This window comes from Orbicella franksi, chromosome 10, assembly GCF_964199315.1.
Source record: "Orbicella franksi chromosome 10, jaOrbFran1.1, whole genome shotgun sequence".
NCBI classification, from domain to species: Eukaryota; Metazoa; Cnidaria; class Anthozoa; order Scleractinia; family Merulinidae; genus Orbicella; species Orbicella franksi.
The window spans coordinates 25,047,889-25,119,977 of NC_138154.1; the positions used below are offsets into that span (position 1 = coordinate 25,047,889).

The 72,089-nt window shown below is 38.8% G+C and overlaps 2 protein-coding genes and 2 long non-coding RNA genes across 4 annotated transcripts in view; 2 read left to right on the forward strand and 2 right to left on the reverse strand.

Annotated features, from left to right (window-relative positions):
- Positions 1-6,710: 6,710 nt before the first annotated feature.
- On the reverse strand, positions 6,711-17,264 carry LOC145499880 (uncharacterized). The gene is made up of 4 exons (XM_081479403.1): positions 16,103-17,264; positions 12,398-12,737; positions 12,077-12,274; positions 6,711-11,640 (listed from the first exon to the last, which is right to left on the reverse strand). The coding sequence occupies exons 1-4, from the start codon at positions 16,166-16,168 to the stop codon at positions 7,148-7,150; spliced, it is 5,097 nt and encodes a 1,698-aa protein (XP_081335529.1). The 5' UTR covers positions 16,169-17,264; the 3' UTR covers positions 6,711-7,147.
- A 3,995-nt stretch (positions 17,265-21,259) lies between these two features.
- On the forward strand, positions 21,260-23,128 carry LOC145500532 (uncharacterized). Its single transcript, XR_014051109.1, has 3 exons — positions 21,260-21,720; positions 22,584-22,655; positions 22,953-23,128. It is a non-coding gene; the product is annotated as an uncharacterized LOC145500532 (long non-coding RNA).
- A 1,333-nt stretch (positions 23,129-24,461) lies between these two features.
- LOC145499956 (uncharacterized) lies at positions 24,462-31,927 on the forward strand. Its single transcript, XR_014051011.1, has 3 exons — positions 24,462-24,693; positions 25,014-25,101; positions 31,238-31,927. It is a non-coding gene; the product is annotated as an uncharacterized LOC145499956 (long non-coding RNA).
- A 33,156-nt stretch (positions 31,928-65,083) lies between these two features.
- Positions 65,084-72,089, reverse strand: part of LOC145500930 (uncharacterized) — a 20,944-nt gene continuing 13,938 nt past the window's right edge. The window contains exons 2-4 of the mRNA XM_081480484.1: positions 66,534-72,089; positions 66,356-66,421; positions 65,084-65,939 (exon numbers count right to left, since the gene is read on the reverse strand). The exon at positions 66,534-72,089 is cut by the window's right edge and continues 1,230 nt beyond it. Coding sequence (XP_081336610.1) covers positions 65,815-65,939; positions 66,356-66,421; positions 66,534-72,089 — 5,747 coding nt within the window. The 3' untranslated portion in view covers positions 65,084-65,814. The remainder of the gene's footprint in view (positions 65,940-66,355; positions 66,422-66,533) is intronic.

Sequence of the window (72,089 nt, forward strand, 5' to 3'; positions counted from 1 at the left end):
ATGAAGAGGTACTTTTTATCAAATCCCACCAGCTGTCCCCCTCCCCACCCCATAAAAAACGAACAGTCCCTAATGAACGATGTTTCTTTCAAAATAACAAATATAAATTGCAGTGACTGGAATAAATCAATAAATCAATAAATAATGGCAAATTGATAATAATATTGTGGAAGTAGGGTATGGTTTGCTTCAACAATCACTAAGTTAAGGGCAACCAATGTAAGTGGCAAAAAATAACATTACAAATCCAAGATTAATGTACTGCGTGTATTTATTTTGTAGACAAGAGTGATAAAGATGATTTTGGTCTTGCTAAACTTGCTTGAATGTGTTTAAAGTAAAAGGCCTACTAATGAGTTTGCCTCAGTCATTGTCATTGACAATATCAATGTTAAAACTGATGAGAGTTAGAGATTTCTCTTCACCTAGTGTTTAGTTGTTGTATGTAACTTTTATTTGCTCGGTGTGTCCATTCCTGGGTTCTCAGTACATGTGAGGGGCCCTCATGTGAGGCCATGTAAAGGGAAATTGGGCTCAATGGAAAGGCCTGGTTGAATTACATGAAAAGAATGTTTTGGACAAATAATAGACCTCATACTATTTACAGTGGTTGTAACTTAAATTGCAGATTGGGGATGAAAAAAAACAAAAAAAACACTGACTTGCATCTACTTGAAAATAATAATTTAATTACAAAGTATGTTTTTTAAACTCAACACCAGGTGGGTTGACAGTCATGTGTAAATTCACATAAAACACTTATTTATTGATTTAAGCTTATGTGTAGTCTCCCACTACCGCCAACATTCAAAGGAAAACAAGTGCACAGAAGTGGGAGATCAAAAATGATTGAACAATAACATCCAAGAGTAGTAAATTTTTAATTGAGATAACAATTCAAGACAGGCAGTAACATGGTAATGAATATGTAAATGCAGGGTAAATGAGATGATGTCTCAGTTTAGTAGAGCAGTTAGTATCCAAAGCAGGATCCAAAACCCTTGAACATCGGTCAAACAAACGGATGGCATACGTACTACAACAAGAAAACAAGAAAACATTCTTTAAAAAACGTTTAAAACAGATCTAAAAAAGTAAAATTGTCTCTAAATTTTCGACCGCCTTCTGCGGTCTTCTTCAGAGAATGATGATTTCGCGCGATTCACAGAATTTTTAATAAGCTGCATGGAACGTTATTGGTCGTTGCCCCCTAGGGAGGCAACCAGTGACGCGTAAACCCTTGGGAAGGGTGCTCTTTCATTTACGGAGTTTTTGTCTAAGAAAGAGTGCAAGGATTTTCAGAAACAGTCTTTTGTTCTTGCCGCTCACACCTGTTTCAAGAATGTTGGCGTAACTAGGATGTATATCGTGGCCGGATTCCGCATGTTGTTTAATTGCGGAATTGACATTTCCATTTTGAGCCGCGAAAACATCAGGACAGCTTTCAAACCAATACAAACATTGGGAAATGTTTTTCAAAAAGCCCAAGGACCGGCCGACAAAAGAGCAATTAAAAGGCATTGTGTACAAAGTGACCTGTCGGACATGTTCTTTCACGTATGTCGGGGAAAGCAGAAGAAATTGGAAATCTCGGGGGACCGAACACAAGCCCGGAACCAATGGAAATGTCAATTCCGCAATCAAACAACATGCTGAATCCGCCCACGATATACATCATAGTTACGCCAACATTCTTGAAACAGGTGTGAGCGGTAAGAACAAAAGACTGTTTTTGGAATCCTTGCACTCCTTCTTAGACAAAAACTCCGTAAATGAAAGAGCACCCTTCCCAAGGGTTTATGCGCCACTGGTTGCCTCCCTAGGGGGCAACGAGCAATAACGTCCCAGCTTATTAAAAATTCTGTGAATCGCGCGAAATCATCATTCTCTGAAGAAGACCGCAGAAGGCAGTCGAAAATTTAGCGACAGTTTTACTTTTTTAGATCTGTTTTAAACGTTTTTTAAAGAACTATGAGCACAGATCGCTCCAACAGTTTTATTTATAAGAAAGCATTCGTTAAGATATAAAGGGAACAAGCCGAGCCACAAAATTTTTCACTTATCGTGATATAACAAGGGTATAAATCACACAATCATGGCGTGAACATCTGACAAATCAAGAGAAAAGCCACAATTTCAAGTCCGATTTTCTTTAAGTTCAACTATCACGCAAAAATAATCCACAATACTGTTCATTGTTATCCAGCAAACGAAAGCGCGCGTGCTAAACAAACGTTTTCAGCATAGCATGATTTCCATTGACTAGTTTTGATGCAAAAAAAGCTTACATGCAATTGAGACCTGGCAAATAACTGGCCTATGTATGACACTGGCAGCTCCTAGAAAAGGTTCGTTTGATTCTCATGATGAGAGCAGAAATCGGCCCAGAAACACCAACCTTCTCTCAACTCGCAGCGACTGAATGTGTCCTTCATTGCTGTCCGCGTGTAGTCCGCGCGTTTATGACATATCCACGCGAGAGCCCTTTCTTCATATTAGGAAGTTAAATTTGATTGGTTCGGAATAATCGGCAGCATTGAACCAGAGTTAAACGCTTCTAGGTGATATGCTTCTGATGTAAACCAAAAAAAAAAAAATTTGCATAGCGCGAAAAGGCCTAGGTACGAGTTTATCGCTACAGTGTGACGCAGGACTTGTAAGTACGTGTAGCGATTTTTTCCGTAAGGTCGCGTAAGAAATAACAACAGGAGACAAAGGTAAACTATTCGTTCTTTTCATTCCTTTATTTACTCTCTTTCTATTCAACAAGATTGTGTGCTCCCTGTGAGTCAACCAAAATTAAGTACCTTTCAGTTCCACCAAGTCAAACTTCGGTGAACAGTTCACAGTAGTCGCAAGTACTACTGAAAAAAACCTGTAATTATTTCTGCTTCGACCTGTTTGTCGATTAGGTTTGACCAAAGAAGATCAAGGTATAAAGTACCTTGATCGTCTCTTGGTTCGACTCATTGTCTACGGCGTTTGCAAAAACGCGAGAGGACTGGGATGAGTTTCGTATATTGATTACATTGAAAATCTAAACATTTCAAATGAAATGTTACTAAATGAAAAGCTACCCAGTCAAGTTTGAGAGTTTTCAGCGGAAAATTGTCCAAATGGGAGCCTTGCAATAGTGGCAAAATTCCATACAAACCCTTACAATGTTGTGGCCTGTCTACCCAGTCCATACAAACTCTCTATTTTAGGTGATATTTGAAGAGCTATCATTTTGCCATTTTCCTCCTCTAAATGCCTCTATTCTTCCTTAAGACTCTCAAATTTAGTTTATCTTTCATTTGAATATCATAGTTTTTCAAACAAACGGAAAACAACCATACTCTTTCCCAGTCCTCTCACGTTTTTTGCAATGGGCTATTGAGTGTCGGAAAACCAGAACCAAAACAATTACTTACCTACTAGGCTACTCAGCAAATCTCAAACCGTAGTTAAACCAACTGCAGGACCAAAGTACAGTGGAAGCTCTCTTAAGGTTACAGTATACCTTCGGGTCGGCAATTTTCTTCAAATTTGGATTTTTGGGTCAAAATAGTGGTCGAAGAATAATCTCTAATTTCTGAAAAAAAAAATTGGAAAAGGCTAAATATTGGCGGAGAAATGGCGGTTTTACGTTTTCACCAGAAGTAAAAGTTTACCTCTTGATTGACAGCCCTATAGCGCGTATGCAATCAACCGAGACGATTTTCGCGGGAATTACCTATATGGATGTCACGAATTGACTACTCAGTTGATCAGCATTGTTGTTCTGACTACCCAGCATCTTTGGTATTAGGCGTGTCTCTATTAAGTTATAAGTAAGCACAGACCACGTTTAAACCATGGACTAGTTCGAAAAAGCGAAAACAGCGAAGAACGAATGAAAATACATCAATGAGTGAAGAAGCGAAAGTTCGCCACGCGGATGAAGCTATAGTTATCGTATAAGGCGGGCAAATATTCGTGGTAAGAGAAAAGAAAGGTTCTGTAAAAATTTCGGAACTTGACAGCAATAACAGGGATGCTGACAGAGACTCTTCTGATGAGTCCGATATCGACGAATCGTCGGACTCATTGAGACCATTTGAAATATTATCCATGCACAGCTGCCCACACACAGTTGCTCTCCGCGCTTTCTTTTGTTTCTTTTGTTTGTTAGCCCTGCTTGTTGTTGGTGCTCCTTGAGGAGCGATTTCTTTCACGGTTCCTGGAATGGGTGTATCCGTTGAACTTATCGAACAGGATAACTGTTAAACATTAAAAGTGGGATTTAATTTTTTTTAAAAATTTCCACAACTAGGAATCTTGGCATGTCCCAAACAAGAAACCCATGATATTTGTTTAATTATTCAATGCAAGTCTTGTTAGGTTTATACCACTCTTATTCCCAGTAATGCTTGTTTTAAATAATTTTTCGCTGACCATGTGACGAAAAGAAACAAAGGCGCTGAAGATGAGATATACATTTCTCCATCATGTTTCATTGTTGCACCTTTGGCGGTTTTTTTTTTTTTTTACCTTAGTTTGTGAACTTTGTTCATCAAAAAAGATCACTAAAGTATACTGTGGCACAGGGACTTTAGGGTGGAAGGCTTGTAGAGCTGCAGCCCTACCACTTTTTTTGTTATATTTATTGGGGTTGTAACCATAATGGCGCGATAAATAGTGTAACAGTGACCTGTAACGCTTGGTTGTCTTGGCCAGATTTGATACCCCTACCACAGGGCTTCAAAGTGATGCCTGCGGTCCCTGTCAGGCAAGCTACTTCGACATAGTGAGCTATTACAATATATATTTTGATATTCTTTCTAGTTTATACTTTTATATACATGCATGTATATAATGAAGGTTTACTGAGATCACACTGTAAAGAACTGGTTGTAATACTAGTCACTTCAAATTTAAACCTGCCATGTAAACCACTTGTTTACTTTTCCGAGCATATTCCTGTGTTTGAAAGGTCTTTTTATTGCTGAACGGTGTAGTGATTCAGAAACTGAGATTTGTTAGATAAAAGATTACCACCAAAAACCAGAAAAACAGAGGTTATCATTATACTATTTTAGAAAACAGCCCTAAGAAAATAGTCGCGCTGATTTGTTAAAAATCGTGTTTCTATTTAACTCGATAGAAACACGGTACATGTTTTCTATTTCTTAAATATTGCCAATTTAATGTGAGCGCTGTGTATACAGTCAGAAGCATGTTGGGGCTATATGCTTCTGATACAATGGAATCCCGATTTATCAAACCCACGATTTTTTAAACCTCCCAATAACTCGGACCAAAAGTCGTTTAAGTTGGTTTTGTTTTCCTGTAATTTTATCCCCAATATCTTAAATCTCGAACGCATGTCTAATTTACCAATATTCCCCTAGAGAGGGTCTTTCATACTCTGACTGTTTGGCGGTTCAAGCCAATTTTGAGTGCCGGTTTGCGGGTACATTCACATTTATCTTGCGGTTTACGGTTAAGAAATTATGACGCAGTAGCAAGAAATCATAAACTTTACTCGTGGTTTTCGTTGCTTGTTTTTGTGGCGACCATTGAAACATAGCGCCCAAAAAGACAGCCCCAAAAACGTTAACATTTACGCTTCGTTATAAACATCTCGAGCTATCATTGTGTCTGTGAATAGTCCATTAGAAGTCAAAACTTTTTGTTCGCTGGTTCCCGAATGGAGTTAGAAACAATATTAATTCATTCTGTCATTACGATCTTGTGGTCTTTAAGTTGAATTGCGAGTAGAAATACGATTATTTAGCTAACATCTCGTAAAAAATTTGTTAACTGTTAAAAGATCGATCGTGCTGACACTAGCATTTTGCTTTTGCTTCTCAATGACTGGATTTGTACTTTCACAGATTGGGATTGTAACAGGTTTAACTATTATATCATGACTTTTATTTGTACATTTTAACAATCAAATGTCACTGTTAATTATATCTGATAATAGTTTTAATTTAATATCCAACAGGGCGCATTTGCATTTAAACGAGCTTTTGGTCATAATATCCGATATGTGGAGAAATAAAGTTTTGTTAACCTACAGTGTTCTACTAGTAATCTATCTTTTAGTTAACTTTTAGGAAAGAGTCCATTAGGTGATGTTGTTTACCATTGTAATGTTAAACGATAAGTATTGTGCGTGATCCTTATATAAGATTGAAGCCTCGTTAAGCTCATCTTTACTTCCGTAGGGTAGATTTTGCAATGTTGGCATTGTACGGTTAGTTGTATAATCAGGTAAGTTATTTTAATGTTTATTTTTGAACTACGTCTGTGAAATTAAGTAAGGGTCGAGAGAATCCCTCTTCATTTATACTAATGATTTATTTGTAAAATTGTTGAGGCAGTTGTATTCTCGGTCAATTCTTGATATTAGGTATGAAAATCCTTGAGAATCAATTATCCCTGATTCTTTTTTAAGGTGGCTGACAACAGTTTCCACTCTTTACATCAGTTATATCTTGATGGATCAATTCTACCACTCTTTGTCAGATGCTGCTGCAACAGTGGTATCACACATATGCCCTATCATTGGTAAACAAGTTGTAGTCTTTTTGCAAATAAAGCATGTTAACACAGTAACAGTGTGAAATAAAAAAAAATTCTTTATTTTCGCTTTAAGGATGTAATTAAAAAACGAGCTCCGTGTATCGTAGAAATGTTATTAGCATGACAAGATACAACGTTTTGCAAAATTCATAAAACATTTCGCCCTCCACACGATTTTTTTAAACTTTGTAAAAAGATGTATCTTAAGGCATTTTTATCACATTGCAATAATAAATAGTTGATGTCGCTAGTCTAGAGTTTTAAGTTATAAGCACTTAAGGTAAAATTAAACGTGCTATAGGTTTATACTGTTGATTTAGTACCCTATTGTGACCCAAAGATGACCAAAAATTGTTCACAAGCGATTGGGCATTTGCTTCAAACAATATTGTAAAATCACTCGGGAAAAAGTGGTAGTATTGATCTGTCAAACGATAACTGCTTTTAAAAGGGACGAAAACTCTTGCCAGCCATCTTATGAAAGTCAAGTTGGGTTCGTTGCTGACTCTCTCGAAGGGTAACAACTTTTCGGGTTATGTTACTTCGAATCCGTCTATCATTTTTGTGTCGGGATCGCCATCTGAAATGGTTTCAATTAACATGTTAAATCCAGGTTATTCAAGACATATCCGTGAGGCCGAGACCTATTTAACGCTTCTACGACAAATTGGCAGATCTGGGCATTTCGTACCAGCTTATTGCTGAATTGGATACCAGCCTTAAACTGGAAGCGGATAGCGTTGACCAACATCTGCGCATCTAATTCCGGCGGTTTCACATCCCCCGCTGGGATGATTAAGTATGGCTGTCGCCATGACCTGTCATATACACGGCTAGGTCGGTTTTGCTCTTTGAAGTTAATCCAAAGCAAATTCTTGCCATTGCCGTACGTGTAATATAAATCAATTATCGCATCTTCTTTGTTGAATGGCAAGTCCAGTTTGAGCTGCCTGTCTGAACCGTGCGAGACGATGATAGGGTACTCCCTCGACGAGGGAAAGAGTTTGTCGTCTAGGTATGGCCCACAATTCATAATGATCTGAGTTTGTTGTGACTTCTTGAAGATCAGCTTTTTACAGTAAAAAGTGGACCATCCTTCCATCAACTTGCGTTGTTGGGAATCTTTTAGACAAGTTCTGCCGCCATCACACAAGAAGAAGCGTACTTCGTTCTGTAGAGCACCAGTGATGATGACATCATGTGGCCCCAGGCGAATGTCGGCCACTCCACCTGATCCAACTCCAAGAACCACTGCATTGAGACTCTTCCAGTCACCTCCACCTATAATGGTGACTTTTCCTGTGCCTTGGGTGAACTTGTTAGCTACGATAATGCTTCCAGAAGATTTTCCGCCAAGTTTGTAAGTTTTTCCTCTTGTTTTCGCAAGGACAATATTCTGACCATTTCCAACATCAATTTCGGCGCCCACGTCAGAAGGGAGAGATGTCGAATCAAGGATTGTGTCGAACTCTTGTCCAAGAGCAGTCTCAAGGTATTTCAAATGCTCGTACAGGATTCTTATTGTATCTTTTGTTGTCGTGCGGCTAAATTCTTGATCGTTTTTTCGAAAGAGCATTAACGGGAAACGTTGGGCAAAGTCTAAAATGAGGTCAAATAAATTTGATGATATTCCTCTCTTAAGCTTGTTGCCCCATTCGTGGTCAATAAGTACAGTTCGTGGAGGGCTTGATTTATCCTTGAATACCAGTTTATCGTCTTCAATGCTTGCTGTCAAATCATCAATACTAGTTATGGACTCAAAACGTAACTGATTTCCATTGTCGTCTTCCTTAATTGTAGCCATGCTCCCTGTTGTTGTATATTTAATTCTAAGTACTTTAGCTTGATTTCTCTTCATGGAATTAAAATTGGAACCAGGTCTATAGATTAACTTTCTGTCAGCGGTATCCTTTGAAATAGTCCCCAAATTTTTTTCTTTGTCGCCTTCTACTGGAACAATCTCAACAGTATTCAAAAGAACGTCTGCATGATCATCTTGTAGAACGTCGATGTGAAGTTCTTTTTCGGCCTCTTTCCAGTCTCCATAAATGGTTGTTTTGCATCGGATGGTTCTTCCGTCATCTCCCATAATGACGGAAATCGTCAAATAATCCACCACAACAGGACCATGGAGTACATAGGTGTCTGCACCCGGACCACCAATCAACCGGTGTCTTCCACGAGTACTGACGAGGGTGTCATCTCCACCTTTGGCTTCAATAGTTGTTTGTCCACCGACAGCCATAAGAAGGTTCTCTTTGTCACTTCCAACGATTTTTTTGCACGACGAGAAGCTGATCACATTCATCGCATTTACCAACCTCAAACTTCCTTTAGGTGGTTGGAAAGTTAGAAACCCTTCATCGTGTTTATACTTTTGGTATATATTAATAGTGTCAATCTTGTATTCCTCGTCTTCATAATACTTAAAGGAAATGGTACTTTTAGTATCTTTGCCAAGACTGATAGAATAGCTGCGATGTCTGTTAACGAGTCTTCTCGGCAATACCGTTACACCTTTCTCAGTTGAAATCGGGCCACTGAAAAAATCCGAATGGCTGAGAATGTACCTACTTGCGCCATCATAGTATTTAGCATCTATGTTAATATCTTGATCGTAATTCCGACCGGGTTCAGGAGGTCGCACCTCAACAGTTTGAATGTTTTTCAAGTAAACAACATGAGTAGAAAAGCGGGAGAACGACCCAGTATTGACTATGTTATCAATATTTCTTAAATCCCATTGGCCGTAATAATTATTTTCAGTGTGTAATTCTGTAGGGAAAGTCATATATTGGATAACAAGAGTGTTGTCACCTCCACCACCAACAATGTATTTCGTCCAGTTGTAAAGGCCACCATGTCTAATTCCGGGTGGTGCGTTCTCTTCCGTCTTCTTTGTGTAATGATACCAGTTTATTGTCGATCCGATGGAAACAACATTGTTTCCTTCGCCAGTGTACACCACATCACCAAGGCCGTACGAAACATCGATAACATTGTGGTCATCACTACCAATGACAGTTGTTGGAACGTAGTTAGACAAGAGTGCTAAATTGCCTGGTCGTGCAGCAGAGATTTTCTCAAATTCATCGAATAAGAAACTTCTACGAAAAGCACATACTAATAGTGCTTCCACTTTCCTCCTTCCGGAGTAACGTAGACGTCCATTACTGTAGGACACCAAACTTCTAGGAATACTACTAACGGCATTTCTGGCAACTCGCACCGATGATGTAGAGACTGCATAAAAAGATATCCCATCGCAAAAATACTTCACACCAGTTTTCTCTGCTAAAAACCACAACATTTTACTTTTTAATTCGTTAGCGTTGCCCAGCGATACGGGGTTTTTCCGGTTGAAAAGGTCTACAAATTTCTGTTTAAGATTGCCGTTCGAAGAAAGGAAAGCTGGCTTGTGAATGAGTTCATTGAAGCCGTCCGGCCACCCAGGAAAACAGGATCCCAGATTAATTCCTGATCGTCCTTTTTGGGAGCCTGAGGTATATCCAATATCCAAATATATTCCTTTTACTGGTGATATCCTTGAAGGATTGCGGCAGTTATAAGCTTCCCATTCTGGCCCCAATGTGACATAATTTCCATTCCAAAGGTCTTCGTTATAGATCAAAGGTCTACCAGATAGTTCTAAAGTATCTTCTCCCTCTTGACCTTCGCAACGTGAGTCGACAGCAGGCTCACAGTCACTGATAATATCGTCACCTTTCCCGCCCAAAAGAGTGTCCCTTCCTGTTCCGCCATTAAGATAATCATTACCCGGTCCACCAAATATGGTGTCGCTTCCCCCTCGTCCAAACAATATGTCATCTCCCTCTTCACCATAAATTTGATCTGGACCAAAACCAGCTACAATCTCATCATCATTTGCTCGACCCCGCAAAGTTTTACCCAAAGATGTTGCATCAACTAAAGCTACTCGATTGTTCTTGTTGTTAAAATCTGCTCTCGCTCTGGCACTTAAACACCTTGTAACGGTTTTCATCTCAGCTTGGAGTGTTTCCTTGTCAGCTTCTATGCCTGCAACATCTGCATCTACATAGTAAGTGAAGATGTCAAATCCCCTTTGCTGATATTCGTCTGCCATGTTATTCAGATATGTTTGAAATGCATCCGATTTTACGTAGGTATCAAATTCATCGTGTACTCGTTGTGCAGTTGTTCTGAAGTCGACCAAATCAGCAAAGAAACCAAGAATTGTATTAACAACTTGCAAAATCGTACTAATCAAACCTACGACTGGCCCCAAGGGTGGAAATACAATATCTAAAGCTACACCTATTCCGTCCAGAATAGCCGTAATTCCATCAAAAGCAGCCATGACTCCATAGATTACCGCTTTACCCACCAGGCCTTGTTTAGCAGCATCACTTGCAGCAATAGCATTCTTTGCCATTGCCACAACACTCGTACCAACTGATATGGCACCTCCAATAAAAGACCCAAAACGCTTAGTCTGTTCCAGTAACTTTACACTGGCTTGGGTTACTTTTTCCAAAATCTTGTTTTCAACCCTCTTCCCAACAAATGTCACAACACTTTTCATTCCACTGGCAAGACCAAAGCTCCCTTGAGCAACTCGAAGTCGACCGTTTCTCGTCATTTCATTATATTCACCCTCTGTAATTGAACCCTGTGCTCTTAAATCGCGAGCTCTCTTTATCATATCACTTCCAGCTGCAGTATCAATCCCTCCCTGAGCCAGACTAAAAGCAGTGGTAGACGTCTCAACACCGATGCCAACCTTACGTAAAATTCTACCAGCTACTTTTTTTGATGAAATCCTTTCATTTTGCTGAGCTAATTTCTTTTGGGTATTGAAGTTCTGTTGAGTCAATCTCTGCTCGTCACCAACACCTGGAAGTTCTTTGATCTTGTCAAATGATTCTGACACAACCATTTCTTGGATGTTACTTACTCCGCTTCTCTTTGCACGAAGTTCTAATTCAGGCTCTATGTTATTTTTGACAATTTTTTGAAAGTTTTCATCTCTGAGTTCATCGACTGTAATTCCTTTCTGTAACTTGTATTCTAGAGCATCGTGTTTGTAATTTAAGCTTTTCATCGTTCCTAGAAGCAAAATATAAACGAGGAATTTATGATACTTTTAGTGCTAGAGTAAAGACAGCCAAAAGCTCTTCTTCAAACCAAACTATATGAAGTTTTTATGTTTCTAACTTGTCATAAATAATTACTCTTAGCTTATTCTATTCTCTTAGGGCCTCACACAATACCATTTTTTAGTGAAGTGCGCCCCCTGTATAAATACTGTTATTAATGTATTCCTATTTTGAATGGAATTCTTGATTGACCTGTATGATTCTAAACAAAGTGGCAGCCTAAAGTGAAAGAGGAAGGAGATGATGACGATGATGATGATGATGATGATTTTGGCGTACGTTTGGTTTCAGTCGTATTAAGTTAAGTGAATTTAAAAACTACTTACTTAAACATTTGCTCCTTGCCGATGTTATGCTATGACTAAATGCATTGATACGTTGATTACCTTTCGTTAACTCTTTGACATCTTGAGGGAGACCAGCCATAAAACCACCAAAGGTGGATCCTGCTCCTGACATGTAGTTACTGTATCTTATCAAGTCGTTCTCTGTTTCACTCCCTTCTCCAGTTAGCACCAGACCTTTGAGGCCCACGTCCTTTATTGGATCTGATTGTTCTTCTTGAAGTTCTGGCAGATCAGTACCTTAAACAAAATGAGTATTCCCACAAATCGTGACAAAATCACATGGGCCAATGGGCGCACACACCGAAATAAGCTTGAAACAAAGAACAGAAACGTAAGCAAGTAACAAACCAATCAGCTTACCTATGGTCATCATATTTCTCTTTCCATTTAGTGCATCATCAAACTGCGTCAATATTGTGTTGAAGTCAGGGTCAGTCTGCAACTCTTCCAAACTTTGAAAAAAGGAATCGTCTACTTGCTTTCCCTGAGTAGCACTTTCTTCTCTCAATAAAGCAGTCAGGCTTTGAACAACGACTTTTGGCTCAAAAGAACCCCTTCTGTTTTTCCAAGAAGTTGAGACTTCGTTGCACAGGGTGTTAGACAAGTTGTTGAACCATTTAACTTGCAATGATTTGGTGAACAAATCGTCATTTCCTTGTTCATCATGTTTAGCGGAACTATGTTTGGCAGCCTCAATAAACTGGAAGATGTTAAACAGAAATTGTCAAGTGCATCAGTCTCTTATCAGTCTTAATCCCCAAGACCTTTTAACGCATCAACCCTCTTACAGATAAAATAATAAATTACAAACAGAATGCACCGGGGAATTGCAAACAGCATATGTGTCATTCAGTAGCTAAGCATGGGTCTGGTTATTTTGTTATAAATATGGGTTATTAGCCAAGCTTGTTCAGTGAGGTTGGCTGGATACTGCCGAATCCTTTTTGTATGTGTTTATGTAAGACGCAGTCGAAGCTCACAAACACGAGAGAAAAACGAGCCTTTTTCACCGAATAAGCTTGGTCTTATATGGTATGCCCTATGTACCACTGGGCATTCCGGGATTGAATGTGAGTGAGTGTTATATGGTATTAACGACACACTTTTCCTGCTGGAAACAGCTTGTAATCCCGAGTGGGAAAGATGGCACGATCTTACCCGCTAGGGTAGACATTTACAACACAGTATTTGGTTCATCTTGCCCGCTTCTGGAACTACCCATGCACTAACAACTGTTACTACAGTTGAGGCTTCAGTCTTATAATTTTATTTTAGTTTTAATGGGCATACAAGGAGAGAAAATATCAAAGTTTATCAACACAAAGCAAAATTGACCTTTTCGCTTCGTTTCTATGTCAAACTAATAATAACTGCTGTAACAGCTATTCCTAGAATGAAGGGAATTCATGCCTGTGCTTTCTTACAGAAAAATCATTTCTTAGGAAGAGCAAGTAGTTTCAGCAATGGGTATTAGTAACAGTTCGAGTCAAGTCCCTCCGACCAAAATCAAAGGGTTGATATATGTACTTTTTGTTCTTGTTTTTTAGACGGAGCATATTGAAATTAGTTCTTAATGATTGTTCCAAGACACAGCGACAGAATTTGAATAATGTGCTTCACATTTTCAATTTGAGTTCAAAGCCTTGTAATCGAACGATCTATTGTAACAGCTCAATTACTGCATGCTTCAGTTTATTGGCATAATAGGTTTTAATTCAACAAGGCTAGACCACTAAATTTTAGGTTTCCATCGATGCAAATTTTGGATTTGATTTGTGGAATAATAAATCGCAGGGCTTTATTGACGAAAAAGCTCAGAACTAAATGACTTGAACACTAAAGGCGTGAACACATCTGAGGAATTCTATCAGGTTTAAATTAGACACGGTTGTCCTTACGAATTTGCGTTCGCATTTTCTTTATAGCATAGTGATATCTATTTTTTGTATGGCCTGAGTTCAATTGCTTTACACAGCAAACAAGAAAGGTAAAGAAAAAGTCCTTTGAATTGGGTCTTACATTTAAATGCAACCGTCACTGAATAGAGGCAGGGAAACAAGGACCTCCCGACAGAATGGATATGTTACATGAGCTTGGCAAGAACATAACATGAGTGTCAAAAGAGTATGAAACTGGCCTTATAACAGCACAGTAATTTAGAAGTGAAACGCTGTAAAAGGAAAACAAAACAAGTAAACTAAACTGCAAAAATGTAAGAAACTTCATGTTTCAATAACACTGTGAGGAAATTAAGATGACAGCGTTAGAAAGAATGACATGAATTTATCGTGATAACCGTGAAAATAATAATGCAATTCACTGGGAGTATTATACAGAGAACAACGAACAAAATGTTTTCGAGCATTTGCAAAATGCGACACCTCCCTTACTTTGTTCCTTTGGAACGAAATTATGAATCTAAAATGAATCTACAAGAAGCAACCGACGTTTTGGTTCACCACAAAAGTATGCAAGACAGGTGTTAAACTGTCTCCTTATCGAGGTTTTAGCTTGGTACCTGGTTTCAAGTATCCTCCTCTAACAAATCAAACTCTCAATGCGGAGGTTCTTCAAAAACACGGCAGCTCTGTATCGATGCATAATTTTTTTCGCTTTCAAAATACTTTGATTCAAAGGCAGTCTTCACACTATGCCAGACTGAGAAATTTGAAAACGCAGCTTCATTTCTACGATTAGGCCTACCATCCACACTAATCTGTCACGAAAACGGAGCTTTTCGAAAACGTTCTTCAAACTAGGGGAATTTGAAAACGCGAGCTTTTCGTTTTCGTTTTCGTGTGGACAGAAAAAATTTTGAAAAAGGAACTTTTCGAAAACGATGGCGTCACGATTATCATGTGATTTCTTTGACCGAGTTTTTCTCAACCACAACTCCAAAATGACCGGCGATATATTGTTGCGTTTTAAAATTCCTCCGGCGCAGTGTGGGCGGAAAACATGTGATTCGTTTTTAGAGTGAAACCTCCGTTTTCACATTCCTAGGCATAGTTTGGACGAGTCCTTAAGATACGGAAAACGTTTGCATCAAGGTTAAATACACGTGGAAACACGAAGAATGAACTTTCAGGAGAACAAAATAACCGACTAATTGAATCTAGTCATCCTGCGGCGAAAGATTGAACTCTTACACTTTTTTCTTTTCCAAACTGCTATTTTCTTTCCTTCCACTGCTTACTGAAAAATATCTTACAGCACCTTCATTATTTTGTCTTTCTTGGATTTCTAACTCCCAGGAGTTGCTTGAAAAGGGAAAAACTGAAATTCAAGAAGCGTTAACAATTTCGTTATTATGATATTGGATATCCAAGGCAGCGTTAACTCCATAGATGATCAATTTTCAGAAAAATTTCATTAGATGTGTTTAGACGAGGCGATGAGGACATGCCTTTAACGTGCTTATGATGAAATTTTAGGATGCACTATGCAGTTCTTGAAATATATCATACCACCAAAGAGCTATCTTGAGTTTCTTTATCTCCAAATTCTGGCTTTTAAACGCGTGTTGGAAAATATACTTTCTTGTCCAGTCTTGTTTGATCCATAATCACTGACGGTTGAGAATCACTTTGATTTTTCAGTTTAAGACACGACACGCTACTTGAAAGATGATGACATTGTTTTGTGATAAGTTACTTATGATATTTTGTATAAACTGTTCCTGTACAAGGTAAAACCGAAGAAAACACTTTTCATTGTTACAGATTTTTTTGATCCTTTCCGGTAATGACGCTAACGCTCAAAGTGTCTTTAACAATTTTAACGCTATTTTCAAGGCTTGTCATGTATCACACTGTGGTCACAAAACAAAGAAGACATGCATTTTTAGAACAAGGACTATATTTGTAAATACCAAAACTCTAATACCACATGTCTAACGAATATAGAACACATATAACCAAAACAAACAGTGCAGTAATATAAATAAAGACTCGCTAACTTATCAATTACAAGGTAACAAAAAGCCGGTGACATTGTGTGAAAATACGCATCAAATTAGTTTTACCCTAAATGAAAACAATAGTAACAAGAGATCACTGAACTTACCGTAAGTGTAATAAAGAGGGCTATTAACCACCGAAATATTTTCAAAAGTGTCGCAAATTGCGACATCTTCCTCACTCTATTTTGCTCACTGGGAACAAATTTAAGAATGTATATACGTACCGTAAGATTCACCCTTAGATAATTCTTAGAATTACACGTAACTACGGCTCATCGCATTCGATGATGGTATTCCTGCAGGTGTCATATTGTTCGACGTTTGGTACCGGCTGTTTATAAGTGGTAGTCTCCCACTGTTAAATCTTTTAATGCAGCCTAACGCAAATAATATTTCTCTATAGCTAGCATAACACTGTAAAATTTTCCAGGTGTAACTGAGTTCCTCTCCGCTCTAGGAATCACAGTTCACTATTCAAACGTTAGAAATCCCTCGCTTCAGGATCATTTGGCATACTCCAAGAAGTACAGAAATTCAATATGCGAGAAAAATGAAAAACAGGGGGGAACCACTTTCAGTTTTCTTTGAAATGCCGGTAATTCAGGATTTTAGCAATTACCAGGAATTACAAAAAAAAAGCCTGAAAATGCCTCAAGGGCCGCCTTCTAAATAGATAGTATGTATAAACACGTTGATTTATTTGAACAGTGGTGTGAGTTCTTAATAAAAGAAAAAAGCCTCTAAACGTTTAAATTAAGATTACTTCAGAACATGTTAAAGACTTGAAACTGCAAGCATGCTGCCATTTCATGATTCTTAAGTCATAATGAAAAGATTGTGGTCTTGGTTTGAAAATTTTAAACCGTGTGTTGAAAAATACCCTGCGTAACTATCGTAGTATTTTATTTCGATTATGATTACATCCTATTAGTTGCAATATCTTAATTGTCCAAGATTATCCTTTGTTGGGGTCCTGATTACCATCAATTGTTCACCAGCTTGGGGATAGTCTCTGACGGTTGTAAATAACACTGTGGTTTATCAGGTTAATAGAGCTCAGTCACGGTTTGCGCATATTGAAAAGTTTAGCCTCAATTTTTCAAATTCGTCGTTTGTCATCTGTGTTAATCTTCTCCATCCTTAGCCATCCTTGTTCCTTTATGGTTTATCATTATCTCTTTGGTGTTTTTCTATCTTATTAAACTGTTATTTTCAGGTTTCCTACCATTTAAAGATAATTTTGTATGTGGCCAAAATAACTCAAAATACCGTGACTGCACAGCCCATACTTCATGAATCAGATTCACATTGTTTGATAAAAAAGCTTCGTTTGGTATGACGGTGTTTCTCTACACAGAAAACAGAGGAAACAAGTGCTCTAACTTTACAGATTTGGTTGATTCAGTCCGAACCTTGTATGAACACTGAAAGAGGTTTTTAATTGATTTCAGTTAATGCCCTTTTCAAAGCATATCGTTTCTCAGAGTGAGAGAAAAGGCAGAGCTGAAAGTATGAGATAATTATAGATAAGATCTATCTAGAAACAAGCGAAAAAACAGTGGAATTCTGAAATAATCGCACTGGCTTTCGTTCAGTTTGATTGTTAACTTTAAACAAGCCTTGAAATCTGATTGGCTGTTTTGTTTTAGTGTTTCATTCTTATTGGCTTAAAAAAAGATACCATCTATAGAAAAAAAATACTGGGATTCGTGAATAAATTGCACTGTTGAGAACCAATCAGATTGCGAAATCACAAGTGATTTCAAAATGAATGTAGTAAAAGAAAAAATAATGCACTGCATATTGGTGTAATAAAATAAATGACAGACAAACTTTGAAAGTGGCATCAAATTACATGAACATGACAAGAAATAACTTCCCGTTTGCAAGGAAAGGAAAAGATGTAACCATCGATATAGTTTCCACTGGATAATTAAAATGCGAGATCCCAGAGCCGTATCCAGAAAAAAAAAAAAATGACCGCATGAGGCAATGTCCATGAAGAAATTATGAGTGAGGCAATATCCATGGTTAAATTCTCTTTCCAGGTATTTGGAATGTTTATGATGACTATAAACAACAAAAACGAAAGAAAATGACTGAGGCCTAGATCTACCCAACTAGTTAAGGAACAGATACAAATTAAAGGATTTAATGCATGGAATCACATTAGTCATATAAGAAAGAGCAAAAGAGCTATTGGTCAGTATTTACCTTCTTTGACAACCCAGGTGTTTTACTGTTTTATATGTGGTACCTGGCTATGGTAATTTATGTTTGTCACTTTAAGGTTATAACGTAAAGAAGGGTTTTGTTTTTCTTTCCTAAAATATGGTTGCTCAAGAGCGGACAAGCCGCACTTGAAGTAAACTTTCGCCGGAACATTTCGCCCGCCCGAAAATATCGCATCGTCCCGGCTAGCAGCCCCTGGGTCTTCGAGGATGGTTTCTATCGAATTTAAGTACGAACGGCTTTTAGAGCGCCCCTTCTAATAGGGTGTTTAATAAACATAAACTCAATCTACCCCTAACCCTAACGAAACAGCTTGACTAAATCTTAGCCCTGTATGAAATTGGCTTCCAAAACCGTGATGAGGTCTATTCAGATGTAGCGGACAGTGCTGGTTAAAGGCATTCATGTCTGGTATTTACTTTCGGCAAGTGCTCCATGATAATGCTCTAAAGTTCCGAAAATAGCCACATTCGGAAAGTAGTAGATCCAACAAGCTGAAACAAATCTGATATTTGTGTTAGATGGCCCTTATTAGGTCTTATCACAAAGTTTATATTACTGAAGAGGGACAACTGATTTTCGAGAAAATTTGTCCCTTCTTCTCTCTATCTATTTGAAAGCAAGTTATTTAAAAATGAATCGTCCGACAAGTGGTAGCTGTTAAGCTGCCCAAAAATGGCGACAAACGGAAGTTTAATTTCCAACCTCAGAAAGTACGCGATAAGAAGCAGTTGCTAAAATCGGAAAGTAGGTAAAAAGGTGAAGTCTGCATACGAGCCAAGTGGCCCATCTGGCCGGGACTTATCCCGTTTTTTGTAGCATGAAGCGACTAGGAGTATTTCTACTCCCCCTGGATGGGATGCTAGTCCATCGCAGAGTTACCCCTAGTATTAAGCTCGCCGGTACCCATTTATGCACCTGGGTGAAGAAAGGCACTGTGAGAGTAAAATGTTTTGCCCAAGAACACGAGGCAATATCCCCGGCCAGAGCTCGAACCCTGACTGCTCGATCCGGAGACAAAGCGCACTAACCATGAGGCCACCGCACCTCCGACAAAATCGGAAAATAACGAGGGTTATTACTCAATTTTTGTCTGTGCCTAGTTTCATGCAAAATATGGACCATTTGGTTTCAAACGTTAAAAGGCGTCGCAAGAGGAAGAATGGGAGGTTGATTGTATTTTCAGAGGACTTACCATTGTATCCTGGATGTCTCTCTTGTCTTCCTCCTCGGATCACACCAGAAGCCGTATGTTACCACAAGCACTAAGGAAGCTGTAACGGAAGTAAACATAGGACTAAACCAGGACAACTTATCGTTGAACTCTTAACTTGATCTACCAAGTACCGTTGTGCAGACTTGGTAGAATTCAGCAAAACGCCTCCCGCACGGTTCGCGTGATCAAAGACTGAGGCAGCCTTGTAAACCGGATCAGAACCAATCAAGGTGGTCGATTGCTGGCCAATGTGGGGACAACAATATGTTAACGTTGAAAGTGAAACAATTTTACCATTCCAGTCTGGGAGCTGGTTGGCTGTTCACTTCTAAATCCTCATCGTCAAGAATCATGCCATCGGCGCAAATCTGAAATAAAAGCTCTTTCCGCAAGATTCGGTTAGTTGTTAACATAAATTGAATACATCCGCTGGCTAACATGAAGTTCTTGATCACATTTTCTGACAGTGCTCCAAATGGGTTTGCCATTCTTATTTTGTGACAACCCATGAAGTTATCACTAGAAAAATTGCACACCTTGGATTTTCATAGGAAAATCCGGGTTGTACATTTGAAATTATACAACTAAGATTTTTGTCGTAAAAAATCAGAGTTGTACAGTCATTTTGAAAACAAACAAGAATCCAAGTTGTTACTTTGAAATTATACAACTTGGATTTTTGCAATATAGAAATCTGAGGGCAGGCTAGAAACCGTTACTATGTCTGTTGTTTATTTGGTTAGAGAAATTTTATTTTTATCAAGGGAAAGTCAGAGAAAAGCATTGTTCTGGACCTCTAGTTTTGACTCTAACTCAAATCCTTGCATTGTGGGTAACAAATCATGTTTGGAATTCAAGACAGAATTGATGTTAAATACATTTATCAGAATTATTTTTAATATGTTTATGTTTTTTGCTTTTACACAATTTTACAGTCCCAGTGTTGTCACCGAATAGTCCGAGCACGCCTTCCGTGCCTATCATGGTAAACACCTGACACGTTTAGTTTTCAGGGCTTGGCTCTATAAAATGCCAACACAACTGAGAATAAGACACGTGCATTTAAAACGCGGCGATGAATTTCAAGCTCCCGAAGACACATGTTCAGTCTTTCCTTGAGGTTTTAAGTGATATCACAAAGGACTTCAAGAGTCAACTTCTTGAAAACTATTCAACGAATTTCATTTGAAATACCTATACTTTTTTAGAAGAAAATAACTGGCGACTGAGTGCGTGCTTTATTCGATATTTTTTTTATTGATATCATTGTATGCTCTATTGTTTGACGCACAGAAATCTCAATAAAATATTCTGATGCAGCAAACACTTTTCTAGTGGGTGGAATGAATTTTAATCGTGTATGTAAGGAAGTCTCGAAGGACATCCCGTTCATTTTAGTGTCAGAAAGCGTCGTGTGTTGTGAAAGTGAACCAGTATCTTCGTCGATGTGCTCCCCTTCGCAGATAAGTATACGCTTTCGTTTTTTCATTTCATGATCTTGTTCGCTTTTCGCCTCGTTTCGCTACGCTTGCCTTTTTCCGCAGTTTAGTGGTTTAGTATAACCAGTTCGTTGAGCAATTTTTTACGTCCACACAGTGAAGAAATTGTTGAATACTGGGAGGGTGTGAAACTTTCGGAATAAAAAATTACCAAGTTCGTTTAGACAAGCACATCGGAATAGCAGGTTTGAAAGTTTCTTACTGAATACCACATTTCAGAAATACTAGCTCTCTTGTTCGTCGTATTTGTAACTGTTTAATGTTGTCCTTGGCGGGTCTGAACTGCAGGTCACATTCCACAGCTCAGAGTACAGAGTCACTGCACTACAGATAAATAAACAGCACCAAGATTCAGTCTCCTAGCCCTAATTAGCCCTAGCACTCTGCGAAAATGTTGTTTTAGATCGAGGGGAAACTTTTGGCATAGTTATTCATCTGTAGAGTAAGGATTTCTACTCTTGACCTGTGGAATGTGACCTGTGTTTTATACCCGGCTTGTTATCCATTGCTCCGATGCTCTGAGTTACTAAGGGTATGAAGATCTGACTGACTTAATATCAACAGTTTTAAAGTTACGTCAATAATATTCCCTGAGAATTTAAATTCTTTTCTCATGCAGGAACAATTTGTTTCCATACAATCGCTGAACTTACTGCTCGTGAATGTTTTAATTGGAGTTTAATTTAGTCGGTTTTACTTTGAAAGCGACTTTGTTGAAATGTTATACAGCCATCCTTGTCCTTCGCCTCCCGATTGATTTCTGATACATTTTCGGGTAAGTAATATCAAAATATTTGGTTAGAATTTCAGAAATTAAGGCAGATTTGAGTTATAATTGCATTGTGGCTTTTGTTCATTTATCCTCATGTTTTCATAATTGTTCACATTTTCGTGAAATCAGAAATTACTTGACGAATGGAACCAATTTCGAGCAAACTTGCGTTGAATTCTGGCGAGAAAATAATTCTAAGAGAACATTAAGAAATTTGTTAATGCAGGCGATATTGTCCGATGTTATATGGCCGGTTTCTAACTACCAAACTGATTGACCGACTGATAAGACCTCAAACTCAAAGGTGATATATTTTTGACAGTTTCCTCTCTCCTTCTGACATTAGACGAACAGAGGGAACCCAAAGGAAATATAACCATTATGAGCTAGACTACGAGTAGTCCCTCTTTCGCTTAGTCCGTCGTGCGTGACGCGAAAGAAAACCGCGAGAAAAAAAATGGCCGCGCGAAATCCTGGAGGCGAGGAGCCCCGAGGATTTCGCGCGGCCATTTTTTTCTCGCGAATTTCTTTCGCGTCACGCACGACGGACTAAGCGAAAGAGGGACTACTCGTAGTCTATTATGAGCAGCCGTGTTCAGCTTTGAAGCTCCGTTCTCTCCTTATCAGTCTCTTCATGTTGCGATCAACTCCAATTTCCGGTAAATTCTAGGTTTTACTTTATCTTTATTTTACAAGTATGATCTGACCTTGTTGCAAAGTCTGATTTAAAAATTCTGACTAAGATAGCTATCACGATAAATTGATTGCCATGGTTCAGTTTGACCCTTGCTACAATTTTATGAATTTTTTGTTCTAGTGTATGGTAATTTCAATTAAAATGCAACAGAAACCTTTTTGGATTGCAGGTTGTAGTTCTTGGGCTCTAGCGCAACCTGGTAGTTGACTACAGGAAATGACTGATCTCAGATAAGTACTTGGTAGTTTTGTCATTTGTTCGTCGTTTTCCTGGTAAACGATTTAATTCAGAGCAAGATTGATCGAAATACAATATACCACCAGAATCCCAGACCTAGCACGTTTGTATTCAGTAAATTTTCTAAGCGAAAAGAAAGCCAGTCACCACTATAAAATGCATTTCTCTAGTCTCTTGATTTCAGGCTAGCGAATACAATGTAATATGCCTGAAAATAGCAACATTGTACAACTACAAGACTGTTCTATTGAATAAAAGGAGATTTACTTCATTTCTTGACATTTGCTCTCTTTTTTCCAAGGTTGAACACAGAGTGCACGTGCATTGAAAGAAAATGCAGCCATCTTGGATTGCAGTGTTTTACCCTTCGCTTCGATGCAAGCAGACGACATCTGAAAGATTTTATAGTCAGATAAGCTCGTTGTCATTTTCTTAACTCTTCTCTCTTATACCATTTGCAGTATCAGTCCAAGAAAGAAAATAATTGATTTTCTTTTATCATGTTGAGTACATCCTGAAGGAAATAACCAAATGAACTGTCTTCAGGCATGTAACAAAAAAAAAATGTATACTGCTTTGTGCGTTCAAACGCAGCCTGAATAGTATTTATGATTTAAATGTCCCTGTGAAACGCTAGCTCTGCATTGTTTTGACCAAATTCCTAAGCCTAACGCAATTTTTAAAAGTCAGTGTATCAAAGCTTCCTCTTTTCTTTTTCATGCAGGTTTTAAAAAAGATATGCTGAGAGAAAACAAGTCCATTTTGTATGACAGTGCGTGGCTCTAATGTTCTTTGGTACAAAGTAAGTATTGCAAACATCTTGGTTCAGATAGACCAGATATTATCTTTGCAGTTTTCTATTCATTAACTGAGAAATGTTGTTTAAATGTACGACCAAAGCTCAGCAGTAACGTTCATAAAATATTTATTGCCGGTGTTAGAAATTTATCTGCAACTTGCCTCACTTGGTTTCTGGAAAATTTATGACACGAAGGACTGAAAATTTGCCAATACAAGAAAAGCAACTTCGTTAGCTCTTGGACTCAGTGGTTTCAATTAGTAGTTCACTGCTTGCTAATGGCTGGAAACGCTTTTTCCCTACAATAAGTCCAGCACCTCAAATTTTCCGTTTTTTTCGGTTTCAGTCCAAAGTTAATAAAATCTCCTTCCATGTCAATACATTTCAAAGTATCTTGCAGAGAAAATCTTTAACTATTTTAATGTCCTCGGCAGAACCAGGAAGTTTGTTTCAGATTTGCCAGCCAACACAAATTTAGTGTTTTCTTAAATAATTTTACCATACAGTATTGATACCTGCTTTAAGAAGTCACTGCAGAATTGTCTGTTATTAAATTTATAAACACGTCTCGAATTTGCTGATGAAAAAAATAGTTTGTTTTATGTTTAATCTCCCTTTTTGCCAGGTGAACTCGGATATTGAAGAGAAAGTGTGGCCATTTTGGATTGCAGTGTGTAATTCTTGAACGCTGGTGCACTATAACATATTGGAAAAATCTTAATTCAGATAAGTTCACCCTTTCCTTATTTTACTTGAATTTGTCGTCGACCACTTTAATAACTGTGTCATTCCAAGTATCCTGTAGAGAAATCTAATCGAGAGTAGTGAAAGATGAAATTTTGATCCTGTGGTGAGCGTGGGACAAAGAATTGAACATCTCAATTCGTGACGGGATTCGAACCCATAAACTCTTAGATACCGGTTGGGCAACGAGGAATTGTTCTGATGCCCGAACGAATTCTTAAAAGTAACAAGATTGCGAGCGATTTGTTCATCAATTTCAATAAAGTAATGCTTTAGAAAAGCACTGTAAATGTGTATTTAGGGGCAAATATTCGAAATTAACACAACTGGAGATCCGATAATCGTTGAAAAGTAATTTAACTTGTTGTCTTTTGCTCTTCTTATCACCAGGTTGAATGCAAACATCGTTTCAGTGGAAAGTGTAGCCATGCTGGATCAAAGTGTGTAAGCTTTCGAAGCCTGGTTTAAGTTGACAGCCATTGAAAACACCTTTTTTCAGGTAAGTCGTTTTCTTCTCTGTTTACCATTGAACGGTTTCAGTCCAAAGGGTGACCATATAAATGCCTTCCTGACCCTTGTTATAAGTATCTCAGTTGGAGAGAAAATATTGCAATCAGGATATATTGTAACTAGTAAGAAGAATTTTACTTGAAGATTGGAGACTTGTGCAGTGACATAATGGAATCAAAGTTAACAGAATAAAACAACATGCTGGTGTTAATAATTATAACTTTCGTAAGAACATTGTGAAAACAGTGAGTGTTAAGTGATACAATCAATATTAACCAGCTATTTTGCTGATGTTTCCTTTCTTTCTAGGTTAAATGCAATTTCAAAGAAATATGTAGTCATTTTGGATTGCAGTGTACTGGCTCTTGGACCCTGGCCTGTAAATATCTTACTTCAGGTAAGTCGTTTTCTTGTTTCTCTAGTCGTTTACCATTAACGGATTCAGTCCACGAGTGATCAAAATATAACCTCATCGTACCTCGTTGCGTTGTCAAGTATGTTACAAAGGCAATGTTACCAAATTCATAAACTAAGAACAAAAGAAATGTATGACAATCAATTGGTAGAATTAATATTTTGAGTACGAGACTGAAGTGAAAGGTTGAACATCGCAATTTATTATTTTAAAGGACAACTTGAAACGGACCAATATTCTCCGCAATGCAAAATTGAAGTGCTTTTTCCTGACATTTTGAATTCAAATTTAACAGAATAAAAACGTGGTGGTGGTACTAGTAATTGTTACAAATTTATTTTGATATAAACATTGTGAAAAACAAAGATTCTAAAGTGGCATTTCAGCTTACTCTCGGCTTGGCTTTGCGAACGAAGACTGTTTAAGGAAGTGATCCTCTCATGTTGCAGACAGAGAACCATGTACGACAATTTACGAGAACAATTCCAGTTTAATAGTACAATGATAATTTGCAGTGCGAACAATGCTTTCCTTATACGGGGCCGCAAATGAACTTTAAAGGTGATTCATTTAGAGAGCGAATTGCTCAAAATCAAATTTTTTTTAGAATAGTATTGTCAGGCATTCAAGAACGAACAGCAACTTAATTTATAACGACTAATAGAGCTCATGACTTTATCGGCATGACAATTCTAATTGCGCTTTGGCAAACACGATCATTTTTTGGTCATCAATGTTTGAAGCTTGACCAAAATCTATATAAACATGCCCTACTTTTTCGTCTGTGTAACTGATATAAGTACAGTGTTAAACATGGAGGTGAATGAAAAAATATCATCGCCTAGGGCAAATTAGTGTCTTGCTACACCATTTAATATGGAAAATTAACGTTTAGAACAGAGAAAACAGAATTAATTTTTCAGGTGGCTGAAAATATTTACGAGCGTTGTTTGGTTTCGATACGTACTTGCATGTGTCCGGGCACAAGTGGGCTCAAGCCTTGAGAGAAATGTCATGTTTTCGATGTAGCGATGTTTCACCGACATAGATTTCAAAGTGTAGTTTGAGTATTTTCTTTTTCTCAAGAAAACAACAGTTTGTTGCATGTGAATAAAGTTTTTGTGTCAGTATTTAAGCAAACAATGAACAAATAACATTCCAGCTAGAATAAATATGTGACGCTAGTCTCGCAGGGTAGCTGAAATGATAAATTGAAGTAATGGTCGATACATTTTGAAACAAACAGCAAAAAGAAAAAAATGGACCCAGAGAAAAATAGATAAATAAAACAAGTACACAGGTCAAAAGGTGTCAAAACTACTGTTTACACATATGAGATGTAATAATGAAATGGAAAATAGATAAAATAGAATCGAAAACTGTAGAAAGCTTTGAATTTACATAGTATGTTAATTGCTACACGCGCAGTCTCCTGCTTCCTTGGAATGTCGTTTTCCGTAATAAATAACCAATCTTTAATCTAAGCGGGAGCCATAACCGGGGACAGAGACCGTAAGTCTCGGGATCTGCGCGCACCTAATGATATGGGGCACTTTTGCTATTTTTAGAACAAATTGCGCCACCCTGACGACATACATCCGCGCGGATCCACGCACATGCCGTGGGTTCTCGCGTGGATGTTGTCTAAAGAATAAAGTTCATGTAAGAAATCTCTCTACTCTGGTATCGAGGTAATTTGTGAATTTCTCAAACAGTGCTTAATCATAACCAAAACCTGTTTTTGATAGTTTCTTATTATTTCTGCTCGTTTGGCAAGTTTGCAAAAATTTTTGGAAGGAAAGTCTGACACGTACAAGTAGCTCCAGGGCGTGCACTTTAAAGTCCGAGTCGGTGTTGTAGCTAATGGGCAACAAATCTTGACAAAGATTTCTTTCGTTATCTTTTGTGCTGAGATTCTGCAACAATTTTCACCAACGCCAAAAGGCTACTATCGTGTGTGTTTCTTCAACGTAGTGAAATTTTACACAGCTACGAAAATAAAATAGACAAGGAGTTTTGATAACTCAGCCAACAAATCGAAATCGTTATTCGAGTTGATTAAAGAAAGCGTCATCGTAATTTTGCTGATTATTCCTGCTGTATTCACATATTTTCAGCTAAGCAGTTTAATGTGTTCTCAAACATTTATCAACCTTGAACATATTTAAAAGCTAGAGATATTATTGCGGAAGTCCAATTTGTCATGTTTACTGACTGTACAAAACACGCATCGGCGGGCGCTCTTATTCATCGACAACAGACAATTTATTGAATTTTACACAAACAAAGCCTCGCCGTATCTACAGACGTAAACTTATTGGGCCTTGATGAAATATCAAGTGTTGCTTACAATTCAGGCGAAATGCAAACTTGCAATTTTTTACTACTTTTCGGTGGCGATAGACTCTGGCGAAATCCCCGCAAGCGTGTGGCAAGAGGAGGGAAACTTTGAAGTCCTAAGACGCTGCAATAGCCAAATTTTTCCAACTAGTTTTTTTGCTGTGTTACGGAAAAGCTGTTAATCTTCAGCGTATCTGAAATTTACAGTGGAGTAAAGTGGAACTCTTGTAAAAGAAGCAGCGGTACGCAACTTGGTCTGAGTGATATAAAACGGGACATACCTAAATTCGACACTGTCTTACTTCAGTCGAATTGGAGCAGCTTACGACAATAATAATTAAGCAAAATTCCAACAGACATAAACGTATTGAGTTGTGGGCCAAAAGCATAAAACATATCGGGGATTTCGGATGCCATTTTCCCCGCGCTACAACCGCAAAAATCCTCGCAGCATGTACGCGCGCTTTCCTTACACGATGGCGCAATTTGTTCTAAAAATAGAAAAATTGTCCCATATCATAGGGACAGCCCCAATACTAGAAATGGCGCGTGCTTACGGTCTCCGTCGTCCCCGATTATGACTCCTGATCTAAACTCATTTTAGCAACTCAGTGTATAATTTTCACATCGATTCGACATAGGGAAGATTAGTACAAAGTTATTACATTGAAAAACGTTATTATCATAAGTTGGAAACTAGTCTCAGTGCAGGAACCGTGATTTTACAAGAAGTGTTTACAATCAGTATTGCTGAGGAAAGGTTTCAAGACATAATTATCATTAAGGTTGAATTTTTGCTTTGGAACTTTTGAACAAACCTTTTGAATATTAATCATATTCGTCTATCCTTTTCATCTTTTATATGGAGTTCTTAAAATGAAACAAATTTTAGAACATGCAAAGGGTGAAGGTTAACTGAGTGTCTCTTTCCATGTTCATCAAATTATAAATGCGGTATAGTAATAAAAGATATATGCAGTATGCGGTGATTAATCATCTAGGAATGTTAATTTTCGTGCAATAACTTGTCAGGTAAAAATGATATCGTGCTTTTGAAAAGGACCTCCATCTTGGATTTCAAAATTTTGCAAATATGTCAAAAAGTTTGAAAATACTAAAAAATATGGTGATTCAAATTTTTTTTTAAATAAGACTTTGTAAAAACCAAAAAAATCTCTAAAACATAGACTTGAGCTTAGAAAGGTACACCCAAATTCATAAACACCTTTGAGTGTGCTTGTTTACCACAGGAACGTCAAGAAAAGCAGTGAACTAATTGACACAACAAAACGTTCCCTGATTGTTTAAACAAGGAGTTACCAAGTTTAGTTATTTATATTGACCTGCGTCAGTTTCCATTGTTATCACTTTATCAAGATACTGGAAAGAGCATTGACCTAAATACTGTTTCGAGACGCATTGGCAATAATTAAAGTGAGATAAGAAAGTACTTAAACACAATACATTTGAACATGGTTAATAAAGGGAAATGGTTATGAATCATGGCAAATTTCTTTGTTGTATGTTTTTGTTGGCTGTTTGGGGCGGGGGAGGGGGGGGGGGAGGTTGACCCTGCACAAAATCTGGAAAAATACAAAAAGTGGTTATGTTTGCTCATACAACTAACCAATAAAAACATTGCGATTACGTAATTCATGCACAGTCTAGGAGCATAAAACAAAAAGATGTACAGGGTCAAAGACCTTCCAACATAACTCTTAACCTGTTTGTTTGCTTTTTTGATGTTTGGTGGGATTCTTAACCATTCCCTCTATTAACTATGATTTGAACAAATGCAACTGTCTTAAGGATATGCTTGAAATTGTATCGATGACCTATAAGAAACTGGAACCGAGAATCAAACACGTAACCGTGAGGAAATTTAGTCGTGGACATGTTAACAGGTCGTTAATAATTTGCAGCAGGAAATCATTTCACATCATTGCTGATAAAGGCTGTATTTTTACCCCGCATTTGTAAGTCTATTTCTTAGCTGGTCGGTAATAGCAGATCGAGTTTTGATGTTGTTTCCGAAGCAATATTTGTTTTTCAACTCCTTGGCCGGCGAGTGTACTATGGTTTCTGATAGTTGAATAAGCGACGCTTTGGTAAGCAGTGAAAACACAAGGTCAATTTGCAAGGACCGACGTAACCTAATAAAAAAAGAAGTACCGGATCCTGTCCCTGTAAAGGATGTAATTGGACTTGGTGATGTCGGACTACTGACAAAGACACTAGGCTGATAAAAAGGTTTGAGAACCACATAATCAATTCATATATTTCGAAAAGCTTAAAAAAAACGTCCAGTGCCTTGAAAAGATTGCAGAGGCTTTGTTTTTGATTTTTCGGTTTTACGTTCTTTGATCAATAATATCAATACTTTTGAAGCATGAATCAGTGGTACTCTATTAAAAGTTAAAGGGACACAGTCAGCTGGAGCACATGCGCATTAGATACCATTTGATTTCATAGTTAATTTGCATATCACAGAGACACGATCCATACTGTTTTTAACCAAATATGATACACTTTTTCAAAGTGACAAAACTAGTGTCCAGGTCAGCGCGGTCCCAAAGACGACTGTGTCCCTTTAAGGATACCAAAAACATAAAAAAGCCATCTTTGACAAGAGGTGCTGTTTTCTGTAAGCGATAATCCAACCAAGTATTAACACAGCGGAGAAGGGCTTAAGTTTTGTATCACTCGACTTCAGTTTGCAGAGAAATATTGGGCCACGGCCCATCCAAGGATGCGAATAAGACAAGTGGAAATGAGTATGTCAGTTTCTTTCTTAAGATTTGTTAAGTGCAGTTCAGAAAACCTGAAAAAAGACATTAAATGCAAGTCATTTCTTCCCTTCTGGTTCAGATCGAGGCAGAGCGTGTTGTTGATCATAAGTAAGGAAACAAGGTCGTGTCAACATGCCAGCAGAAGTAAATAGTTGCTGCAAAGTTAAAGTTTTAACTTTGAAAATGAAATTTACAATTTTAACTTTAAAATTTCTAGGTCCAGAAATGTTTTCTAACAAAAGAATTCACAAAGTCAATCATTCTTCATAATGATTTCAGGAAAACGTTTTATTGCGATCACTCTTGATCATTAGGTAAGAATTAATAACCAACAGTTATTGTGCTTGACAACGGTACAGTAATCTGTTTATCATTAGTACAAGTCTACCGGATTATACTAATGCAATACTGCATTCTGATTGGCTAAGGTATATCTCTTACGATCACCATTACTATTCAGTGGTTGAAGATTGTCTGCAAAACAGGGACATATTTTCTCGTCTCACCGAAGTTTCGGAAGAGGATTTAGAAATATTGAATGGATAATCAAATTCTCCAGAAAGCCCAGTGAAACAAGGCCATTTGCTGTCACAGCACTCGAAATTTTAGAAAAAAAAAGCTGATAATCGTTCGGACAAAGCTGAAAGATGGACTCAAAAGACAGTTCATTCTGCGCTCGATAACACTATGGTGACGTTTTAAAGTGTAGAGATTTAATTGGCAATCATTTAGTAAGAGTTCTATACTTAAACGACTAGTTTATTTTGCTTAGTACTTGTTTATTTTTTTCTGAAGCCAAAAGCTAGCGTTACCTTGTGAACATTTCATTATGTATGTAAGCACCGTAAGTTTTATTTGGAAAGAAAATATAGAACAAGTAGGAGAGTATCGCAGCAGCACCCTCACTCCGACAGTTCATCGCATAATAATACATGTTGATTCTGCGTGACACATTCTGATGAACTGTTAATATTTGATTCGATCAACAGGTAGCCTGAGGAATAGTAAAGAAAGTGAACAATGATACACCACAGCGAACAACTGGCTAAAAGACAAATGCAGAAACACTTTCAATAAATTCTCTTTGAGCTTGGAAATAAACTTTAAGAAAAGCACCTGTACTCCGTTTATCGTAAATCTGTTGATCCTCAGAGTAAGTTACGATGGAATAGTTGATTAACAAATGAAGCAGACGTGAATATATATAATATTAAGTCTGTAAGAGGGAAGAATAAAAAGATAGAGATTTTCGCAAATAACGAAAGTAAACTTAGCTGATGTAAGGAAGGTGCAAAAAGCAAATTAAAGACTAGAATCCAATAAGCTCTTACACCTTCCTGTGATAAAATATTATTTAGAAAATAACTGTAGAAAAAAATATGCCGCAGAACCAGAAAGGTGAGTGCGGTTAAACATGTGTCGTTGTCCTTTACTTTGCGTTTAAATTCAGTTTAATCCAATGAACATTACTCATTCCCAAAGCAGAGGGCAATGCCAGAAAAAAATCGTCAGATAAAAAAAAAATCGTGAGATACCCCTACACAAGCCATTGTGCACAGTAGTTTATCTTCGGCCAAAAATCCCCCACCATCTTACAGGGGAAGATTGTTCGAAGAGTCCTAATTCCTGTCCCCCAAAACCCCCACTCCCCTGATTGAAACAATCGTGAAGGAGGATTAAACCTCGTCCATAATCCTTTACTTTCCTAGAGAGAATATTTGGAGAGGAAGTTTAACTCTCATCCATAATCTTCCACTCGTCCTTTAAAGTTCAAAAAGGGGTTGTAATATGAGGTAGACTTCCTCCCAAAGTACTTTTCTCTGAGAGGGTTAGAGGTTAAGAAGTAGCGGTAAGACTAAACTACACTGTGTCGACACTATGGGCATAAATAAGCCGTCTAGTCTTTCAGCCATTTCCTAACCCTTGACCATCTTAAAGAAAATTACTTTGGGAGGAAGTTTTACTGAAACTGTAACCACTTTTGACTTTTAAAGAAAAGATTAAGAGATTATGGTTAAGACATACACTTCCAACCAAATCTCCTTCCTAGGAAAGTAGAGGATTATAGAAAAAATTTATTCCTCACGCGCGATTGTTTCATTCAGTAGAGTGGAGGTTTGAGGAACAGAAATTATGCTCTTCAAACAGTATTCCCCGGTAAGATAGTGGGGAATTTTGGCCAAAAGATAAACCAATGTGCCCAAAATATCGTGTAGGGATATCTCTCACTGACGATTTTCTAAAGGCATTGCGCTCCCCTTTGGGAAGAGAAAGTGTATCTCGGATTCAACTAAATTTAAATGCAAAGTAATTCTCCTTCCAAGCAAGGTAAAGGATAATCACTGTTATTAATAAAAGCATTTCCACCTTGTTTTTTACGATTTCTAGAGTCATCACCTAAATTGAATATATGAATAAATTAACGATGGGAAGAGTCATCTTGCTCCCTGCTACCTCCTCTGGGGAGGAGCAAGGAGGGAAAAAGAGTCATCTTGCTCCCTGCTACCTCCTCTGGGGAGGAGCAAGGAGGGAAAAAGAGTCATCTTGCTCCCTGCTACCTCCTCTGGGGAGGAGCAAGGAGGGAAAAAGAGTCATCTTGCTCCCTGCTACCTCCTCTGGGGAGGAGCAAGGAGGGAAAAAGAGTCATCTTGCTCCCTGCTACCTCCTCTGGGGAGGAGCAAGGAGGGAAAAAGAGTCATCTTGCTCCCTGCTACCTCCTCTGGGGAGGAGCAAGGAGGGAAAAAGAGTCATCTTGCTCCCTGCTACCTCCTCTGGGGAGGAGCAAGGAGGGAAAAAGAGTCATCTTGCTCCCTGCTACCTCCTCTGGGGAGGAGCAAGGAGGGAAAAAGAGTCATCTTGCTCCCTGCTACCTCCTCTGGGGAGGAGCAAGGAGGGAAAAAGAGTCATCTTGCTCCCTGCTACCTCCTCTGGGGAGGAGCAAGGAGGGAAAAAGAGTCATCTTGCTCCCTGCTACCTCCTCTGGGGAGGAGCAAGGAGGGAAAAAGAGTCATCTTGCTCCCTGCTACCTCCTCTGGGGAGGAGCAAGGAGGGAAAAAGAGTCATCTTGCTCCCTGCTACCTCCTCTGGGGAGGAGCAAGGAGGGAAAAAGAGTCATCTTGCTCCCTGCTACCTCCTCTGGGGAGGAGCAAGGAGGGAAAAAGAGTCATCTTGCTCCCTGCTACCTCCTCTGGGGAGGAGCAAGGAGGGAAAAAGAGTCATCTTGCTCCCTGCTACCTCCTCATGTTGTGTGCGTTTGGCCACCCTGTCGCGACGTGTTTGGTGTTTTTGTCAACTTTGAGCCATCAGTTCGTAATATATCTGAAGAGGTCTCAAGAGGGTTGCCAAGCGCGCGCAACATGTTGGGCAGAACAATGTTGTGATATGTTGGATTGACTTGTTGAGATCATTGGGGGGGGGGGGTGGGGGTTGGGGGTTAAGATCTTTATTTATCAACACACTTTGTTGAAGTTTTTAAGTAATGGACAAGGACACAAGATTTGGCCGCAAACTTAGTTTGCGGCTTGTTTATACATCCTTTTTTTCGTTATTGAATGATCTAATGTTGTAGAAGGTTTCAAGAGCTCTTTTTTGTGAGTCCTTTAATTGGCCCTTACACCTTCTTAACATAAGGAAAGGCTTTGCGAAATTTCACTTAAGTACTGTACTTTGATTCACATTGTTTTAAAGAAGAAAATGCTGATGAAAGCTACCTTGCAAGTCTTGTTTATTGCTTAAATAGTTTTCAAAAATTTAGTAATGTTTTTCCAAAAAGTGACATAACTCTTTTCGAAGACTTGCTCACCTCCTTTTTTAACATTTTATTTTAAGGTGGTTGAATTTAATATTGATAAGTGCTGCAGCCCATTTTCTTAACGGTTCCGTCTAATCTCTGTGATCCTGTTGACAAGAATTATCATTATTGATCAGTTAGAAGGCAAGTGTAAGTGCTATCTAGACAATTGAAAATACGTGCACTGAGACGTTATATGCTAATTTACCAACTGTACTGGGTTAACAAGAATGAGCGCAAAAATTTCAAATCTCTATGTCAAGTTTTTTCTTTCTTTAATTTCTTTTCATATACACAAGCTATTCGTATCGTTTAGGTTTGATAGGTTGCCATCAATATTTGGGTGCTACTTTATCACAAAATCCGTTAACCAGGATTCTATTATCATTCTATAGAAAGTCAAGTTAACAACGTGTTATGCTAAAATGAATAAGAACTGTAGATCTACTTCAGCTACCTTCAAAACAGCAAGGAACACACATGGTATCCATGGATACACTGACTAAACTTATACTAGAAAATTCGGCAATGTTGTCAGATTTGATATCAAGACAACATCCTATACAGTTTCTTTATTTCTTTATTCTCATCACTTGACTTTTTGAGAATGTTTTAAGACAGCTAGGAGAAATTGTTTGTTGATTTCTAGTTCTTGAGAATTGAAAAGTTCATTCAGTTCTACCTTGCCGCTATTTTCTACGTGACGAGCACATTGCTTTTCCCCTGTCAATTTTAAACCTTTTTTATCCGTAAGACAAAGCATTGAACTTGACTCATTTACTATTCTATAAAGTGCCCATGAAATGATCTTTCGAGCTAAATCAAGCCATTCTTTAAGTGAACCTCAAATTACTGTTTATTTGTGTAACTGAAGTGTGAAGAAACATATTTTAAACTCAAAATTGGTAGACAAAAAGCTCTATTTCGTTTTGGAGACTGATGGCAAAATCAGATTTGCAAACTATCTCGCTTGTCAGTTTCCCACTGTCAGACATATTAAACAGAGTGCGTTTATTTTATCACTGAACTTGTCGTGTATAGTAAGTCCTTTTATATAGGGAACGGGTTTGTTGGGGAATTTGATGCCTCGCCGACACCTCTCTCAAGACCGTAGCTAGAAACGCTCCAAACATGTATGGAGTTACCACTTTTTATCGGTACTAACTGGAAAATTTAATATCCATTCACGACAAACAGAAATATTTTATTATTCTAGGCTATATTCTTTCCAAGAATCTTAAAGGTACTGAATAATTTTAAAATACCTTAAGCTATTCCGCAGCAGTTTTTAGGAAGTGTTGCCAAATTATTTCTGGTTACAATAAAGTAATGGAAAATCGAAAACTAATCCTCATTATGGAATAATATAACTTTACTTCTTGTTTACTTTTGCAACAAAGTGGGCAGCACTATTGAACGCTGGAAATGGATAATTATAACTTAACTCACGTGTCTGCGTATTGAACATCTTATTTTTTAATGTCATTGTACAGAAAGAAATAAGGAAAAAATCAGAAATCGAGAGTGAAATTTGCCTTCCACCGCAAGAGTGGTTTTGCACGAGAACTCGTTTTCAAACAGAAGGACAAGGTAAACTCGAAAATGGCCTATTCACTGTTCCATCAAGACAATGATCCAAAGTTGATGACTTCCTTTTTTCTCATCATCTTGTTGAAATTAATATTATTGTAATTAACTGAAATTATTAATTGAAATTCTCATCATCTGCAGAAAGGAGAAATGAGCTGTCGATCACTATTTCTTGGAAATAATAGAGTTCATTTCTATAATCGACATAACACGTTTCAGTGATGAACGACTTTTTTACTTGAATTTGTTATTGCTTTCTAGGAACAATACCTGAAAACTGGAGCGGAGCGAATGCTGGAAAATCACATCTTCGTTTGCTCCGAAATCGTAAAGATATCTTTCTCTTGAATTTATAAACAATCCACCTCTAAATTACAGTTCAACAAGTTTCTCACTTTTTCTTCTATAAATCACCAGTTAAGAACATCACAACCTTTTTTGTACAGGACGCTTAAAACAAAAGCACTGTTTTTCCTTATCATTTTTCATGTGACTGTACCATGCAAGGAATTAAATTCGCACTCCTGTTATTACTTTGGAATTTTTTTCCTATTTTTGTCCTTGAACTTCTTAGTCGTCATTTAGTTTTTTTTTTTAATAAAAAATGCTAAGTCGAGCTGCCACAAATTGCAGCCGCTTCATTTAATGCTCTAAAAAAGGGACTGTATCGACATGAAATCTACACAATATGCTACAAGAACAGTTCTTACAATTTGTCTGTGGGTAATTTATAAAGCCAGAATTCCTAAATCAAACGTAATGGTTATTTTGGGGGCATCGATTTCCCTTCTTGAACATGTACTGCAATTTTGGTGTCAAGATTGAACTTAAGCAAAGTTTTCAAACACGTGAATCCAATTCTTTTCTTTGACCTTTTCCAATAAGAACGCCGCAAAGAGCTTGCAAATTGTACATTTCTTCTACCCACCCTCCTCTTTAACAATGCATAGAGTCAGCTTTAGTCACGACTGAAAACAATCTGTTGCTGGTGTTTTGTGGCGCTATTTCAGCCCACAATCCGAGTGATTTGACAAAATAAATCTTACGTTTAATATTTTTTCCACTTAAAAGTATGAAACATTCAATACTTAGTTGCTACATTCTTTCTCGTATATTTTTATATGCGAAAGATGAAAATTTGGCAATAAATATTGTAAATTTTGATATCAAGACAATATCTCATAGTGGATGTATTATTTATTCTGATCAGCTGACTCTTTGGCAATGTCTTAATTCAGTCAAGAGATTTAATTGCTGATCCACTGTCAATTTTATAACTTTATTATCCGTTGGCTCATTTGCAATTTTTAAAGCGGTGCTCTTGAAATGAGCTTTCGAGCTGAGTCAAGTCACTTTTTTGTCTAAGTGATGTACGAAGAGTCAGTTTTTAATTCGAAATTGGCAAGAAAGCCGTCTATTTATTTCCCTTTGGTATATACGTAGCCGAACAGTTTTGTAAACTCTCTCGCCTGTCACAATTTCCCTTTGTCAAACATAACCATAATACATTTATTTTTTAGTCATGTGATGCAGTGAACTACCGGCTTTGGTTTAGAATTGATGCCTCGCTGACATCTGTCTTCAGACCCTGTTAACGCCCAAACATTGAATTCACCACTCATGGAACACTTACTTTTCGTATCAGTTCTAGCTGGAAATTATACACTCGCGAAAATCAGAAACACTTATTGTCTGATGTCACCAAGGGAAAAAAAAACACAGGAAAATTGCGTTAACTACTCTCGGAATTAAGCTAAAAGAGGCGGAGAAACAAATCATCCCACAAAGTTATCCCACAAAGGTGATATGATTATAAATTTGACTTTACGGAAATGTCTTACGAAACACCGCCCTACGCTCCCAGTTACCCGTGTGTTCTAACTTTCCGGACATTAGGGAGCTCAAGCAAACCACGACGGCAACGGCAACGAAAACTTTTGGACGGAAGGGCAGTCTCAGTCACGTAGAAATTTATTAATCTAAATATTGTGTTGATAATCATTGCTTATTTTTTTCCAATCTTCTTACATTGCGTAGCACAGTAAAGGCAAGCGCTAATGTGACTGACTATTGGTTTCCTATAAAACAAAAATTGGAAAAGCCAAGTAAATGGGTCAAACTAAAGAAAGAATTTAGCCTTGATGACAAGCAAGTTTCAAAGGCATTTCTTCTGCCAGTGAGGACTGCTAATGAACCGTATCTACGCTCCTTTCGCTACAAAGTGTTGAATTCTGTTCTCTTTACTAATGATCGCCTGTGTAAAATAGGATACGTTTCTAGTCCCAACTGCATCTGTAATCAGCAAACGGAAACAATATCCCATATTTTGTTTGGTTGTTCTTTCTCATATTCTTTTTGGCATGAGGTTAATGAAAAAGGTTTTGAACATAATCAAGAGTTGCAGAAGCCTCTCGCTTACATATTGCGATGTTATTGTTGGGTCTTTTGAGGAGGAATATGGATCTATTTAATTATATAGTAATTGTAGGAAAATCTTTCTTGTGGACTTGTCGATGTAGAGAAACATTACCTTCCTTGAGCCACTTCATAAGAATTTAGAAAATTAAATATGAAACTGAAAAACACATATTTCAAATCGAATAAAACGAATTTGTTTAAAGAATAATAGAAGATCTTTGAGGATGCAATTTTAAGGTTACTTCAAACCTTCGCGGAGCTACATTGGTCGATATTTTTTAGGTCAAGAAATTTAAAGTCCGCAAAGCTCAAGTTTGCATACTGTGAACGCTAGGGGCTCTGTTATTTCATTGGCTCGCGGCTTTTCAAGATGACACATCCCTCTGTGAAGGCGAGATATGTTTTTAAATCTTAAAAAGTAGAAAACTCGCACTCGTTTTTCGAGAGAACCCCTTCTCTTTAAATGAATTAATAGGGTATGCAGATTTGACACTTTTCCATGAAATTCGGTCAGAGCATTCACTGATAGATATGGAACAAAAGTGTGTCGGCGAATTCCCTTATTTTAAATACTTTCCTCGTGGCGGCCTTTAACGCAACAGGTTACGCGAATTTTTCGATAGTCGAACTTGACAGATCTATAAAAAGATAACCAATAGAAATAAAAGAAAACGCTGACCCGTTTTTGGAGATTGAGGCTTTGTGATAAACACTGCACAGTTATTTTGCATGAACGATCGCATTTGATACCCGATTAATTCGCTGGGGCGTCAGTCGGTCATTTTGGAGTTGACGGCCTCTGCCGCCTTCGGAAAGCAAAATCCAAAACAAATCATAATTTTACCCAATTTTACATTTTATAACCTTTCTGTTGATATATAGTTTGTGGGGGTTTCCTTGAAAACAGCGCGCATACGAATTTTTTTCTGGAATACACCTGCGAAGGTTTGAAGTAACCTTAAGTAATGATTATAGTAGACAACGCTATTGTTAAGGAAAATCGTTAAGTTAAATAAGTATGAAGATAAGAATTGACAAAATCTTTTTTCTTAATTAATTCAATGGGGTGTCATTGTTAACTTCTGTACGTAAACCAAACTTTATTCGTTCTTCTGTAAATTAATTGTTAAAAAAGGGATTGTAATTGATATAATTGTGGAAATAAAAAATCCCAAATGAAGAAAAAAAAACATAAAACAGCAACGAAAACGTCACCAAACGAAAGGTTTATTGAGTAGAACAATGGCTGTGCGCGTGCATTTTAAATCTTTGTGCATTTTGTAGCAGTAACGTGACATGAACAGGTTCTGTGAATTTTCAAGAACGTAGGTCGGGATGGCAAATTTTTTGTATTTCTTTTTGGAATGGATCGCTGGCATTACATATTTAGTTTGAGCAAGTTTTAAGTACTGATTGGCGGACGGAGCAGATATGCAGATTGTTACGAGATTAGAAATACCATTTTTCTTTCTAGGAGTCGTCCCTGGCGTAGGTATCATCGTTGCTGAAGCTAGCTATTTCATTTCTTATCCACAACTCAAAATTCATTCTTTCATGTATCAAAAACAGAGGTTTTCGCAGGCAGTTTCCAATGAAATTGAAAACAAAGTAGGGAATTTAAAACCAGTCAAGAAGTATGATCTTTTAAGTCGATTTAGATGAACGACAGAAATTCCATTTATTAATTACATAATCTGCGTTTTTTTCAAGGATTTCCAGTTCGACGTCTAGCTGACCCTTTATCATTTCTTTAATATCGTTGTGTTAACACAGTTTTAATTTTCGTTTTATGATCAGTTATAATAATTCATGAGACTTCTTTAAAATTTATATTTTCTGAATATTTTAGCACAAAGTTTCGTCCAATAGATAATACGGCCAGTCAACAATGCTCCTTTTCCCATCGGAATGTCATTCAAAACGTTTTTTCACATGAAACACACTAATAAGTACAATTTTGCTTTGTTAACTTTTTAAATGAACTTCAATTTTCTGTTAACATTGTATCACGAACATTTGATGAGGGAAAATTTGATGAAAGAGAACTCATCGCAAATTGCGAAAAAACGTTTTCTCCGTGAAATTTAACCCGTAGACCTAAATTAAGTCATAGCAATTTTTTTTAAAATTTTCTCTCTTTCTGATCTATCTACGAGTCCATGTAAGATTTAACCCCCCGAAGAAGACATTGTACAGTTTTTGAATGGTCAATGTGTAAATATATTCTGAAATCACCTAAATATATTCTGAAAGTCCCTATATATTTTAGCCGTTTTTCATTCTTTTGGAGGGGTGGGTCGGTTAAAATATTCAAAAAAGTATCCTTACGTGCCTTCATAAGCATGCCGTGATGAAAAAAAAAAAAAAAACTACTCAGGGCTCCATAAATGTAAACATTATGCAAGTAAAAAAACAAGTTGAGAATTAATTGCAAAGGCACTTCAATAAGCTTGTATACTCTGGTATTGTTAGAAGTCATATTGCCAAATCCTGTGTTAAAAAATTCCAGTAACGGTACGGCTCACCAAGTTCATTCAATAATCTTCCTCCGAGTAATTAAGAAGGAATCTACAAAACGTTTGAGTAACAAGTGGAAAAAACTTTGTACCGAGATTATTCACATCGTATTGTAAACGGCTGTGCGACTGTTTTAAATATCTTCTCGAAGGAAATTATTTCTAACAACATCAAATGTCGACTGAAACAGATTTTGAAGTTCATATGAAATACTTGAAATTACTGGTGAAATGAAACTGATGATGAAAGTCTACCTTTGTTTGCACAATTTCTCAAACTTTGAAACTTATTTTCCCACATTTCCATGGGAAATGGTTTTCGGTGTTATTTCAAGCCACTATTTATATCTTAACCTTTTAGAAAATGCAGAAAGGACTGCAAGATACTTAGAATTATTCTGGATGGAGGTTTTTGTCCAATAAAAACTGAAATTGCTCGATTTCCTCTCGGATTTTCTCTTAGTTATTATTGTAGAACTAATTAATGATTAGATCTGAATAAGGCGACTTTAATTATTCTATGCTCAATTCAGTGGAACGTTTTCACGTGACGTCATCAAGCTTTTAAATCCAAACGTAAAGAGCCACCAGAGTTTCTATCCTCATCAGGCATAAGAGGTGCGAAAATTATACATCTTGACAGCATTTCAGCACAATGGTGTCCTTCGTTTGGAAACAAGTGCATTTTGAATTTTAGAGTTATGGCAGTGCGGGACATCGCGTTTGTCAAAAAATATATACTTATCTCATGATTTTTAGACCTTCGTGAAATAAAAGTAGCAGTTAAGTGTTAATATGTTGGTTTGTGCAGAATAGGCAATCAATGGCCTAGATAACCAAGAAGATCCAGATTGCCACACTATTTTCCGGCTGCCATATTGGCGAATCATTGCTGAGGTCATTTTTTACATTTTTCCTCATTGACATACTACTTTGCATGGAGAAGGTGTCACGCTAGACACGAATTGACTACAACAATTTAAAGAGCTTGTGAAACTTAGTAATTGGTGAAACTTTTGGCTCTTTGGCTGAAATATTCGAGGAGAAATTGGCCTTCAAAAACTGCCAAATTTCTGGATGGCAAACGCCCTTATGAGCTTTTACATTCTTTGTTGAATTTTGAATTTTTAAACCCGCGTAGCTCAAAAATTATTCAATACATCGAGCCACGGAGGTACACCAATATGGCGGCACCATACTGAGCTCTGTAAATTTGTGCAAAACATTTAGGCAAATAACTGAAGTTTGGGATAGCGCATAGACCTAAAACTTGGAGAGAAGTCTTCTTTATTTATCTTCAATAAGATCGAATTTTCTTGTTTTTTTTTTTCTATTGCACGACAGTGAAAACGATCTATTGTAGTCCAGCTATCTGACTAGCTGTGCCTTTCCAGGTTTTTTTCAAGATTTAAAATCCTTCTTTACTCGACAAAAACAAAAACAACAGCAACAACAACAAAAAAAACCGAAGAAGTCCTTTTTAGAGCAATCTTACTTTTAATTTGGCTCATTGTGATACCGTCAAGAGTTATACGGCTGTACAAACAGCACTCTTACATGAAGTTCACAATGTATGAGAAGTGACGAACTGGAAGATTAAAAACTTTCAATTGAGATACTTCACTTTATATTCTCGAGAATACTAGTCAAATGCAAGGATGTATACATGCAAAACGACAGTTCGATGTATCATTCATCTCGACTTAATGGAAAACTAGTGAGCATTCACGAGATGATTTTATTGATAAGCCGCGGCCATGTATTAATTACTTACTACCCCTTCCTCTTCATTTAAATTTTTCTCGAAAAGAAACCACCATTGTTCTCACTTTAGCAAAATACTTTTTTCTGTTATCTAAATTTCCGCAACTTTTGGTTATGGTCTTCATCAATGCCTTGAAAAAAACAAGAATTACGAGAAATAATATTCGATAGTTTCAGGTTGACCTTCAGCATAACGAACAGAGTGGTAACTTTTAACACATCCCATGCTCAAAATGTATATTCTCATTACTGGTTTTCTCATATTGTTTTAAATGCTAACTCTGAGAATTTAGTTTTTCAAAGTGGTAACTCTTAAGTACATCCCATGCTCAAAATGTGTGTTCTTGTTACTGATTTTCTCATATTGTTGTTAATATTAATTCTAAGAATTTGGTTCTTCATCAAGACAATATCTTCTAGTTAATCAGTTTCTGAGATTTTCATAATTCTTACACTGAAACTGTTAAAAGTTAACGAGAGTAGAAATAATGTACTTATCTGAGATTTGATGTTTCCAATAGTCAACTTGTGCCAGAGTCCAACAGTACATTGCGATCCAAGATCGCTACCCTTTCTGTCAACAGTGATATATCAGCCGCCTGGAGCGAGAGAGACAGAGAAAAAAGAATATTTAATCAACACTACCTTGTCAACTAATAAATTTACAGCAGTGTTAGATACAGTTGAGAACTATGTAAATTTTCAGAAAACAGTAGTGTTTTGATGTGTTTTTGAATTTTACCATTTTCTTCAAAAATGAAGTAAAATTCCCATGGAATCCAAGATGGGTTGTATTGTTCGCGCTTCCAAGAATCAAGGATAATACTTTCTAACTTGGTTATAATATAAGCTAGCTATTAAAATTGGATTTAATGATTATTAAAGAATCTTTGTTATGACTATTTACGTCGTGGTATTCTCCTCTTCACCTAAACGTTTTCAGACGCTTAATTCCAAGAACGTGAAATAAAAAGTGCAAGAAGTTGCTTCACATAATAACTCCACCCCCCACGCGAAAATGATCTGAGCCAACAAAAGTTCGACCCAAAGTCCTTCCAAACAAACGGTAGTCTCATTATAATAATTATTATCGAACATAATACAGTGCACGTGTATTGTACTGATATAAATTATGGCATTTTCTGGACAACAAGACAACCGTACGCTTATACGCAGCAATGGTACGAAACTTGAAAATCTATCAATTTTACAATCAGAATCACGATTTTTAACACTCTTGGAGTGTAAAGATAGGAAAACCATTATCTACTTATCTGAGCTAAGATGTTTTTCCAATAGTCATCGATCGTACGCCAGAAGTGAAGCTCTGCACACTGCCATCCAACATTCAGTTAACGTTGATGAAATTCAATTAATTAAGGTTGATGAATAAATCCAGAAACTCGTGAACTGTCCTTTAACACATCTTTGGTCATCCTGGAGATAGCAGAGCAAACGGCAGCAACTTTAGTTATTTAATCACCTAGGTTTACTTATGATTATCTTATGGACAGATAACTTGCTCACCCCAAAAACTTGTTCGCATGTTGTGGTCAGAAAGTTGAACCATAATAAATGGCCGTCACAAATTAAAACAATCGATTTGGAACAACTCTTCAACTTTCATGTATTTCTATTCAACTTGGTAGCGTAAGAATGAGCTGATAATTAAGGACAGCCGCCATTTACGATGAAAGACTTGCTGTAAGGTTGATAACGAGATTTACTTACTTTTTTAATTAATCCTCTTCGTTCTCTGTGGGACACAAGGCAGCCACAATCCATCTACATCTCTATTTTGTACGATATGTTGTTCCTCATTGAGCTCATGGCAGGCGCCAGGTGGTTTTTGGCCAACCAGGTTTGCTGTTGCCAGTTGGTGTCCATCTCTAGGCAACCTTGGGAAGTGTGTGGTCAATCCATCGGATTCATCTGCGTTTGATTTCCATGACAACATTCTGGCAATACGTTTTTCTGTCAACGGATCAGAGATAAAGAGCAATATTCACTGCTTGCAGACATTGACGTCAATTGTTTTGAATTCAATTTTTATACAACCAAACAGCTCTTTGTTTCAAAAGCCAATTGCTCTCATGTTGGCGAACAAATAACAATATAACTAGCCTAACGAACTTGCAAATCCTTTCTTGCGCTGAGAATTTTGGTATTTTTTGCTCGTTTTCCTCATTGAACTACGCCTATAGGCTCGTCAGTTAGCTTTGGCAGTGTAGTCAATAAGTTAGAAGTTCTTAGATTCTTGCTACGGATTTCAAAAGTCTTTTTTTAAACAGAAAAACACGATCGCAGGACGATAAACTGAAGCATTCTACGAATGGATTATGTAAAAAAAAACAAAAAAACAGTAAAACTTTAGTGCCACCAAATCGTAAGATCTTAGACTCGGTACTCGATTTCCTGTATTTGCAACATAAATGAAAAATGTTTTCATTTAATAGTACGAAATAAATAATACGTGTCACTTTTGTCTGTGGGTTAATTTTAAGCAAAAATACGTCCAAATTCATTATATTACATGAAAGTTAGCGACAACTGTGATTCACTTATCTGAACTTCAACGGAGTTGTCGTCAACATGAAACTTGCCAGGAGTCCATAGCTGGTCGTGCTACACTTCATTTGAATTGGTGAATGAGGCCTGTCACTCCAATTCAATTCCTTTAGATACAACTTTGCTGCCTCTGGTCAATTCTTGTGAAAAAACAGGAAACTCATGGTTAAGTTTTTCGCGTGTTAACTCAAGCAAAACTGACTTGTTTGAGTATTAGTATCAGTTAACGGACGTCTATCGGCCTTGCACTCAACAGACCTCCCTCAAAATGTGGAATAACACTTTTAAACGACTACCAACAAAGTGGTGCACTGCAGTGGGAACGAACTGAAGATTATTTATAGGTTTTGATATAACTACATAACTGTTCTTTGCGTATCAGAGCAAAGGCAATGGCGATTGGAATTTTCTGTTTTTATAACAGTTAAAAAGAGTGTATATGGTAGCGCTTCGAGGTGACGAAACAAATTGCGAATGACAAAGTCAAACGGCAAACCAAGCAGATTATCAAGCTGTAAACAAACATTTTATTAAAAATAATCATTCCGTTACTCACAAGAGAAATGTTTGCTATTCGATTTTCAACTTCGCTTAAATACAGTCTTCGGTGTCAAGGAAAACACATGCACCTCGAAGCTTTCACAGCATTGAGGAAAGTTTTATTATACCATTAACTGATCAAATTGAAAGACGAGGGAAACAGCTAGGACACGTTACTAGCTAGAGAAAATGTGGACTTACCTGAAGGAAGCACATCGACTAAGATGTCTTCGCCCTTGCCTTCAATTCAACGGCGATAAATAAAGAAAATATGGACTTTCCTGAAGGGAGCAAAGCGACTAAGACGTCTTCGCCCTTGCCTTCAATGCAACGGCGACCGACGCTAAAATGGGTGTGTCATTCTACACTTCTTTATATATACCCACATTAAAATTCATTACAGCCACGAGAAATATGCTTTGAACAAAAGAAATGCATCCCACGTTAAGATTGTGTGCTTTGAATTGTGGAAAATGAGCAACTTGGGGGAAAAACACGCACCTGAAAGGAATTGTGATCCGAATATGCTATGTTTGTAGTTAATAGGCCAATTTTGATATATTAAAATTCTAACTTGGCTCCGCGAGGCTTAACGGAATAATAAAAAAAGAAGTTAATTATTCATCCCTTAGACCCGAGGCGGTCTCTTTTGTTTTATTCCCCTAAGCCTCGGAGCTAAGTAAGACATTTAATAAATCGAAATTGGCTTCTAACTGTCGAAGATCTCACAGACAAGAACACCGCGGTGAAGCGTCGTAAAACGTACTTTTGGTCCAGCTAAGTAATTACGGTTGCGTCATAATTCAACTTTAATAATGATGAAATTTATGCGCACGCAAATTATGACGCATACTCAGTTTTCTTACCTCTTTTTCACGTCTTTGGAAAATATCTTTGGAAGAAAAACTTTTCTCTGACAATGAATAAGCTGACGCAATCGCACGAAGATCTAACCATCGACACAACCAACATTTTTAATTTGACCGTAAAAATTCCTGTGGACGAAGTTCGCTGGAAAGAACGTGCTGCACTACGGTATTTTAATTTAGCGCTTCTATATCTAGAATTCAGTTTCTTTGTAGAATTTAAATCTAGCCATTTGTTCGGTTTCTTTTTAACATTTTCTTTAGTTCTCATAATTTTTCGTATTTTTTTTTTACGGAAATAGTCAAATTTAAGCTTATTTAAAGGAGCTCAGTCACGGTTTGCGCATATTGAAAAGTTTAGCCTCAATTTTTCAAATTCGTCGTTTGCAATCCGTGTTAATCTTCTCCATCCTTCGCCATCCTTGTTCCTTTATGGTTTATCATTGTGTCTTTGGTGTTTTTCTTTCTTATTAAACTGTTATTTTTCAGGTTTCCTGTACCTTCCGTATCTGAAGGTTTATCCTGTCCATTTGACGCGGTGAACCAGCTTTTTCACTGCAAAAGTACACAAAGGAAAGGTTAACAAAGATTGCCAGAGATAAAGTTCGATAGACTGTAAACAACAATTCTATTGTCTTTCAGTCAATCATAATCCAAAATCACGATGTGTAATTTGCACTGGTGTCACACTTTTGCACTGATGTTACACTTTTCGCACTAGTGTTACACTTGAACTGCACTGCTCTCAGCTAATCAGAATCATTTAATTTTTTCATGTATATTATTAACTTTGTAAGTACACTCAATCCTGGACATAAGTGCGTTTGTTCGCGATACAGCTGGCCTTCTTACAGGTGCGGGTGACTTAGCTCAATATGTAGTTCTCATAAAACATTCCCACTGCATGTAATTCTCTTGGGCTACAGTGTAAACGTTACAGAAGTTTGCAAATGTATTACAACATTCTTTGCATTAATGTACTTGAGAGTGAATGAGGGTGAATGAAGGTGAATGAGGGTGAATGATGGTGTATGAAGGTGAATGACGGTGAATGAGAGTGAATGATGGTGCATGAGGGTAAATGATAGTGAATGATAGTGAATGAAGGTGTATGAAGGCGAATGGGGGTGAATGAAGATGAATGAGGGTGTATGAAGGTGCATGAGGGTGAATGATGGTGAATAAAGGTGTATGAAGGTGAATGATGGTAAATGAAAGTGAATGAGGGTGAACAATGGTGTATGAAGGTGCATGACGGTGAATGAGGTTGAATGATGGTGACCGAAGGTGTATGAAGGTGAATGAGGGTGAATAGTGGTGTAGGAAGGTGCATGAGGGTGAATGATTGTGAATGATGGTAAATGAAGGTGAATGAGGGTGAATGATGGTGAATGAAGGTGTATGAAGGTGTATGAAGGTGAATGAGGGTGAACGAGGGTGAATGAAGGTGAATGAAGGTAAATGAGGGTGATGGCGTATGAAGGTGAATGATGGTGAATTAAGGTGATTGAGGATGAATGAGGGTGAATGATGGTGTATGAAGGTAAATGAAGGTGAATGATGGTGTATAAAGGTGTATGAAGGTGGATGGAGGTGAATGATGGTGAATGAAGGTGAATGAGGATGAATGATAGTGAATGAAGGTGTATCAAGGTGAATGAAGGTGAATAGTGGTGTATGAAGGTGAATGAGGGTGAATAAAGGTGAATGAGGATGAATGATGGTGAATGAAGGTGTATGAGAGTGAATGAGGGTGAATGATGGTGAAAGAGGGTGAATGAAGGTGAATGAGGGTGAATGATGGTGTATGAAGGTGAATGATGGTGTATGAAAGTGTATGAAGATGAATAGAGGTGTAGATAGGTGAATGGAGGTGTATGAAGGTGAATGAAGGTGTATGAAGGTGAACGAGAGTGAATGAGGCTCAATGAGGGTCAATCAGGGTGAATGGGGGTAAATGATGTTGTATGAAGATGAATGAGGATGAATGATGGTGTATGAAGGTTAATGAAGGTGAATGCGGGTGTATGAAGGTGAATGAGGGTGAATGAAGGTGAATGAGGGTAAATGATGGTGTATGAGGGTGAATGAGGGTGAATGAGGGTGAATGAGAATGAAATGATGGTAAATGATGGTGAATGAGGGTGAATGAGTGTGAATGATGGTGAATGAAGGTTTATGAGAGCGAATGAGGGTGAATAAAAATGAATGAGGGTGTATGATGGCAAATGAGGGTGAATGAAGATGAATGAGGGTGAATGAAGGTAAATAAGGGTAAATCAAAGTGAATGAGGGTGAATGAAGGTGTATGAACGTGTATGAAGGCGAATGAGGGTGAATGAAGATAAATGAGGGTATATGAAGGTGCATGAGGGTGAATGAGAGTGAATGATGGTGAATGAAGGGGAATGAGGGTAAATGAAAGTGAATGAGGGTGACTGAACGTGAATGAGGGTGTATGAAGGTGTATTCGGGTGAATGAACGTGAATAAGGGTGAATGCAAGTGACGGAACGTGAATGAGGGTATATGAATGATCGTGGATGAGGCTAAATGAAGGTGAATAAGGGGAATGAATGGAAACAATGGGTGAACTAGGTATTAACAGCGGTATTGGTTATGGTCAGCGGTTTATTATCAATACTGGGAAGAAGTTCTCGGGCATGATGATAAAGAATATTAGCGTCAAGGGAAAAGCATTAAGAGAGGAGGTTGTACTTGAAAGAGTTTGAGGTGAGTTGGCAGAAACATTCAAGGTTTAACTGGACTCTTGTGTCAGCGAGTTCGGATCGGTAAAACATTGTAGCAGTCTGTCCGTAGTATAAATAAACAACAACAAAAACCTTTATTAACGTGTCTGGGGTATTAAGAATTTGAGAGGGTTTTTGATTTATTTAGTGAACAGGCGAAGTTCTTTCGCTACAAATACGCGGTACTTAGGTTAGGTGGTATGAATATGTAAGGGAGGTATGAAAAAGTGAGGAAGTTAGGAAGATTTTTCAGGACAGTTGCAAAGATGGTGATATTGTACAGTCGATCGTTTTGTGTTATCTGGAATGTAACAAGCGCTACAGTTTGAACTATGTCATGGAATTTCAGAGCAATGGCAAAGCAAAATGTCGGAGGTTAAGTATCATCCATATACGCCAGAGGATAAGGTTTTCTTTGTTAAAGTTTGGGTCTGCTGCGGCTCTTAGTCTTCGGAAACGGCTTCGTAAAGTTCTAGATCTCCATATGTAGTCGAACGTCCAGCCACCTGTTGGATTGCGAAGCAGATCGCAGCCATCGATGTTACGGAGGACAAGAAAAAAAAAAAAAAAAGGATGCCTGGTTATAAGTAGTAAAAATAAATGTGTTTGAAGGAAGAGAACTTGTTCGTGTTAAAGTAAGATTTAATTCCCTTTCTCGCCGAGTTATTCTCGAAGGTTTTTTCAGAGCTAGGTGGTAAACCAAGTTGGCTACAACTTGTTTGGTAACAAGCCATCATGTCGTCAAGGTCAGTTTAAAATCTTTCATTTATCACATTTACGTCATTTTCTGGCTTTATAGTCGTACGGTTTACTTGATGTACTTACTTGTTCAGAGTTGTTCCTTTATGCTTCAAGTTGGCAAATTATTGTATCCAGGGTAACAGCAGATCCTGCTTTTGGCAAAATGTCACAATTTTTTTTTTCACCTTAAAGGTTATGGCTATTCCGTTAAGTGTCTACTAGGGTGGCAAAGAGACGATCACGATTGTGTTAAGGAAAGATATAAGCCAATCAAACTGAATGAAAAGCTTTTTCGGTGTGTGTGCGCAATTTACATTGTGTGACTTGTGTAAATTAAATGCAAAACGTAGCAATTCAAGGTGCTGAGAATAATTGCCAATCTGAATAGCAACTTGAACTTTGTGTTGTGACTCCAAAAATAACACAAGTCTTGGAAATGACTGAGATTTTAATTCATTTGTAAGTATTTTTACAATTTATGCACCTTCCTGTGGGGCTGGAAATTACATCCTTCTTTTGCTCAAACAGTGGGAGTGGAGAACAAAAACATCAAAAAGGGGAACGCAGAGAAGTGGTAACCAGAAAGATTATGGCATTGGTTGCTAAATATAGCTCAACTTACACAAATAACTTCCTTTTGATAAAACAGAGGAAATGTCAGCTTTTGTGTCTTTTAACTTGAATACAGGTCTAGTTGAACCTCCTAGCGTGACCTACTCTCCTCGTCAAACAGTTCTCCAGATTACAAAAAGTTTCAAATTCAAAGCACTATATTTGGAACCTCTTGTAAGCAACCACCTCTTAAGTGGCCGCGACCACTTCACAAATAATAGAGCCTAAATTTCATAATCTGATGTTGTATCATTATTGCATTCCTGTGTAGTACAAGAGACTGAAATTTGTCATTGGAAAGTACCAGATTCTTTCTCAAAATTGACTTTTGACATGAATAAAACAAAATATGGGGTAAGTCTCTGCAGTTACCATATGCTAATGAGGCAAAATTCTGACCCAATATGGTCTAAGCCCTCATAAGCAACCACCTCCCGTAAGCAACCACTTAGGCTTGACATTTTGGGTGGTTGCTTACGGGAGGTTCGACTGTATTTAATTTTGTTCCGTCGTACAGGTATTTCATGATAGCATCTATCTAGTGCAACATTTATGCCAGAATACCTAAATAGCATTCCTCGGGTTCTGAACAGGGTTTGTACAGGTCCTGGAAAACCTGGAAAGTCCTGGAATTTTATTGTGGCATAATTTTTCCAGGGCTGGAAAGTCCTGGAAAAAGGCTACTGGTCCTGGAAAGTTCTGGAAATCTGTTAAACTCAAGTAAAAAATATGAAATGTATGGCAGACAGTAAGAAGAATTAACATTGAGATCTCGGGAGTGAAAGGGATAATGTGAATTTTAGAGTCCTGGAAAAATCAATCTGAGTCCTGGAAAAGTCCTGGAAATTTTTTTCTGGAAAGGATATGAACCCTGTCTGAAGCTTTAAAATCCTCCCAACCCCCCCCCCCCCCCCCTGCTATGAAAGGTACCCTACAGTAGGAATTAAACTCCTTGTAAGAATTTGGTTGCTAAATATAGCTGAACCTCCTTGAGTAACTTAAAAAGAGGCAATGTCAGCTTTTTTCAGGCTTTGTTTATTTCTAATTGAATGTGGGTGTTGTGACGACAGCATCTATAAGTGCAAAAGGCCTGTTAGAATGCCTGAAATAAGATTCCTGAAGTCCTGAACATTCAATTTTTTATGTGGGAGTATGCCCTCAGATCCCCTTCTTTGAACCCTGTAAATACGCTCAAACCTTCACTAATGACCATACAACTCCTTTTCGTGAAACAGTCAAGGCAATTCAGCTATGATTTAGGGGCTCTGATCCTTGTATATTTTTATGACTTAACTGGTGCAGTGTCAAAACTGCTTATACTGGCTTAAAATCATCTATGTTTTTCAGACTGCAATGATTTTACTTTTTAATTTTCATGGGGGGTCATCACAGACATTTAGGGGTACACGGTGGGTAGGAAAAAAATTTCTGATGAAGAGGTGCTTTTTATCAAATCCCACCAGCTGTCCCCCTCCCCACCCCATAAAAAATGAACAGTCCCTAATGAGCGATGTTTCTTTCAAAATAACAAACATAAATTGCAGTGACTGGAATAAATCAATAAATCAATAAATAATGGCAAATTGATAATAATATTGTGGAAGTAGGGTATGGTTTGCTTCAACAATCACTAAGTTAAGGGCAACCAATGTAAGTGGCAAAAAATAACATTACAAATCCAAGATTAATGTGCTGCGTGTATTTATTTTGTAGACAAGTGTGATAAAGATGATTTTGGTCTTGCTCAACTTGCTTGAATGTGTTTAAAGTAAAAGGCCTACTAATGAGTTTGCCTCAGTCATTGTCATTGACAATATCAATGTTAAAACTGATGAGAGTTAGAGATTTCTCTTCACCTAGTGTTTAGTTGTTGTATGTAACTTTTATTTGCTCGGTGTGTCCATACCTGGGTTCTCAGTACACGCGAGGGGCCCTCATGTGAGGCCATGTAAAGGGAAATTGGGCTCAATGGAAAGGCCTGGTTGAATGACATCAAAAGAATGTTTTGGACAAATAATAGACCTCATACTATTTACAGTGGTTGTAACTTAAATTGCAGATGGGAGATGAAAAAAAAACACTGATTTGCATCTACTTGAAAATAATAACTTAATTACAAAGTATGTTTTTTAAACTCAACACCAGGTGGGTTGACAGTCATGTGTAAATTCACATAAAACACTTATTATTTATTGATTTAAGCTTATGTGTAGTCTCCCACTACCGCCAACATTCAAAGGAAAACAAGTGTACAGAAGTGGGAAATCAAAAATGATTGAACAATAACATCCAAGAGTAGTAAATTTTTGATTGAGATAACAATTGAAGACAGGCAGTAACATGGTAATGAATATGTAAATGCAGGGTAAATGAGATGATGTCTCAGTTTAGTAGAGCAGTTAGTATCCAAAGCAGGATCCAAAACCCTTGAACATCGACCAAACAAACGGATGGCATACGTACTACAACAAGAAAACAAGAAAACATTCTTTAAAAAACGTTTAAAACGGATCTAAAAAAGTAAAATTGTCTCTAAATTTTCGACCGCCTTCTGCGGTCTTCTTCAGAGAATGATGATTTCGCGCGATTCACAGAATTTTTAATAAGCTGCATGGGACGTTATTACTCGTTGCCCCCTAGGGAGGCAACCAGTGGCGCATAAACCCTTGGGAAGGGTGTTCTTTCATTTACGGAGTTTTTGTCTAAGAAAGAGTGCAAGGATTCCAGAAACAGTCTTGTTCTTGCCGCTCACACCTGTTTCAAGAATGTTGGCGTAACTAGGATGTATATCGTGGGCGGATTCCGCATGTTGTTTAATTGCGGAATTGAGATTTCCATTGGTTCCGGGTTTGTGTTCGGCCCCCCGAGATTTCCAATTTCTTCTGCTTTCCCCGACATACGTGAAAGAACATGTCCGACAGGTCACTTTGTACACAATGCCTTTTAATTGCTCTTTTGTGGACCAAATGACTTGATGAAGCTCTCGGGATAACCATTAGCTTTTAGATCGCTAATAAAACGTCGTTTCTCGTTTTGTCTTTGTGCAGTTGTTGAAGGAATGCATTTAGCTCGGTCCATTAGAGTCTTAACGACAGCTCTCTTGCTTTGCGCTGGGCTGTGTGAATGGAAGTCTAAATACTTGCTCGTATGTGTGGCCTTGCGGTATACACCCACCTCGATCTTACCATCCTCATTAACGGTGTTGTTAGTCTCCAAGAAGGCTATGCTGTTCTTGCCCATAGTTGTCGTAGGCATCTCTACTGTAAACTGAATATTGGCGTTTATCGAGTTTAAGTGGCTGTGAAAAACTTCAACACCGTCCCTCTTAATACAAGCGTTCGAATCGTCGACATGGCGACGCCACCACTTTGGTCTAACGGGCGAAGTTTCTAACCCTTTCTCCTCAACTTCTTGTATTACAAGCTCGGCGATCACCGCACTCACCGGAGATCCCATGGCACACCTCGACACCTGATGGTATTGGGTTCCCTCGAATACAAAATAGCTATTGTGCAAGAGAAAGGAGAGTAGATCCAGGATTTGGCCTGACTTGGCGTCGAACGTGTTCGACGCATTTTGAGCCGCGAAAACATCAGGACAGCTTTCAAACCAATACAAACATTGGGAAATGTTTTCAAAAAGCCCAAGGATCGGCCGACAAAAGAGCAATTAAAAGGCATTGTGTACAAAGTGACCTGTAGGCAATGTTCTTTCACGTATGTCGGGGAAAGCAGAAGAAATTGGAAATCTCGGGGGGCCGAACACAAGCCCAGAACCAATGGAAATGTCAATTCCGCAATAAAACAACATGCTGAATCCGCCCACGATATACATCCTAGTTACGCCAACATTCTTGAAACAGGTGTGAGCGGCAAGAACAAAAGACTGTTTCTGGAATCTTTGCACTCTTTCTTAGACAAAAACTCCGTAAATGAAAGAGCACCCTTCCCAAGGGTTTATGCGCCACTGGTTGCCTCCCTAGGGGACAACGAGTAATAACGTCCCAGCTTATTAAAAATTCTGTGAATCGCGCGAAATCATCATTCTCTGAAGAAGACCGCAGAAGGCCGTCGAAAATTTAGCGACAGTTTTACTTTTAGATCTGTTTTAAACGTTTTTTAAAGAACTATGAGCACAGATCGCTCCAACAGTTTTATTTATAAGAAAGCATTCGTTAAGATGTAAAGGGAACAAGCCGAGCCACAAAATTATTCACTTATCGTGATAAAACAAGGGTATAAATCACACAATCATGGTGCGAACATATGACAAATCAAGGGAAAAGCCACAATTTCAAGTCCGATTTTCTTAAAGTTCAACTATCACGCAAAAAATAATCCACAATACTGATCATTGTTATCCAGCAAACGAAAGCCCGTGTGCTAAACAAACGTTTTCAGCATAGCATGATTTTCATTGACTAGTTTTGATGCAAAAAATGCTTACCTGCAATTGAGACCTGGCAAATAACTGGCCTATGTATGGCAGCTCCTAGAAAAGGTTCGTATGATTCTCATGATGAGTGCAGAAATCGGCCCAGAAACAACAACCTTCTCTCAACTCGCAACGACTGAATGTGTCCTTCATTGCTGTCCGCGTGTAATCCGCGCGTTTATGACATATCCACGCGAGAGCCCTTGCTCCATATTAGGAAGTTAAATTTGATTGGTTCGGAATAATCGGCAACATTGAACCAGAGTTAAACGCTTCTAGGTGATATGCTTCTGATGTAAACCAAAAAAAAAAAAAAATTGCAGAGCGCGAAAAGGTCTAGGTACGAGTTTATCGCTACAGTGTTACGCAGGACTTGTAAGTATGTGTAGCGGTTTTCTCCGTAAGGTCGCGTAAGAAATAACAACAGGAGACAAAGGTAAACTATTCGTTCTTTTCATTCCGTTATTTACTCTCTTTCTATTCAACAAGATTGTGTGCTCCCTGTGAGTCAACTAAAATTAAGTACCTTTCAGTTCGACCAAGTCAAACTTCGGTGAACAGTTCACAGTAGTCGCAAATACTACTGAGAAAAACCTGCAATTATTTCTGCTTCGACCTGTTTGTCGATTAGGTTTGACCAAAGAAGATCAAGGTATAAAGTACCTTGATCGTCTCTCGGTTCGACTCATTGTCTACGGCGTTTGCAAAAACGTGAGAGGACTGGGATGAGTTTCGTATATTAATCACATTGAAAATCTAAACATTTCAAATGAAATGTTACTAAATGAAAAGCTACCCAGTCAAGTCTGAGAGTTTTCAGCGGAAAATTGTCCAAATGGGAGCCTTGCAATAGTGGCAAAATTCCATACAAACCCTTACAATGTTGTGGCCTGTCTACCCAATCCATACAAACTCTCTATTTTAGGTGATATTTGAAGAACTATCATTTTGCCATTTTCCTCCTCTAAATACCTCTATTCTTGCTCAAATTTAGTTTCTCTTTCATTTGAATATCATAGTTTTTCAAACAAACGGGAAACAACCATACTCTTTCCCAGTCCTCTCACGTTTTTTTGCAATGGGCTATTGAGTGTCGGAAAACCAGAACCAAAACAATTACTTACCTACTAGGCTACTCAGCAAATCTCAAACCGTAGTTAAACCAACTGCAGGACCAAAGTACAGTGGAAGCTCTCTTAACGGACACTTCACAAAACCCCGTTTGAACTCCCGAAAAAATTCTGTATTTACTCATTCCCGTGAGCGGCCGCGGAGACTTTGAGGGCTTTGAGACTTTGAGAGGCGGTGCCCTACTGTGCCGCAAGGATACACCGCCCGTGCTTAATGGATTTGGTGTGGGAAGAGCAAGCGACACGATGTTGTTGTTGTAATTCCCCCTTTCCGTGCCCGATTCATCAGGCTCCTCCTGGTGGCCCGGTTGGCCCTACTTCCCGAGATGCGGGCCTCTATTGTGAACGAAGGTAAGTAGTATTTTTTGTTTCAAAATCCATACGTTAAGATAAACACAGTCCAACGACATTTTCATTTTCTTTTCTTTTTTTTTTTTGTTTTGTTTTTTGTTTTGTTTGTTTTTTATTTTGTTCGAATGAGCGTCTAGAGGCCATGGCCTGGGGTTACCGTGTTGAAATTCGTCACCTACAGGATTAGATGCCTTAGCCCTGCTTGTTGTTGGTGCTCCTTGAGGAGCGATTTCTTTCGCGGTTCCTGGAATGGGTGTATCCGTTGAACTTATCGAACAGGATAACTGTTAAACATTAAAAGTGGGATTTAATTTTTTTAAAAAATTTCCACAACTAGGAATCTTGGCATGTCCCAAACAAGAAACCCATGATATTTGTTTAATTATTCAATGCAAGTCTTGTTAGGTTTATACCACTCTTATTCCCAGTAATGCTTGTTTTAAATACTTTTTCGCTGACCATGTGACGAAAAGAAACAAAGGCGCTGAAGATGAGATATACATTTCTCCATCATGTTTCATTGTTGCACCTTTGGCGGTTTTTTTTTTTTTACCTTAGTTTGTGAACTTTGTTCATCAAAAAAGATCACTAAAGTATACTGTGGCGCAGGGACTTTAGGGTGGAAGGCTTGTAGAGCTGTAGCCCTACCACTTTTTTTGTTATATTTATTGGGGTTGTAACCATAATGGCGTGATAAATAGTGTAACAGTGACCTGTAACGCTTGGTTGTCTTGGCCAGATTTGATACCCCTACCACAGGGCTTCAAAGTGATGCCTGCGGTCCCTGTCAGGCAACGTACTTCGACATAGTGAGCTATTACAATATATATTTTGATATTCTTTCTAGTTTATACTTTTATATACATGCATGTATATAATGAAGGTTTACTGAGATCACACTGTAAAGAACTGGTTGTAATACTAGTCACTTTAAATTTAAACCTGCCATGTAAACCACTTGTCTACCTTTCCGAGCTTATTCCTGTGTTTGAAAGGTCTTTTTATTGCTGAACGGTGTAGTGATTCAGAAACTGAGATTTGTTAGATAAAAGATTACCACCAAAAACCAGAAAAACAGAGGTTATCATTATACTATTTTGGAAAACAGCCCTAAGAAAATAGTCGCGCTGATTTGTTAAAAATCTTGTTTCTTTTTAACTGGATAGAAACACGGTACATGTTTTCTATTTCTTAAATATTGCCAATTTAATGTGAGCGCTGTGTATACAGTCAGAAGCATGTTAGGGCTATGTGTTTCTGATACGATGGAATCCCGATTTATCAAACCCACGATTTTTTAAACCTCCCAATAACTCGGACCAAAAGTCGTTTAAGTTGGTTTTGTTTTCCTGTAATTTTATCCCCAATATCTTGAATCTCGAACGCATGTCTAATTTACCAATATTCCCCTAGAGAGGGTCTTTCATACTCTGGCTGTTTGGCGGTTTAAGCCAATTTTGAGTGCCGGTTTGCGAGCACATTCACATTTATCTTGCGGTTTACGGTTAAGAAATTATGACGCAGTAGCAAGAAATCATAAACAATACTCGTGGTTTTCGTTGCTTGTTTTTGTGGCGATCATTGAAACATAGCGCCCAAACATAGCGTTTACATTTACGCTCCGTTATAAACATCTCGAGCTATCATTGTGTTTGTGAATAGTCCATTAGAGGTCAAAACTTTTTGTTCGCTGGTTCCCGAATGGAGTTAGAAACGATATTAATTCATTCTGTCATTACGATCTTGTGGTCTTTGAGTTGAATTGCGAGTAGAAATACGATTATTCAGCTAACATCTCGTAAAAAATTTGTTAACTGTTAAAAGATCGATCGTGCTGACACTAGCATTTCGCTTTTGCTTCTCAATGACTGGATTTGTACTTTTACAGATTGGGATTGTAACAGGTTTAACTGTTATATCATGACTTTTATTTGTGTACATTTTAACAATCAAATGTCACTGTTAATTATATCTGATAGTAGTTTTAATTTAATATCTAATAGGGCGCATTTGCATTTAAACGAGCTTTTGGTCATAATATCCGATATGTGGAGAAATAAAGTTTTGTTAACCTACAGTGTTCTACTAGTAATCTATCTTTTAGTTAACTTTTAGGGAAGAGTCCATTAGGTGATGTTGTTTACCATTGTAATGTTAAACGATAAGTATTGTGCGTGATCCTTATATAAGATTGAAGCCTCGTTAAGCTCATCTTTACTTCCGTAAGGCAGATTTTGCAATGTTGGCATTGTACGGTTAGTTGTATAATCAGGTAAGTTATTTTAACGTTTAGTTTTGAACTACGTCTGTGAAATTAAGTAAGGGTCGAGAGAATCCCTCTTCATTTATACTAATCATTTATTTGTAAAATTGTTGAGGTCAGAACCTCCCGCCTCCCGTACCCTGCTCTTCCGCTTCCCGTACCTTTATCTCCCGCCTCCCGCCCTTTTGCGTGCTGCTCCCGTTCCCTGTAAATTGGCAGTCAAAACACATCCTAGTCATTTAGCTTCGCAATTCTTAAGCATTTCCTTTGTTTTTAAATAATTTAACAAGATTACCACTGCCATATGTTTCAATTCAATGAAGTTTTGACCTACTAACTTGTTTATCTTCTTTGAGTTTCACCATTTGAGTCCATTTTCATCGGCTCTTCAGATTTGTTTCTGAAATCCGTTTTCAGTGACGACGGTCTCAAAAGTTAATTCTAAGTTGTCTCGTGATCTGATAAAGTATACGCATTTCCAGCAACCAGTCCGGCGTTTATTGGGATCAGACAATTAAATCATGGAAGTGGGTTGTCTCACCTTTTTGCAATTTGACAGCTTACGCGACACGTGCACCCATGCCGCTTGGCATTTCGTGACTTATGACGTAACCACTGTAGACGGGCTTACTATTTCCCCGGAAGTAAGCCTGTTTTTCAGCCCAAGCGCAAATTTTCGTTTGCTCGTTTGCTCAGAAGTCTCAGAAGTGACTGAGAAGACGTTAAATGCAAGTCAAATATATTTTGGGTTCTTGTTTTTGAAAGTATTCTAACGCATTGTTGAATTAAAAAAATTAGCGTTTCGCATTTCTCTCCCGCTTCCCGCCCTCTTAGAACTCCCGCTTCCCGCCCTTTCCTCTCCCGCCTCCCGTACCCCTCCCGCCCCCTATTATCCCGGGCTCCCGCCCCCCCCCCCCTGTCCCCCCCACAAGATGATGGCATTGTTTTGTGATAAGTTACTTATGACATTTTGTATAAAACTGTTCCTGTACAAGGTAAAACCGAAGAAAACACCTTTCAATGTTACAGATTTGTTTGATCCTTTCCGGTAATGACGCTAACGCTTAAAATGTCTTTAACAATTTTAACGCTATTTTCAAGGCTTGTCATGTATCACACTGTGGCCACAAAACAAAGAAGACGTGCATTTTTAGAACAAGGACTATATTTGTAAATACCAAAACTGTAATACCACAAGTCTAACGAATATAGAACAGACATAACCAAAACAAACAGTGTAGTAATATAAATAAAGACTCGCTAACTTATCAATTACAAGGTAACAAAAAGCCGGTGACACTGTTTGAAAATACGCATCAAATTAGTTTTATCCTAAATGAAAACAATAGTAACAAAAGATCACTGAACTTACCGTAAGTATAATAAAGAGGGCAATTACCCACCGAAATATTTTCAAAAGTGTCGCAAATTGCGACATCTTCCCCACTCTAGTTTGTTCACTGGGAACAAATTTAAGAATGTATATACCGTAAGATTCACCCCTAGATAATTCTTAGAATTACACGTAACTACGGCTCATCGCATTCGATGATGGTATTCCTGCAGGTGTCATATTGTTCGACGTTTGGTACCGGCTGTTTATAAGTGGTAGTCTCCCACTGTTAAATCTTTTAATGCAGCCTAACGCAAATAATATTTCTCTATAGCTAGCGTAACACGGTAAAATTTTCCAGGTGTAACTGAGTTCCTCTCCGCTCTAGGAATCACAGTTCACTATTCAAACGTTAGAAATCCCTCGCTTCAGGATCATTTGGCATACTCCAAGAAGTACAGAAATTCAATATGCGAGAAAAATGAAAAACAGGGGGGGGGAACCACTTCCAGTTTTCTTTGAAATGCCGGTAATTCAGGATTTTAGCAATTACCAGGAATTACAAAAAAAGCCTGAAAATGCCTCAAGGGCCGCCTTCTAAATAGATAGTGTGTATAAACACGTTGATTTATTTGAACAGTGGTTTGAGTTCTTAATAAAAGAAAAAAGCCTCTAAACGTTTAAATTAGATTAGTTCAGAACATGTTAAAGACTTGAAACTGCAAGCATGCTGCCATTTCATGATTCTTAAGTCATCATGAAGAGATTCTGGTCTTGTTTTGAAAATCTTAAACCGTGTGTTGAAAAATACCCTGTATAACTATCGTAGTATTTCATTTCGATTATGATTACCTTATTACATAAAATTCTCGCGACACGTTAATTTCGCGATTTTGAGGTTCGCATATTTCGCGACACCTTTATTTCGCGATTTTGCGAAAATTTTGCATTTTTACTCACTTTAATTTCGCGTTTTTAAGTGAGACACACTATTTTCTTTGTCAATGTTATTTAAGATGTCCCTGAATTTGATCAAACAACTTAATCAACAACGTCCAAATAAACAGAAACGCAACTGATTATGTTAACAGTAACAAGAAAGATGTTCTCACAGTGTCTACAAGGCAATTGAAAGGTTTAAGCAACTAGTGGAACAGCACTACAAGGAGCCAGTAAGTGGACAGTGTGAGGATTGTACAAAAGAAGTGCTACCTGGAGTGGAGACGGAAAGCAGTAGTGATGAAGAGGACCAGAACATTACCACAGAATAGTTCAAAATGATTGTTATAAACGTGTGTAATGGTAATAAAGTCGCTTTTTTAATTATTGACGTAACGTGAATCACTTAATTTTCGCATCATGTTAATTTCGCGACATTTAATTTTCGCGTCACTTAAATTTCGCGTTTTTTTCTAAATCGCGAAATTCGCGAAATTAACGTGTCGCGAAAATTTCATGTAATAAGGTACATCCTATTAGTTGCAATATTTATCTTAATTGTCCAAGATTATCCTTTGTTCGGGTCCTGATTACCATCAATTGTTAACCAGCTTGGGGATAGTCTCTGACGGTTGTAAATAACACTGTGGTTTATCAGGTTAATGGAGCTCAGTCACGGTTTGCGCATATTGAAAAGTTTAGCCTCAATTTTTCAGATTCGTCGTTTGTCATCTGTGTTAATCTTTTCCATCCTTAGCCATCCTTGTTCCTTTTTGGTTTATCATTATCTCTTTGGTGTTTTTCTATCTTATTAAACTGTTATTTTCAGGTTTCCTACCATTTAAAGATAATTTTGTATGTGGCCAAAATAACTCAAAATACCGTGACTGAGCTACTTTGATGCACAGCCCATACTTCATGAATCAGATTCACATTGTTTGATAAAAAAGCTTCGTTTGGTATGACGGTGTTTCTCTACACAGAAAACAGAGGAAACAAATGCTCTAACTTTACAGATTTGGTTGATTCAGTCAGAACCTTGAACACTGAAAGAGGCTTTTAATTGATTTCAGTTAATGCCATTTTCAAAGCATATCGTTTCTCAGAGTGAGAGAAAAGGCAGAGCTGAAAGTATGAGATAATTATAGATAAGATCTATCTAGAAACAAGCCAAAAAAATTATCTAATGCAAAAACGGGAATGTAATGTATTAATTAGTTAACATAGTAAAATCAACAATGCGATTTAGAGGAAGAAACAGTGGAATTCTGAAATAATCGCACGGGCTTTCCTTCACTTTGATTGGTAACTTTAAACAAGCCTTGAAATCTGATTGGCTGTTTTGTTTTAGTGTTTCATTCTTATTGGCTTAAAAAAAGATACCATCTACAGAAAAAAAAAATACTGCGATTCGTGAATAAATGGCACTGCTGAGAACCAATCAGATTGCGAAATCACAAGTGATTTCAAAATGAATGTAGTAAAAGAAAAAATAATGCACTGCATATTGGTGTAATAAAATAAATGACAGACAAACTTTGAAAGTGGCATCAAATTACATGAACATGACAAGAAATAACTTCCCGTTTGCAAGGAAAGGAAAAGATGTAACCATCGATATAGTTTCCACTGGATAATTAAAATGCGAGATCCCAGAGCCGTATCCAGAAAAAAAAAATATGACCGCATGAGGCAATGTCCATGAAGAAATTATGAGTGAGGCAATATCTCTGGTTAAATTCTCTTTCCAGGTATTTGGAATGTTTATGATGACTATAAACAACAAAAACGAAAGAAACTGACTGAGGCCTAGATCCACCCAACTAGTTAAGGAACAGATACAAATTAAAGGATTTAATGCATGGCATCACATTAGTCATATCAGAAAGAGCAAAAGAGCTATTGGTCAGTATTTACCTTCTTTGACAACCCAGGTGTTTTACTGTTTTATATGTGGTACCTGGCTATGGTAATTTGTCTTTGTCGCTTTAAGGTTATAACGTAAAAGAGGGTTTTGTTTTTCTTTCCTAAAATATGGTTGCTCAAGAGCGGACAAGCCGCACTTGAAGTAAACTTTCGCCGGAACATTTCGCTCGCCCGAAAATATCGCATCGTCCCGGCTAGCAGCCCCTGGGTCTCCGAGGATGGTTTCTATCGAATTTAAGTACGAACGGCTTTTAGAGCGCCTCTTCTAATAGGGTGTTTAATAAACATAAATTCAGTCTACTCCTAACCCTAACGAAACAGCTTGACTAAATCTTAGCCCTGTATGAAACTGGCTTCCAAAACCGTGATGAGGTCTATTCAGATGTAGCGGACAGTGCTAGTTAAAGGCATTCATGTCTGGTATTTACTTTCGGCAAGTGCTCCATGATAATGCTCTAAAGTTCCGTAAATAGCCACATTCGGAAAGTAGTAGATCCAACAAGCTGAAACAAATCTGATATTTGTGTTGGATTGCCCTTATTAGGTCTTATCACAAAGTTTTATATTACTGAAGAGGGACAGATTGTTTTGGACAAAATTTGTCCCTTCTTCTCTCTATCTATTTGAAAGCAAGTTATTTAAAAATGAATCGTCCGACAAGTGGTAGCTGTTAAGCTGCCCAAAAATGGCGACAAACGGAAGTTTAATTTCCAACCTCCGAAAGTACGCGATAAGAAGAAGTTGCTAAAATCGGAAAGTAGGTAAAAAGGTTAAGTCTGCATACGAGCCAAGTGGCCCATCTGGCCGGAACTTATCCCGTTTTCTGTAGCATGAAGCGACTAAGAGGTATTTCTACTCCCCCCTGGATGGGATGCTAGTCCATCGCAGGGTTACCCCTAGCAATAAGCTCGCCGGTACCCATTTATACACCTGGGTGAAGAAAGGCACTGTGAGAGTAAAGTGTTTTGTCCAAGAACACGAGGCAATGTCCCCGGCCAGGGTTCGAACCCTGACCGTTCGATCCGGAGACGAAGCGCACTAACCATGAGGCCACCGCGCCTCCGACAAAATCGGAAAATAACGAGGGTTATTACTCAATTTTGCCTGTGCTTAGTTTCATGCAAAATATGGACCATTTGGTTTTAAATGTTAAAAGGCGTCGCAAGAGGAAGAATGGGAGGTTAATTGTATTTTCAGAGGACTTACCATTGTATCCTGGACGTCTCTCTTGTCTTCCTCCTCGGATCACACCAGCAGCCATATGTTACCACAAGCACTAAGAGGGCTGTAACGGAACTAAACATATAGGACTAAACCAGGACGAGTCATCGTTGGACTCTTGACCTGATCTACCAAGTACCGTTGTGCGGACTTGGTAGAATTCAGCAAAACGCCTTCCGCACGGTTCGCGTGATCAAAGACTGAGGCAGTCTTGTAAACCGGATCAGACCAATCAAGGTGGTCGATTGCTGGCCAATGTGGGGACAACAACATGTTAACGTTGAAAGTGAAACAATTTTACCATTCCAGGCTGGGAACTGGTTGGCTGTTCACTTCTAAATCCTCATCGTCAAGAATCATTCCATCGGCGCAAATCTGAAATAAAAGCTCTTTCCGCAAGATTCGGTTAGTTGTTAACATAAATTGAACACATCGGCTGGCTAAAATGAAGTTCTTGATCACATTTTCTCACAGTGCTCCAAATGGGTTTGCCATTCTTATTTTGTGACAACCCATAAAGTTATCACTAGAAAAATTGCACACCTTGGATTTTCATAGGGAAATCCGGGTTGTACATTTGAAATATACAACTAAGATTTTTGTCATAGAAAATCAGAGTTGTACAGTCATTTTGAAAACACACAAGAATCCAAGTTGTTACTTTGAAATAATACAACTTGGATTTTTGTAATAGAAATCTGAGTTGTTCATTTTGAAATCATACATCTGGGATTTTTGTGTAAACATCTAAGATGTATATTTTAAATCACACAACTAGGATTTTGGTAGTTAGAATCCGAGTTGTTCATTTGAAATTATACAACTTAGATTTTTGCAGTAGAAATCTAAGTTGTACATTTCGAAATCATACGTCTGTGAGTTTTGAGAAAATATCTGAGATGCGTATTTTGAATCACACAACTAAGATTTTTGTGCGTAAAAATCCGAGTTGTGCATTTAAAAATAACAAATTAGAAATTTTGAAACAGAAATCTGTGTTTTATATATATTTTGAAATCATCTTTGTAGTAAAAATACAGATTGCATAATTTTAAATTACACAACTATATATAGGATTTTTTGCGATTAATTTTGTTCCGTGAGGGATATGGAAGACTGATAAATTTTGCAGCAAAACCAGTACAAATTTTGTTCCGCATTTCACAGAGCTGACAATATATCCAAGATAACCTCAGTTTAGACAAAAGTAAAGTTTCACTGGGCCGAAGTGTCCGTTAGGTGCCGGAGCTTATTTTGGTTCGGCCGTATATGTAGCATGGAGCGACAATTTCTCGATTTGTGTCGCGTGACTATCACGTATAGAAATCGAGAGCGACTTATAATCTAGGTGTTTTAGTTTGAATTTACTAGTAGTTCAAAACTTTATCTAAACCCACTTCGCAGACACTTCGAAAACGCAAAGAAGCGGCCGAAAGTTTATTAACAAGCGCACACATGTACAGCCGTAATACTCACTATGTACAACAGAATAAATAGTGAGTAGCTTAGCCAGTCACAGAACGGCTGGTGATAGAACGCTAGTTAGATTTATACTAATTAATCCTCTGTATGGCTAGTCTATCGCAGTTTTACACCCCAGCATCACTGCATTACATTCCCCACAACCCAATTATACACCTGGATAGAGAAAGCAGTGACTCCGGTTAGAGCTCAAACTCCAGGCCACCATTCGATCTGGCGTTCAGTGAACCAACTTTTGAGCCACAGCGCCTACTCTAAGGCTTAGAGACTGTGTCATTATCTGTAGTTAAGTTTTATGTGATTGTTGGGGCGGTTACTTCCGACATCTAAGTATTATTGTACTCTACCTTGCTCGCAAGTCGATCCTTTGAAACCAGGGACACACTCACACTCTGTAGTTCCATTGTTATTCACTATGCACATGCCATTGTTAAGACAAACCAGAGAACTACAAGGATCTGTGATCAAGACAAAGGAATTAACTGTTGCAAATTTTAACCGCACCTGTGTGACTTGTTTTACATACCGTGAATTTTTATATATTTTCTTTTTAGAACCACATTTATGTCACAATGGCTTCCCGCTAGCTACCACGTGACTCGAGCTTAAAATTAATCTGAAACTTAAGATACACACAATAAATAAATTTAACTAAACTTCATGCGGATTGCTATATTTTAAGGGTGAATCTTACAGGCGTTACGAATAGTAATGCTTAATAAATGCTATTAAACTGGATTTCGAGCTTACAGTAAGGTAGCCGTTGTTTTAGATTGCTAGTAATGTTATGCCGTTGTTTCATATTTCCTACTGAAGATATCTAATCACTTGGAAATGCAAATTCTATAGGATAACATTCCGAGCGATTACGTACCAGAAACAACTGCAGAAGACAGAAGTACTGATTCCGATGGGGTTGAATGAATAGGGACTGATGATTCTATCAAAGAAAAATAAAAATTATGTTGGATCAGTTGTAGCTCGCAAACAGATGATGATGAGCGAAGCTGAAAATTGAGACATGCTCATAAATAACGACCTAAAAGACAAACCTATGACACTGCTGCTTAAACTGTCAGAAACATTACCACTGCTGCTTAAAATTGGAGAGACGCTGACACGGCTTGAAATTGAACTTGTAGACACCCTGACACGGCTGCTTGGACTGTCCAACGCACTCACACTGCTGCTTGAACTTGCCGACACACTGGCACTGCTACTTGAACTGCCTGACAGACTGGCACTGCTGCTAGAACCTAACGATACAGTAACACTTCTGCTTAAATTCTGCAACACACTGGTACTGCTGCTTAAACTTTCGGACTGAGAAACACTAAGGCTGCTGCTGGAACTGTCGGACACACTGGCAACGCTGCTGAAGCTTGACGACACAGTAATACTGCTGCTTGAACTTACAGAATCTGAAATACTAGCGCTGCTGCTGGAAGTGTCCGACACAATGGCACTGCTGCTGGAACTTACGGACTCTGAAACACTAGCGCGGCTGCTGAAACTATCAGACACGCTGGCACTGCTGCTGGAGCTTGGCGACACAGTGCTACTGCTGCTTGAACTTAGGGACTCTGAAACACTAGTGCTGCTGCTGGAACTGTCAGACACACTGGCAATGCTGCTGGAACTGTCAGAAACACTGAGACTGCTGCTCGAACTGTCTGACACGCTGGCACTGCTGCTAAAACTTGGCGCCACAGTAATACTTCGGCGTAAACTCTGCGAGACACTGGTAATGCTGCCTAAACTTATGAACTGCCAAACACTAGGGCTGCTGCTAGAAATCTCGGACACAGTGGCACTGCCGCTGGTGCTTGACAAAACAGTGGTACTGCTGCTTGAACGTACGGACTCCGAAATAATAGCGCTCCTCCTGGAACTCTGAGACACACTGGCAATGATGCTGGAACTGTTAGACACACTGAAACTGCTTCTTAAACTGTCTGACACACTGGCATTGCTGCTAAAACTTGGCGACACAGTAACACTTCTCCGTGCACTCTGCGACACACTAGTACTGCTACTTAAACTTAATAACTGTGAAACACTAGGGCCGTTGCTGGAACTGTCGGACACACTGGCACTGCTGCTGGAGCTTAACGACACAGTGGTACTGCTGCTCAAATTTACGGAATCAGAAATACTAGCGCTGCTGCTGGCACTGTGAGACACGCTGGCAATGCTGCTGGAGCTGTGAGAAACACTGAGTCTGCTGCTTGAACTGTCTGAAACACTGGCAATGCTGCTAGAACTTGGCGTCACAGTAACACTACTCCGTGAACTCTGCAACACGCTAGTACTGCTGCTTAAACTTACGAACTGTGAAACACTAAGGCCGCTGCTGGAACTGTCGGACGCATTGGCACTGCTGCTGGAGCTTGACGACACAGTGGCACTGCTGCTAGAACTTACGAATTCTGAAACACTAGGGCTGCTGCTGGAACTGTCAGACACGCTGGCAATACTGCTGGAACTTGGCGACACAGTGGCACTGCTGCTTGAACTTACGGACTCTAAAATACTAATGCTCCTCCTGGAACTGTCCGAAACACTAGCACTGCTCCTGGAGCTTAACGACACAGTGGAACTGCTGCTTGAACTTACGAAATCTGAAATAAAAGCGCTGCCGGTAGAACTGTCTGACACACTGGCAATGCTTCTGGAACTGTCAGAGACACTGAGACTGCTGCTTGAAGTGTCTGACACACTGGCACTGCTGATAAAACTTGGAGACACCGTAAAACTTCTGCGTGAACTCTGCGACACACTAGTAATGCTTCTTAAACTTAATAACTGTGAAACACTAGGGCCGCTGCTGGAACTGTCGGACACACTGGCACTGCTGCTGGAGCTTGACGACACAGAGGCACGGCTGCTTGAACTTACGGAATCTGAAATAGTAGTGCTGCTGCTTGAACTGTCCAAAACACTGGCACTGCTCCTGGAGCTTGACGACACAGTGGAACTGCTGCTTGAACTTACAAAATCTAAAGTACTAGCGCTGCTGCTAGAACTGTCACACACACTGGCACTGCCGATGGAACTTACGGACTCTGAAACACTAGCACTGCTGCTTGAACTGTCAGACACACTGGCAATGCTGCTGGAACTGTCAGAAACACTGAGACTGCTGCTTGAACCGTCTGACACACTGCCACTGCTGCTAGAACTTGGCGATACACTAACACTTCTGCGTGAACTCTCTGACACACTAGTACTGCTGCTTAAACTTAATAACTGTGTAACACTAAGGCTGCTGCTGGAACTGTCGGACACACTTGCACTGCTACTAAAGCTTGACGACACAGTGGCGCTGCTGTTTGAACTTACGAAATCTGAAATACTAGTGCTGCTGCTGGACCTGTCAGACACAGTGGTACTGCTGCTAAAAGTTACGAATTCTGAAACACTACGGCTGCTGCTGGAACTGTCAGACACATTGGCACTCCTGCTGAAACTTAGCGACACAATGGCACTGCCGCTTGAACTTACGGAATCTGAAATACTAGCGCTGCTGCTGGAACTGTCAGACAGACTGGCACTCCTGCTGGAACTTGTTGACACAGTGGCCCTGCTAATTAAACTTAGGGACTCTGAAACACTAGTACTGCTGCTGGAACTGTCAGACACACTGGCCATGCTGCTGGAACTCTCAGAAACACTGAGTCTCCTGCTTGAACTATCTGACACACTGGCACTGCTGCTAGAACTTGGCGACACAGTAACACTTCTGCTTGAAATCTGCGACAAACTAGTACTGGTGCTAAAACTTAATAACTGTGAAACACTAGTGCCGATGCTGGAACTGTCGGACACACTGGCACTCCTGCTGAAACTTGGCGACACAGTGGCACTCCTGCTTGAACTTACGGAGTCTGAAATACTAGTGCTGCTGCTGGACCTGTCAGAGACAGTGGTGCTGCTGCTAGAACTTACGAATTCTAAAACACTAGGGCTGCTGCTGGAACTGTCAGACACATTGGCACTCCTGCCGAAACTTGCCGACACAATGGCACTTCTGCTTGAACTTACGGAATCTGAAATGCTAGCGCTGCTGCTGGAACTGTCAGACAGACTGGCACTCCTGCTGGAACTTGTTGACACAGTGGCACTGCTACTTAAACTTAGGGACTCTGAAACACTAGTAGTTCTGCTGGAACTGTCAGACACACTGGCAATGCTGCTGGAACTCTCAGAGACACTGAGTCTGCTGCTTGAACTGTCTGACACACTGGCACTGCTGCTAGAACTTGGTAAATCAGTGACACTTCTGCTTGAAATCTGCGACAAACTAGTACTGGTGCTAAAACTTAATAACTGTGAAACACTAGTACCGCTGCTGGAACTGTCAGACACACTGGCACTCCTGCTGGAACTTAGCGACACAGTGGCACTGCTGCTTGAACTTACGGACTCTAAAATACTAATGCTACTGCTGGAACTGACCGAAACACTGGCACTGCTCCTGGAGCTTGACGACACAATGGAACCGCTGCTTGAACTTACAGAATCTGAAATACTAGGGCTGCTGCTGAAACTGTCAGACACACTGGCACTGCTGCTGGAACTTACAGACTCTGAAACACCAGCGCTGCTACTGGAACTGTCAGACACACTGGCAATGATGCTGGAACTGTCAGAGAAACTGAGACTGCTGCTTAAGGTGTCTGACACACTGGCACTGCTGCTAGAACTTGGCGACACAGTAACACTTCTGCGTGCTCTCTGCGACACACTACTAGTGCTGCTTAAACTTAATAACAGTGAAACACTAGTGCCGCTGCTGGAACTGTCGGAGACACTGGCACTGCTGCTGGAGCTTGACGACACAGTGGTACTGCTGCTAAAACTTACAAAATCTGAAATGCTAGTGCTGCTGCTGGGACCGTCCAAAACACTGGCACTGCTCCTGGAGCTTGACGACACAATGGTACTGCTGCTTGAAATTATGGAATCTGAAATACTAGCGCTGCTGCTGGAACTGTCAGACACACTGGCACTGCTGCTGGAACTTACGGACACTGAAACACTAACGCTGCTGCTGGAACTGTCAGACACACTGGCAATGCTGCTGGATCTGTCAGAGACACTTGGACTGCTGCTCGAACTGTCTGACACGCTGGCGCTGCTGGTAGAACTTGGCGACACAGTAACAATGCTGCGGGAACTCTGCGACACAGTAGTACTTCTGCTTAAACTTAATAACTGTGAAACACTAGTGCCGCTGCTGGAACTGTCGGACACACTGGCACTGCTGCTGGAGCTTGACGACACAATGGTACTGCTGCTTGAAATTATGGAATCTGAAATACTAGCGATGGTGCTGGAACTGTCAGACACACTGGCACTTCTCGTGGAACTTGGCGACGCATTGGCACTGTTGTTTGAACTTAGAGACCCTGAAACACTAGTGCTGCTGCTGGAACTGTCAGAAACACTGGCACTGCTGCTGGAACTTACTGACTCTGAAACACTAGCGCTGCTGCTGGAACTGTCAGACACACTGGCAATGCTGCTGGAACTTACGAAATCTGAAATAAAAGCGCTGCCGGTAGAACTGTCTGACACACTGGCAATGCTTCTGGAACTGTCAGAGACAGTGAGACTGCTGCTCGAACTGTCTGACACACTGGCACTGCTGCTAAAACTTGGCGACACAGTAACACTTCTGCGTGAACTCTGCGACACACTAGTACTGCTGCTTAAACTTGATAACTGTGAAACACTAGGGCCGCTGCTGGAACTGTCGGACACACTTGCACTGCTACTGGAGCTTGAAGACACAGTGGTACTGCTGCTTGAACTTACGGAATCTGAAATACTAGTGCTGCTGCTGGACCTGTCAGACACAGTGGTACTGCTGCTAGAACTGACGAATTCTGAAACACTACGGCTGCTGCTTGAACTGTGAGACACACTGGTACTCCTGCGGAAAGTTGGCGACACAGTGGCACTGCTGCTTGAACTTAGGGTCTCTGAAAAACTAGTCCTGCTGCTGGAACTGTCGGGCACAGTGGCACTGCTGCTGGAACTTACTGACTCTGAAACACTAGCGTTGCTGCTGGAACTGTCAGACACACTGGCAATGCTGCTGGAACTTTCAGAGACACTGAGACTGCTGCTTGAAATGTCTGACACACTGGCACTAGTGCTGCTAGAACTTGGCGACGCAGTAACATTTCTTCGTGAACTCTGCGACACACTAGTACTGCTGCTTAAACCTAATAACTGTGACACACTAGGGCCGCTGCTGGAACTGTCGGACACACTGGCACTGCTGCTGGAGCTTGACGACACAATGGTACTGCTGCTTGAAATTATGGAATCTGAAATACTAGCGATGGTGCTGGAACTGTCAGACACACTGGCACTGCTGCTGAAGCTTGACGACACAGTGCTACTCCTACTTGAATTTACGGAATCTGAAATACTAGCGCTGCTGCTGGAACTATCAGACACAGTGGCACTGCTGCTGGAACTTACTGACTCTGAAACACTAGCGCTGCTGCCGGAACTGTCAGACAGACTGGCAATGCCGCTGGAACTGTCAGAGACACTGAGACTGCTGCTTGAACTGTCTGACACACTGGCACTGC

Coding starts and splice junctions, on each gene's coding strand:
- LOC145499880 (XM_081479403.1), bottom strand. CDS start 16,168: ATGTCGCAATTTGCGACACTTTTGAAAATATTTCGGTGGTTAATAGCC. Junction 12,275..12,397: donor GAGAAATATGATGACCATAG/GTAAGCTGATTG, acceptor ATTTTGTTTAAG/GTACTGATCTGCCAGAACTT. Junction 11,641..12,076: donor TGTCAAAGAGTTAACGAAAG/GTAATCAACGTA, acceptor TTTTGCTTCTAG/GAACGATGAAAAGCTTAAAT.